We start from the raw sequence: 72,089 nt of genomic DNA, 5'->3' as shown, positions 1-72,089 counted from the left end.
ATTAGAGGAAATTAATTAGACTACCTCTTCATTACACACAAAGACTCCAAATGTTATCTATTATGAATCCACTTTAGAATTTAGCAATTTCTCTAGAGATTTTGTTGTGATCTAATAATTGGAAAATGTTAGTGAGTAAAGTATCAGTCATGACTTGACTTGAGCTGAAAACGCAAACTACTGATAAAAAGCCATATTTTCTATGTATTAATACTTGGAAGAATAAGTAACTTTGTATTAGTAGATGAATACCTAAACATCATTGTAAACCAATATATGTATTTAAGGTGTACAAATGGCATATCATTTTTGTAATGACAGTTATTTGAAAGAATACACCAGGACAAATTGTTCCATTGGTTAACTTACCTGATAAATGATGAGAAGATCAATGGAAAATGAATGAGATGAGACATGGCTCATAAAAAAGGATGATACAAACAACTGGATTAAGTATTTAAACCGTCTCTTCAATATGTTGGAAAACACCCACAAATTAAAGCTGACAGTGTGCACTTTATCCTCATAATGATCATGTCATTTCATATTATAAATAATATGAGCGTGCAGTCAAAATATGCAAACGCAGTGTTGCTGTCCAAATTGAGTCTTAATGTAACATAAGATGTGCTGTCTGTGTATAATATATTGTAATGTAAAATACAGAGTTGCAGATACAGAGCTTATCTGCAGCATAGACTGTATAAAAGAAATGGATGTGGTATCCTAGAAAAAAAACAACCTTTAGCCTTGAAATACTCACGTAGAGAGTTATGTGTAATTTGAGAAGTTCATTATTTCTCATTATGTGAATGTAAAATGTTCTTGGCCAGTTGTCCACACATGTTGCTACTCAATGTTTTTAACAGTGAACAGTCTTTTTTCAAAAGCAAGATCTGAAGCTTAAATTATTAGTTTGATTTTAGGTTCTGACATGAATTAAAGTGTTTTTTAACGTCTCTAATCCCAGGGCAAAAACTCTAAATTCATCATTAGTGTGTTGTCCCTGAAAACATTTATAACCAAGGCCCTGCATTTTCCATCATCTGAGGAAACTTGAGTTTTATGTGTGATTCTAAACAGTAGGGCTCAAATTATCTGTTATACATGGATCAGTGCTTAATGTCATGGAGTTTAGTTAAATACTGAAGCTCAAGGTCCACTATTATTGTGCATCTTTTATGCATTGTAAATGGTATGAAAAACAACATTAATAAAGAGGGAGAGAAAAAAATATCTTCAACTCAGCGCAAGTCAGTTAAACTCTGCCTTTATGGTGATGTAGTTATCCACAGAGTGCATATAAAATGGAGCGACAAGAGAGAAGACAAGGCAGAATGATGTGTCCACCAATATAACCACTAAACCAATCATTTATATTTTTTCATAACCTACTGTCAGAAAAGGAAGAAACATTTATTAAAATGCAAATTACCTCGCATTACAAACAGCTGAAATATATTTTTATAACCAAAACAACATCTATCAGCCCATCATGTAATTTAAACTGCTACCCTCTCAGCAAGATGACCTGGAGGCTTCACTTACTCTATAAAAGTATATAAATGGTCAATCAGCCATAGTAAGAGCACAGGTTGCAAAGAGTGACATGGCATTATGAGAGATATGCTTATATGCTTTGTTGCCAAGCATTAGCTAAGGGGATTGACACCACTTTCATTCTGGTATGCTAAACATGAAGCTACAGCTAGCATCTGGTTAGCCTAGCATAGAAAATTACTGAAAACAGGGTAAACAGCTAGCCTAACTCCATCCAACAGTAAAATTAACAAAATGTAAAAATATAAAGATTGCTTATTAACATGTAATATCTTGTATGTTCTGTACACAAACATAAAAGTTGTGGTTTTCAAGGGAGTTTCTTCATGGACACCTTTTCGTTAGCATGAAGCTGTGAGACAACCAGCGCTGACTGTTCACATCACTGTGCCTTCACAAGTCATATTTCTGCTTGTGTGTGGACTAAACAAATGAGATATTATCATAGAATTCCAGTCATCTCTGAATTCTCTGTTAAATGACCAACTTCCCTTTTTCAATATTAGTAATAGCATCAGTGTTGATGTTAGTACACCAGTGACTGTGACTGTCAGTGACACCTTATCATGGTAATGATTAACATGAGATGACTTGGACATGACTGATACTGTTGGCAGAGGGCCTGAATCTGATTCTCACCAACATCACCGAATTAGGGGTTTTTACCGGGATGAAGCAGCAATCAGACACCTTTGAGACTGATAGGCACTCAGAAAAAAAAGTCCCAATCATAGAAACATGTTTTCAGCCACAGCAGTATAAGCCACTAGCCTATATTGGAATCTACAATTTCAGATGACGTGGATATCCTGATTTCCTGACCCACCCATTAACGTAACAAAATAAACATTATTACACAGCACCATCTATTTTTCTTGATTTCTTCATTTTAGTGGGTAAAATCTTCCAAAAATTTTAAATTGTAAAATGGTAATGATGGGGGTGATTGCCACAACGATGAGAGATGTAATTGTATTCCAAATCATTCTTGGTGCCTTTCGAAAAGATTTAAGAGCCACAAAAAAACAAACAAAACAAACACAACTACAAGATGATGACAAATGACAGTCCTACAGTGCGATGCTGTTGCATTTATCAGTCGGAGCTGCCACTTGTGAATGTTCTTGTTTGATGGGCTGTGTTTTGCAAGACAATCAATCCCTTTGGTTTCTCCCCTTGTGTCTCCGGTATTAAAAAATGCAATGTGTGTGTGTGTGTGTGTGTGTGTGTGTGTGTGTGCACGTTCCTGCTCGCATTTCCTGAATTTGTTCTGTCCGCATGTTTTCCTGTATCTAAATGTATCCTAACTCATGCAGATTGTTACAAATGACTGGCTGTGTCCCTGTTTCCAGAATAGAGAAATCCAATAAAAGTGACAGGTCACACAAAGACGACGTCGGGCCTCGGTATTAATAGCTAGTCTGCCTTTTATGGGGCAAAGAGAGGAGACAAGGAAGGCCCTCTATTCAAATAGTAATTGCTCACAGTTAATCATTGGTGCCTGCGTGTCATGAGACTGGGCAAATTCTGCTTTGGGGGAAAATTAGAATGTGATTGTACAACAGCGGTCGCCACAAAAGTCACGCGTCAAATTAAAGATAAAGGAAAGTAGTAAGGGGACTTCATTGCACTGGATTCATTAGATTTCACAGTTTGACACAGAAACCAATACACTTGGGAAGACCATTTCAAGAGCTTTGGATAAAGGGGAATACTGCTTAATTTCTGAATTCCCAAATCGTTGACGACAGCTATTTGCCCCTACCCTCCTCCACCTCCCATTCTTTAATTGATATCAGCGCATTATCTCCCAACTGACAAAGGTTTCATAGCTGCAGATGTTGAGTTTCCTTCTGGGGAAAATGGGAGAAGAATGATTGTAAAAGTGAGGTCACGCAGAAGTCAGGTGTCAAACAGGAGACAGAGAAAAAGAAGCTGAGAGCGAGAGAGTTGGAGTGCTCAGGGGAATGTAATGTATTCAATTACGCCATTTAACAGGGGGGAAAGATGAGAGAACAGCGGAGGAATGAGAATGTGAGAGTTGGAGATAATTTGCAGTATTTTCTAGTGCTGCTCCATTTTTCCCCATCTGTGTCCATCACGCCTAACAAGCCAATGAACGCTGTAAAAATCAAACCCAAGAGCTCCCACAGGATGTCCTTTGTAATATACCGATATTGCAAAAGCTCTATAAGATCAATATCTTCAAGTTATTGCTTCTGTTTTGACACCACTATTATATTTTTTCCCCTGAACACTTGCCTCAACTTTAGAAAATGATATGGCATTAGTGAAAGCATGTGTTGGTTTGTCATTTACAGGGACAGTGACATTTGGAATGGGTGCACACAGTGACAACGTGGGTGTTGGAGAGAAATCCTGGTAGGCCGGTACTATTCCAGGCCGATGTGGGCTAACTTGGCCGAGCACTCGTGGTCTCATGTCTAACCATACTAACACACTCACACACTGTTAACAACCATACAACAGTCACAGTGGTGGAATGAATGAGCAGCCATTTAGTAGTTTGTGATCATTTTACCACATTTACCAAATAGTACATACTCCATATTATGGAATTATAATAAAGTATAATGAACTGTTTTGGGGGTTTTTTGTATGGTACCCCTGTTTGTAGAACCAGACCGATATATTGGTCCGCCGATATTATCAGCCGATATATTGACCTATCACATCAGTATCAGTATCGGTGTATATGTTGTCCGATATGTGTTGATTTTTAAAATAATACATCTTTAAAGTTATATAGGCAGCATTTTATATATATTTGATTTTTTTCTTATATCATGTTTGATAAACACGTACATGTTTTTTGCTGTTTTTAGTTTATGTTTTTTTAAGTAATTTTCAGTTTACTCTTTTTGTTTACAGATGTCACTTAATACAATAAGGTTTATTCCTAAACTGTAAAAGGTGTCTTCATTACATATCTTAAAAGAAGAAGAAAGGAAAGGACATAAAACATGGACCTAATATGAACTGTGCCTTAGCTTAACCATATTAAATATGTTTTATGTGATTAATATAACAGCATGTTCTTACTGTTCATTGTCATTCTACTATTTCACTAACAACTTACTTGGTCAGCCAGATGGATGATTGGACATCCCGTCCATTAACATCATCAAGATGATTGTCTGCCTGTTCCTGTTACTTGTCTTATTCTATTATTTAGCATGCACTTAAAAGTTTGGTTGATTTAGTTAGTTGATTAGCCAACAAAATGAATAACATTTGGACACCAAGTGCATTATATGTATAAAAAGGTCCTGTCTCCAGTCTAGCTCTGTGCCAAAAAACAGAAAATAACAATGATTATTTGAGATATTCTTTACTCTATCAATATATATCCCCAAGTCCTGGAGTTCTTACTGTAAGCAAGTTGATAAAAAGAGATATTCATGCCAAATTCATATTATATCTGGTCTAATCTGGCCTGTTAGGTTCAGTAATATGACCAGAATACTTTACTACTAAATGATAAATGTAACTGTTTAATCATTTATGAGAGCAGAGGGGCAAGTATACATCAAACCAGTGAGCTGTAAGTGCTGGCAGACTGGTGGTGGTGGTGGTAGCCACAGGAAAAGACTGATAGGAAACAGTGCAGTGAGAATATTGGCACGCCAGGTAAGAACAGCAAGGGAGCTTGACAAACTGACAAGAGATATCAGCCTTAAACAGTCTGGAGCAATGAGAAGCAGCTGGGGAGTAATCAAGAAGGTACAGAGCAGCTGGCTGAAGCTGAGACAGGAGCGGTCACGTGACGCAGCAGATCCATCAGTGAAGAAAAATGTGTTTCACAGTTGATCTACTTTCCCATTTAAAGCTGTTTGCTATTTGCCTCCATGCCTTAATATTATTAGTAACACCTGTGTTACACCTGCCATGACAAGTCAAAAGGTCTGCTGAGAAAACATCTAAATCAAAGTAGGATTTTTGGGAATGTGTGGTTTTGGTGTTCCCTGATTTTCACCTCTGAATCAGTACGCTTTCCATAATGCAACTTAAAATGTTCTCTTTTTTTTACCAAGAAACAGTGGAAGAGAATGATGCTACAGTTAGTGACAATTTGTGAAAAATGGTAATAGAGCAATAACAGCCAACTTTTTCCAGCAGTGACCATAAATGTTTTTTTACATACACGTTTTTAATTACCCATCTTTCGCGGTCATCTCCCTCCGCCTCAGCCATCTTTAGTGTTGTTGTTATGCTAGCTAGTGCTGCCGCTTAGCATGTAGCTACATTGCAACGTTGCTCTGGAAAAGCCCCCGGAAGTAATTGAAAATTCACAACTTTATTGTCCACTCAAGGCCAGAAAATAATAATCATAATCGATTATGGCACGTTGCCGCATCGATGCTGAATCGTGAATGCCCCGCATTGCGAGGCATTGCCGAATCGATGATTATTGACACCACTAATAACTCAATAGCAAAAAATGGGTAACAGTGACCAGCTGCTTGCCAAATAGTGATCCCATATTTATCTGTATTGCTAAATCTCAGATTGTATTCATAGCTTTGCAGGCAGCATGCTTGGTTTCCATTGTTTGCTGACTGGATCCTCCATGTTTCTTAACGTCCAATTATGAGCAATGAGCAGTATAAAAGCATCACCATTTACTAATGAATTATTAACATTTATAAATCCCAAAGGGGAGCCTTATTGTAAAAGCATCACCATTTACTAATGAATTATTAACATTTATAGCTCCCAAAGGGGAGCCTTAATGTAAAGTGGAGAGAATATCACCATTTACTAATGAATTATTAACATTTATAGTCTTATTGTAAAGTGGAGAGAATATCAGTAGTTACTGATCTGCTGACTGACAAAGTGACAAAATAGTAAATAATAAATAGTAAAAGTATATAAGTACAAATATATGTGTGGTGTTCATTAAATTAATGTATTTGAATAAATATACCATAATATTTGAGTAGGTGCTTTTGTAAAAATAAAGTTTCTCATAGCGAAATTCAAACATTTTAAGCTTCATGTACCCAGTCACTGGTCTCTCAGTGTGTGTGTGTGTAAACATATATATTCACAGACACATGTCCATGGTCCATGAATTTCAAATTAGACTTTGATTATCTGTATATTTACTATAGCTCTGTGCTGCTTGAGTAAAGCTCACCCTCGGAGCACCTAGAAAGCACTACTAGTGTCCTTGTTGGAAATAAACGAGTGTTGCTGCTGATGGAATCACTTAGCAGCACTCAGGCTCACTGGAGCTCAGGAGGATGTAAATGGTCGCCTGCTGAATGGAAGCTAGTGGATGACTCTTCTGAGAAGTACAGCTACACGCCCGCCATATGTACAGAACGTATTGTACACACTCTGCCTTCCTGCAATCATGTAACAGTTGTTTTTTTTCTCATTCTCTCAATCCCTTATGCATACAGAGACACACATAAAGCTACTTTCTAAGTTCCATATCATATGTGCATACACACACACACACTCCAAGGCAGGCAGGACACTTGGGTTTTTAGTTAATTGAAGCATTGAGTGAGTGTGTGTTTCACCTCGTTGCATCATTTGTCTTCCTGTCAGTTTTTAGAAGGGGCCTGATCCCGAACCCTGCATATTCATGACCAGCAAGTCGTAAAATACACAATGTGTGTGTGTGTGTGTGTGTGTGTGTGTGTGTGTGTGTGTGTGTGTGTGTGTGTGTGTGTGTGTGAGCAATGAATGTTCAAATCAAACAAATACAGAACATGATCATGATCAAAATACACGATAATGAAAGAGAAACAGGGTTAGATGGTTAAATCATGAGATGGTTGAAGTAAAGAAGGATGGAAGAAAAAAGGGGAAAAGACAAGAAAAAAAGAAGGAATGAAAGAAAGGACGTAAAGAAAGAGGTAATGAAAAAGAGAAAAATGAGCCAAGAGTAAAGAAATACATGTGGAAGCAAATAAAAAGGGATACAAAGAAAAAGAGGGAGGACTTAATTAAAAAAAACGGGGAAAAGCAAAATAAATGGGGGAAAGGAGGAGGAGGGGGAGTCAAGCATAACGAAAGAAACAAGGAAGGAAATAAAGTAGACAAAGAAAAAGGGAAAAAAATGTACAAAGAAAGAAATTAGGAAGGAGATAATGAAGTAGACTAGGAAAAAAGGGTGGGAGGCAGGGAGAAAGAAAGAAAGAAAGAAAGAGACAAAGAATAGGAGGCAGAAATAAATAATGACAGGGGGAAAGTGAGAAAACAAGGGGAAAGAAAGAGTTAAGAGTAAAGAAATGAAGTCGGAAATAAAGAAACAGACAAAGGAAAAGGGTTGGGGGCGAGAAAGAAAGAAAGAAAAAAAGAAAGAAAGGACCTAAATATAGAGATAAAGAAAAAAAGACAATAATTTTTTACTTCTTACTATGCTGAAATATTACTAGTAATACACATTAAATATTCATAAAGCCTTTTACTCAAAAGAGAAAATAATCTTAATTTTGCTTTACAGTTACACTTCTACATAATATATAATGTAAAATATAATAATATGTGTAATTGGAAATAAAAAATCATTTGTCTTTACTGATACATTTAATGAAGTGAATGCAAAGTAAAAGCAGATCAGCACTGAGCATCCACACAAGTACATTAACAATAATTTGTGGTAAATGATCAGTTTATTTACTATAGCAGCCTTTCTGCTTCCTTAGCTTCATTTATTGCACCATACTCCTAATGAGGTTGATAATAAATCTCAGGTTAATGAGCCATAATGATTGTAAATTAGCATAAATTGATACATTAGCGTCCTTCTCCCGCAACCTCTTAAACTCTTAGGTGTGGATAACTCCAGATGAGATGATATAAATCTGTGTGGCTGCATTAATGAACGCAATGTTTAATCGATGATCAAATCGTTAGCTTTTAGCGAAAGGGGCTAATTTCACCGGTGACTGAATGTGCTATTGTCAAGTTAGCTGTGACATACGTTAAATCCTACTGAAAGCCATAAAAAAGCAAGCGTGATGTGATAACTGTTGTGGGCTGGTGGTTGATGGGCTCTTCCACTTTTTGTCTACAGCCATGCTAGTGTGACCTCTGCCCTCTGGTTTGTAGTAACAGCTGCTTTACTTCACATCTGCATTCATGACAAAGGATAATAGAGAAGAATGGTCATCCCTTACAGACTGTTAACTATCTAACTGAGATTACAGTATATATACACTGCATTAGTGTTATATATTGTGATCATATAGTGGGCTTTTCAGTAGTATTGTAGTAGTACAGTAAGTATGTACATATCTTTCCAACAATAATATAAAATACACAGCAAAATGACAAGAAAATGACCTGAACAACAAAAGAAATACATGAAATGTATCATACAGTGCAGCTGCCAGCGTGAGTGGGACTGTGCCAGAGAGACTGGTGGTTGTGTCAGAGGAACGCATGTTGGATAGTGGAGGGCATTCATTACAAAGGGAGGACTTTTTTTTTTTTTAATGGACGACCAATAGAAACATGCCAATCCCCATAATATGAAAAACTGTAGAATATCTAAGCTGATTATGAATTTGGCTGATAATCATTCCACCCCTACACAGAAGGAAACATGTCTGGTACTGATCCTGGTCAAACATGCCTTCCTGTATGACCAATAACAAATAGCCACAATTAAATATGCATATTTACTACCCAAAAGTCATGTTACACAAGGGTCACACATGTCCAGGACACAGGAACGTTGTGCCTTTAGCCATAAAGGATCAACTGGCTCTTAACCAACTCCTGCCTTTTTCCAAAACCTCACATCTGGCTGATGTCCAGTCCAATTAGCACAAATGTAAACATGAGCAGAAAGATCAGAAACACTCAAATCTGTTGGATTCTATGTAGACTATGAACAAGAAATTAAAAAATTAAGAGAGCAGGGTAAGCTGGATGCAGATGCAGAACTCACCCAGAGTTTATGAAGAAAAAATCAGGATACTTGAAATGCAACATCAGTCCAGTTTGGAAAAAATGCAGGTTGAGAATGAAAACCTGCAGAACATGTACTCTAAGAGGGAGGAAGACATGTATACAACATGTATATACTAGTTTTGAAACAGTATATAAAAGGAATCAAATCCAAGTTTTTAAATGTTCCCTAACCCTACCATAACCCTTACTTACAACCTGTGCATTGCAACTGTGTTAGGGTTAAGGTTTGGGGAAATACTGTTATATCAAACAACTTATGGTTAAAGTAAGATATTAGAACAGATGGTTTGGCTACCTCAGGTTATTGAAACCTGATCTGCATTGAGCAAAGACTTTGGAGGGATGTGAACTCCAATTACACCCACTAAAAGCCTTTTCAACCACCTCGACATAAATCGTGTGGTTCGGCATCGTCTAATATAAATGTCACTTCCCAAGGCTGGTGTTTAGCTCTATAGTAACATATTCAACTGCAATTCTGTACAACAGTGTAATAAAAGGCCATGCATATAATAGTTCTTTCTCTCTGTCTCTGCTGTCTCACACACACACACACACACACACACATACATTATTAACTTTTGGAGACATTACATACATTTCTATTTATCTGCTGGAGACTTACCCTAACCTTAACCCTCACCACTGAACCAAAAAAATATACGTTTCACTAATTGGGGGCAAGGCTTTCGTCCCCAATTGGACAAGCCGTCCCCAATTAGTTTGATTCATCTCCAAAAGTAGCCTACGACACACACACACACTCACACACCGTGCACTGAATCTGTTTTACATAAAATTAGCAGTGAACTCAATAAAGTATTTTTCTGTGTAATTGAGACCCAGATGGACCCAGGGTCTGCTGGCCTGTTCACTGAGGGTTTCATTATATATTAGCAACGATCTCGTGCCTTTCCCTCGTGTGATGATCACTTTTTCTGTTGTGGAGATAAAGAGTTTTGGGTGATTAGCCAACTGTAAGCTGTCTGCCCGAGACGTTGACCTCGTGGCGCTCGGCACACACTCGGCTTCATACTTGAGTGCACTAATTGGCCTGTAAAACTTTTAGGATTCAAACAATGACAGTGAGTGTCCAACCCTGCCTGGCGGGGGAGTGTCAGCGCTGACAGACAGCAGCATGGAAATAAAATACCAAAGAGCATGACTTGCAACAGGTGTGTGAGCACAGTGTTTGGGTGCACCCGTTAACCCAAAGAAAACAGATGGGAAACTAAAAATCCTCCTCATTACAACCCAAAGTTATCAACCACATCAAAACATTTCTGTGTTGACCAAAAGACACAGTCCTCAGAATATCAGCTGGTCATAAGCAAGGTTGGGAAGGTGACTTTAGAAATGTAATGGTTACAGATTAATAGTTACTCTATTTAAAATGTAATAAGTATTGTAACTATTTCAATGACTTCATAAAGGTAATGTAACTTATTACATTTGATTACTTTTTGATTACTTTTCTAACCAATGTTTCCAGCTGTTAGAGTAAATGTTCCCATTAAGCACCAAAATCTAAGTCCAGCTGTTTTTCATGGATACTGACATGACTTATAAGGGAGATCATTTCTTATAAAGCAAAATGTATCTCTCATTTGAAAATATATTCATTAGTTCATGTAGATTTTGGAATATAAAATAATATTATATTTATTATATTTATTATTATGTATATTTGATGAAAAAAGTCAAAAGTCTGACATGGTCTTGATTGGTACTGTGACACCATTTAAATCCATGTGTGCTCCAAATAAACCCACATCATTATTTATTAACAATATATAAACAAATATTGATTTCAAATCATTAATAACAGCAATATATGTATTCAGTAACATGTTGAATATTTAAAAATGAGGAAACAACCCTCCTGAGTAAAATCTTAAAAGGTGTGACTTCAGATGTAACCTACTTTGTAATCATCAACATTTTCTATTTAATGACACATTTTCTCCCAGTTGTAATGGATCACAGTTATATTTATTTTCTAATTAAACTCCCCAACACTGGTCATATAAAACAAAGTTGTATTAAATCTCTTAGTGCTCTGCCATGGCCCCTTGTCTTTTCACCTTTAATGTCTTAGCTCATCACTCCTGTGCCCCGACCATCAATCAGTTGCCATGGCAACAGACTTAATGACCAGCGAGAACTCTCCATCTAAGAATTTGCAAAGCATATTACGGCCGTATTTGACCAATCTTTGTACAGACTCTTAACCCTGTACCCATAACATCTCCTACATACGTTCTCCAGACTTTATGATGTTATTACACTGAAGTCAGTGTGCACTGAGGGATCAACCACGGATAATTACAAGTGTATTTACGGTGGCCGTTACATACCATTAATTTCCGGTGGCCGTATAGTCCAGATTTAGAGTGAGGGGATGAATGGAATAGTGAAATGGAAGTTGTAAATTAGAGAGGAAATTTAAGATCCAGCCATAAAAATCTCGACACTTGTAGTGATTAATACGTGGCCTCAATTGTTTAATGATATTTAATGAACACTTTTTATGATTTATCCCTAAATGATATATACTCTTTTGTTTTGTTTATGGGTATTCTAATAAGTTAAAGACACGTGTAGAATTTTTATGAGATAATAGAATCTTTCATTATTCTAATAGCATTTATAGCAGTTGTATCTTGTTGGAAAAAATACACATTCTGGTCTCTGTGTTACTTTGAATGCACTCATCTCAATGACCCAATGACAGTGAGTGTATTTTTACTACTTTGGTGACACTATTTACTATTTTCTTACTATTAACACTATTTATGAGTTATTGTATAGGAATTCCACTGTGGTCCAGACTGATATGTGTTAATATGTGTTATTTGGTACAGATATAGAAGATATATCATGTCTCCATATCTATTAGATGGATTTGCATACATGCTGGCTCTACTTTAAGGTAGGTTCACATTTTGTCAAGTCTGTCTTAACCCTCCTGTTGTCTTCGGGTCTATTTGACCCGATTTCAAAAGTTAATATGTCATAACTTTGGTTTTCTTACATATAATTGCCTCAATGACATGGGTGGTTGGATAGATGCAAGTAAAATTAATTATGACTATTTTTGTTAAATTATGTGTGTTTTATTAAAATGTATAGCACCTTTGGTCTTCCCAGGTCAATTTGACCCGGCCACATTTAGTGGTGTAATGGGTCACACTATTGCGCTTTCCAGCACAATGAACATACACACACACACACACACACACAAAATTACCTCTAACACACACAAACACAACTTCAAAGCTACAGATGTGTAAACCTGATTTCATCACAACTTCTGATCTACCTACATGAGGCAACACACACACACACACACACACACACACACACACAACTTCAAAGCTACAGGTGTGTAATCCTGATTTCATTAAAACTTCTGATCTACCTACATGGGGCTACACACACTTCAAACACTGGGCTTTATTTTACATTGGGTCAAAACACAAGCTGCACCATTGATATGTCTTTCAACTGGGGACAAGATAACAATAAACAAGAGACAGAGTGAGACAGCATGATGAAGATGACCTACACTATATCACAGCCTCTTGACCTCATTTTGACCCCTTTGGAGTGTCAGTGGTTATCCAAAAAAAAGTAAGAATTTCTGCTTATTTGATTCAAAAGCATGGTATAACTTCATGTAAATGAGGTTTACTGCTCATAAATTAAGCATAATAAAAAGAATAAGAGGTGTAAAATAAGTTTAAAATATGTGGTTGGCTAAAAATATGCAACAGAATGGTGTGACCATTTGACACTTTATGTTTTATAAACAGTCAAATTAGACAGGTCAATTAGACATTTCATGTAAATGAGGTCTACCGAACCATACATTACAAAAATAATGTAAGATCTGTGGTTATGTGTTGGAAACAAGTTGACTAAAAGGTGTAACACAGAATTGTGTGATCATTTTATACTTCATGCTTTATAAACAGTCCAACAAGACCAGGTCAAATTGACCCGGGAGAACAACAGGTAAGACTATTTGCTCCCATTAAAAAATTAAATGGTTTCAAAACAATATCCTGACTAAACTTTGACATATACCAATCTGTGGTATTCCATCAACTCCTGTTGATCAAAAACCTCTGATCAAAACCATAGTGAAAATAATTCAGAATTTCTGCTTTTTTTAACTAAAAAATGAGGTATAATTTTATGTAAAGGGGGTCTATCATACAATATATTACAAACATAAGTGTAAAATATATGTTAATGTTTTGGAAACAAGTTCACTGAAAAGGTGAAACAAAAAAATTGATGATCATTTTATACTTCATGCTTTATAAACAGACAAGACCGGGTCAATTTGACCCAGGAGGACAAAAGGTGCGTAGTAAAAACGAAGACAATACAAGGGTTACATCAAAATGCTCTCATGCTCATATGTTACTCATATGCAACTCTTCATACAAAATGGAAAAATAACCTTTCCCGACTTCATGTCAGTATAAGAGATGCAGGATCAAATCTACAGTGCTTGTTTTTGGTAATAATGGATTCTATGGTTCATGTGAAGTTAATATGAGGTGTTAGCAGTCTGAGACTCAAATCAAGTGGAAATCCATCAAATTAGTATCTGTGTTACTTTCTACTGAATCAAAATTATAATCACAATTATGACAACAAAAATTAAACTGGGCCTATATGATAATCCTGTAGTCCCATCACTCCTGTTAAAAATTAACAACTCACTTATTGAAATATATTGACTGTGTTAAAATTTGACCAGAGTTAGGGTGAATGTGGACATTAAATGAGTGTGTGAGATTTATTAGCATTTAGCTGTGAGAATACACCCCTGAATACGCCCTCCTCCACGCCCCCTTCAAAGTGTGCAGGAAAACCTACGGTGGCTGTGAAACTCAATAGTAAACTTAAACTGTAGCAGCTGAGTGATATTTTTATATTATGGATGTTGCTTGGTCTTTGAGTGTATATTCTGCAGCACAGATACTAGATGATCATAAAAATATTGCTGGAATATTACAGGAATACTGCAGGCAACAGCATGTTGATGACCCTCTTGCTCTCCTATGATTAAATGTTGCTACTTGTCACTTTGATCATGGTGACTACTCTATAGAATATATAGGCAACAGTACAGTATATTGAGTATATAATAAAGTATTTATAGTATATAGTTTAGAGAATATCATAGATCTGAGAGAAAAAGGAGCAATTACAAATCTGTCTGCTGCTTCAGCACCATGGACAGCACCTTGGATTTATCAATACACAGCACAGTTAGGCTGCTCATATTTCAGAGCCATGGTTGGAGCCATACATTCTAACCTGCACAAACCTCAGTCACATGGAGGATCAATGAGTCAGGCACGCTGCACTAATATTCAACTAAAGAACCCCTCTGCTCCTGCACTCTCTCTGCTACTAGAAGATGGAAGCTAAAACAGGGGGATGCATTTTGGTCCTTTTTGCTAACAAGAGGGGACGGAATACCCTCCTCCTTCCCCCCTCAAATTACCTACTGGATACCAGCCTCCAAAAGCCTGCATTGATTTAACCTTTGTGTCTCACTTTCTGCAGCGAGTGAACCTCTTGGAGACCGACTGTCGGCCATTTTGACATTTTCTGTGTTGCAACAGCGCTGTCGCCATGGGAACTGGCTGCATGAATACCATCTGTATAATTAGCACCCTCCCCTCTCTTATACTCTGGCTTTTAAGAGAGAAAGACTGAGAGAGATGAATGAGCGAGCAACAGGAAAGGGAGAGGATGGAGGAGAGAGAGAACTGAGAGGGGCCTGGGGGTCCCTCTGCACCTCTCAGTCATTATTGCCCTGGAAAATATGGAGAAGAAAAAAGGAAAGCTGTATGGAGAGAGAAGAGAAGAGAGAGAGCGAGAGAATGTGAGCCAAGGACAGAGCAGAGGAGGAGAGTGAAGAAGTGAAAGAAAGTAAGAAAAGAAGAAAAGCAGCAGAGGGATCAGGAGTAAAAAAGAAGAGAGATGTTTCGGAACGTGACAGCGAGCATGCACGACATTACGAACAAGTGCGTACATGTGGGAGACAGGACGACAGCGAGAGTCGGAGTTTGATAAAAGTGCATATATAGCAAAGAATGACAAATGAGAGGAGGGATGTGACAAAAAGAAGAACAAGAAAATGAAAAAAAGAATAAAAGAGGGAAAGTACAACTGCCTGTTCATGTGGCATTTGGATTCCTCTCTGCAGGTTAATGCCTTTACTACCTTTTCTGTTTTAATCATTCAAGGCTAAGATGCTAAGAGGCTAGCTTTTGGGGAAGGAACATTGTCTCCAAAGTTTAAAAACACAATACATTTTGAATCTCTTAAAAGATTTAAGACGTTCAACAGCCAGGCATCAGCATCTGCGTCAGCGTCCGAGCATCGTACCTCACTCATATAACAAATAATGAGAAATGAGACAATGATACAGTTTGGTGTAAAGACTGACACAGTTAACTTTCAAAGATACGGAGATGAAAACAAAAAACAAGATTGACCTAATTAAAAGAGAGGGGGGAAAAAAACAGAAAAATACAGCTTCCTCTTTTAGTAGGTCAGCAATCTCATCCAGACAGAAAACCAGCAAGACATGTAGAATAATCTGTGTACAGTTCTATTAATCAGTGTTTCAACTGTGTGTAATCATAGATATATTAGATAGTAATGAGTTAGTAACCTTTTTAGAGTATAATGTACTTCTAAGCTTCCTTTTACACTCTAAGAAAGCTACATTTTAAACACTCTAAATTTGAATTCACTCTGCATGCCGTTATATCATCATTATATTATTATGACCTTTGTAATCCATATTGCATTCAGCACATGTTCCCCTCATTTCCTCACTTCCCCTCTTTACCTTCAACTGAGGAAGACAATCTGTTACCGGGTGTGACTCCATACGCTAATGTAAAGATCAGCTTCCCTTGAGCTGTCCGTGGTGCTGAATAGGATGTTGGATACGGTTTAAAGTGATGTAGCAAGTTTAACTGTCTGTTAGCAGGGCTGCATGGTAAAAAAAAAAAAACAAATATGTGTAAAAGCTGTGGTAATAAGTTGGAATGAAGCTGGAACACAGAATTTGGTGATAATTTATACCTAATGCTTTACAAACAGTCAAACCAGATGGAGTCAATTTTGACCCAAGAGGACAAAAGTTGTACATGGAAGACAATACGAGGGTGAGTCATGTTGTTATTCATCTTAAAACTAATGTAAACTGAATGAATGCTATGCTTATTGAGTATTAAGAAGTGGATCAATATTGCGAAGGTGGAATAAAAGAACTCAGAAAAACTGGAACATGTGGGGGGGGGGGTTGAGACTGTCACACACACACAGAATGAGAGAAGACACTGAAGAGGAGGAGGAGGAGATGAAGCTGAAAGGTTTCCCTTCTGTTCCTGGAGCTCACCTAGCTTATGACATGATCACATGGTTCGAGTGTGCAATTACTCTAGCGCTGACATATCTAGCACAAGCATCACTGCAGTGTGAGTTGCTGTGTGTACATATATTGGTTGTCATATGGATCCAAATACAGTATATTATTATAATGCCTCCAAAGTTGTTCACATGGTCACACTTTCTATTGTTCTTTTTTTTTTAAAGTTTGTTTCCAATCCCTTGAAAGTGCCACAACTTTAACCTTATGGAACACACAATACTAATAATGTTGCATTGTGTTAAGCATTTAAACTGTTATGATCAGTACTAGAGGAATAATTATGGTGGTCTTCCCATTGATTCTGCTAATTCTGTCCTACTGGGTCAAAATTGACCCTGTTTGGTTTGACTGTTTATAAAGCATAAGGTATAAATTATCAACCACAATTTTTAGACCTTTTAAGTCAACTTTTCCAACTTATTACCACGGGTTTTTGAGGGAATTAAGGTCAATAGGCCGAATTTACAAAACAGTTTTGACATTTGACAGCTGTGAAAACACCCCAGATGTCTTTTAGTGCTTTAGTCCATTTAGACTAAATTTGACCCCTATCTATTGTCATGGCTTTTAGTTAAATTAATTTTTTGTTAAATTTAATAGTTTTAATAAGATAGTAGTTATGAGGATTTCTCTTTATGATGTAGCAGTGAAGACTGATGGCTCTAATGGTTTTACATTAAACCCCACAGTTCCAAAAAAGTTTCAATAAACTACATTGAAATAATTATTGCTCTGTTATATTTTCATGTCTTAGGTTAAATAAGACATGATATTGTGTGATAGTAGCTGTTGTTTCTCCAAAAATGAGTGGTGTAAAATCTCTCTGAAACATGAATCAAGGTTTAATCACACATTTATTGATCAGTCAGATTGACTATTGATGCTTTCTAAATAGATCTGTGGTTCAAGATCTTCTTTTCTTCTTTCTACTTTTAATGAGGGGACTGTTAGACTTGGTCTAAACTTATCTAGAATATACTGTGTAGAATATGAACAATACCTGTGTAAGGGCTAAATTAAACTATACCTCATTTTTGAGTCAATGCCTGTTGTCCACTCATGTCAAAATTGACCTGATGACAACAGGAGGGCTAGAGGAATATTTATGTTGATAAAATAATGCAAGTAACAGCAGTGATGGACTTTGGATGTTGTCATAACTTAAGGTTTCCACTGTATAAACACTGGCTTTAAACACTGTAGCAGGTTGTCAATTAAAAAAGCATTTCATCTATTCTAACATCATCTTCTCTAAACATTTGGAAAAGTAAGATTGACTTTTTTTCCCAGTGCAAATTGCCTTGTCATCCTGCAGTATTTAATGATGTCAGCAATTATTTGTCACAAATTTGATAAAAAATGAAATTAAGTCTGTCTTTGTTCCAGTCTCTGAGATGCTGATTTTTTCTGATTAGTTCTAATATAAATTTGTATTCCTCATCTTCCTCTCCTCTGTCCTCCCTCTACTGTTTAAAGCTTGTTTCATACAGGTGACTGCAGTCTCAGTCTGTCCTCTGCAGACCCATCTCTGTCACCCAGCCCTCCCTATTATCTACTCTATCTCTCCCACTATCTTCATTCCCATTCCTGCTTCACACACACACACACACACACACACACACACACACACACACACACACACACACACACACACACACACACACACACACACACACAGTCCTCTATCAAGCAACTTTTGGTGCAGTTAATTCAAACTTCCTCACTCTGTTCACACTTTGTTCATTTTGGCTACAAAGAACAACGCTATTCAAATTGAACACTGATTTGTCATTTTCAATGTTGTTGCTGCAACAACGAAGAAAGGTCAAAAGATTTCATGACAGCATGAGTTGTGTGTGCACTACAACTTAACTCTCACCCCGTGGCTGTTGAACAAGACAACTTATTTTAAAGCACAAAGGCCAGTCTAATTCACAAGCGAATGATATTCAACAACCCCAAAATATCCAGTGGTAGACTTTTGTTTTGTCACCACAGGAGAGGTTAAGCCATCGGGTATTTCTAATGGAAACAGAAGCACTGCTAAAAAAATAATTATATTAGTCCCCTGAAAACTGCTCACTTATTGCCCTTACACAGTAAATACCCATAATCTAAAGTGTCCATGTCCAGCTCTGGGCCCATGAATTATTAAGACATCCTGTACAATTATAAGGAGAAATAATACTATTCTTACTTCTAAGTGCAAATTCAGTATGTGTTCCACAGGCTAAACTGGTTGAAATGAAAAAAAAAAAACCAAATAACTCAATTCATTTACTAGATGAAGGGCTGCTAAGGGGGGTGCAGTGACTCAAGCGGTGTCTCTGAAATAACACCTGTGCTCCTTTGTATTCTATAGATGAAAACATGCTATCTGCCATAATATGCTACCTATAGGTGAAGTAGTTACCATAGTGTCTCAAGTCAAAGCTAATATTGACATGATACGGGGGCTGGATTATAAATAGGATGTGTTTCAGCATGAGGACGCTCGCAGTAATAAACACTGAGTGGGTGGAATTTACTTGTAATTGTATTACAGCTAACTTGATAAACCTGCATAATGCAATCATGTTCCTGCAGTGCCAAAAGCTATTCTGATACACTATTCTGGTGCTCTGAGTTTCTCTGTTTAATAGAATATTTTTAGTTTTTTTATTCAATAATTAGCTCAAATTGCTTCAGCTTTACCGTTTCAATCAGCCTGAAGCTATTCAGTGAAACTTAACACTTCCTGCTGATATTTAACATTCAAAGTGCAGTGTTTCCCACACATAGACTAATTCATGGCGGTGCGCCACAGATTCAACACCGGCCGCCACATATTGCGTTTCGGTATTATTATTTTTTTTAACGCTATTTAAAAAATACGCATCGTATTCGTTAAGCTGCATTTCCTTTCTCTGCTCTCCCTGCGTCTCTCTGTCACTCACGTGTCTCTCTAGCCTACACACACACCCACACACACACAGCCCCTCCCCTCCGTGCACACCGTGTGTCTCCATCAGCGAGATCATCCCTAGAGGTGTGGAAGCTGTGCCTTAGTGCAGAGAAGACGGCTGGTGAAATTCAAGAAAGATTGGTATCACGTGCACCTTTATAAAATCACACATTAAAAAGTCCTATAAAATATTTTATATTTTGAATACAATATTGTCCCGTCCCGTCCCGACCCTTACACCTTCTTTATAAAGTTAATTAGTGGCAAGTTTGCGGTAAAATGTAGTTGGGTTGTCAAGGTCAAAACACTAGCAGCTGTGAATCAAATAAAGTTGTTATAAGTACTGTTATGTAGTTTTTTTTACCCTTACACTGAATGTTTGCTGCTTCAGATGAGTATTGAAAAATATTTTCCGCGATTGAAAAAAAGACGTGTTGAGAATGAGGACCAGCCTGAACCGGAGGTATCGGTCTGAAACAGAGCTGAACAGTCCGACCAGTGTAATTAGCTATGTTATTAATTTGTTTGCAATATTTTCAGGCTTCAACCAGTGAAAGACAGGGTCAGGGAGAGAAAGAGATAGATTCGTTAGGCATTGAAGAAAGAGTAGGAGAGGAGGACAGCATCCAACATGCTGCTGTGACAGAGCCAGCTGAAACAACAGGTGAGGTGGACCTCATATATATATTAATATTAATACAATAAAGTTGGGTGTGCTATTAACGAAGGAATTCTTATTCTTATTATTATTTTTAACACCCCCCCCCCCCCCCCCCCCGGTCGGCCAATTTACCCCCACCACCACCACCACCACCGCCACACATTGCCTTCAGATCTGTGGGAAACACTGCATTAGCTTTAGAGACGCAGGGAGAGCAGGGAAAGGAAATGCAGCTTAACGAATACGATGCGTATTTTTTAAATAGCGTTAAAAAAAATAATTAATAACGAAACGCAATATGTGGCGGCCGGTGTTGAATCTGTGGCGCACCGCCACGAATTAGTCTATGTGTGGGAAACACTGTAATGGAATACTATTGTTCTAAATATTACATTTAATCTGGAGAATCATGGAGATCAGGACACATTTACATTTGTTTTTTAAATGAAGTAATTATTTTTATCAATACACTTCAATACACTGTAGGTGGATAAAATATATAATATTAATCATTCCTTTGTGGTTACACCATTTGACAGTCTTACTTTTGGTTAAAAAATGTGTGAATGTCATTTCAAATGATGTAAAACCTACAAAAATACTAAATGTACATTTTAACAAACCTGTCAGCCCCCCTGTCTCCTATGTTTCCTGTCTGTCTACTGCTTAATAAAGGCGCCAACAAAATCTTTAAAAAAACATGTTAACATATTGAATTGCTCATCTTGCCAACCCTTATTTATCACTGACACATATAATAAACATCATTTGTCATTCACTGGTTTCTCCTATTGAAGTGAATTTATTGCGTCTGTATCAACTGCAAATTGAGCATATGCTATCTGAATAAAACATGATAACGTATTCATCTAAAGTCGCCTGTTTCTAATATAAGCCAGTTTCAAGGTCTGGTTCTGCACTTTAGGAAAAAAGCTTTAGGCGAGGTTACTGAATAGCTGAATTTCAAAGAACAGGAAACACTGCGATTCTTCAGCGCTGCCCCTTAAAGTCTATACTCCACCAGTTGGATCGCTTCTGTATCCGCACAATCTTCTGCCTCTGAGAAATGTTTGGATTAGTAAACTCCAATCTGCCTCCTGCTGCTGCATATGCTTCTGTGCGTAACATCTCCTGTGACCCTCTCTCTCTCTCTCTCTCTCTCTCTGCTTCACTTTGTATATTTAATACAGATGAATGGGCAGCTGGAGGACACGCACACACATACGCAAGCACAGACACAATGGTAGATATAGCTTGCGACATTGAGAAGGATGAATGAAGATGAAAGAGGGAAGACAAACAGGAGAAAAAGGGGGAAGTGAAAGAGGAATAAAGGAGAAGGAGAGTTAGAGAAGAGGAAAAGAAGAGCAAAGAAGGAGACGGAGAGCCTCCAAAGTGGCTCTTAAACTGCTTTAAATTGGTCATTAGTGTAATCAGGGGGAAAAGCATTGCAGAAGCTTGCTCCATTAGGGGGAATGGTGACTCTCTCTGTCTCTCTCTCCTTTCCTCCCTCTTTCTGTCACTTCCTTTCTCATCATTTCTTCTATGCTCCTCCTTCTAAGACCTGTCCTTCCTTTTTTTTTTTTTTTTTGTTACACATCTCTGGCTGTAAATCTCCCTTCCTCCTCACAACCATGAGAGTAATAGCTTGATTAACATTAGACTGCAGATACTTTGCCAACATTGTGACAGCGGTATGACAGCCTGAGAAAGTTCCTGTACAGTCGTGACGCTTTCTAAAAGTAGAAGGCGACTAACCGTGTTGTGAAATGCACTGAAGTCAAAGTGAGTCCATACATGCAATATTTACTGAGACTTTACTTTAGTAGAACGCATCCAAAACAGCCTTCAAAACTACTAGTCAAAACACAAAGTTCACACACAGCGTACCTCGGTAACTGTCACTGAGCCGGTGTGATTCCTAATGGGACGATGAGTACGTAGTTTACTCAAAAGATATATCTGGATGCTTTCACTGACTCATAACTGCCTGAAAACCTTCTATTGTGAAGCAAGTAATAATAGTAATAACTTTATACAAGGATGTAGCTCAAAGTGCTTTACAGAGAAAAATACAAATTATATACAATAAAACAACATCAAATAAGCACATAATAAATAAGTTAAAATGACACTAATTAAAAAAGTATTCCACTGCGCTTCCTTTTTTCTTGAGTGTATAATTGTGTCTATATTTTCTTTAACTTCATTTTTATTTAATTTGATCAACAACAGTACCATAATTACTTTCTTTTTTCTTTTACAGCTGTACATAGTCTTTAGACATAATATTCATGTATTAAAGCAAACAACACAAAGAAGATAAAATATTACAAAAACAACCCAAAAAACTAAGCAAATGCCTAAGTGTCCACTCTAAGATATAAATAATTGTGTGTATTTAAAAATGATATATGAATATATACATAAATATAAGACATATATACAAGAGTTTGTGAAGGATTGTGAGGATTGTGAGGATTGTGATGGCAGTCCCAAACCATTTAGAGCTTTAAAAACCAGTTAAAGAACCCTAAACTATTCTAAAAGAGCAAATGAAGTGTAGCTTAAACCAGTATAATATGCTCTCTCTAACATTTTGTATTTTGGCAATATTTCTCAAGTAATACAACACTGTTTTGGTCGCCTTCTTTAAGTGGGAATTCAAATTCAGCTCTGAATCAAGAATAATGCTCAAACATGTTACCTCTGATTTAATCCCAGTAGTAAGGTACTCTTTCTTTTTGCTTTGGGACCAAACAAAAACATTTCCATTTTGTCCTCATTTAGTTTCAGGAAGTTGTCACTCTATCTATCCCAGCAGTCAGGGAGCTCAGGGCATTGTCATTGTTACAAATCTGTCCATCAAAGTTCATAAAAACTGAACCGCACAAAAGATTGACTTGTCTGAATTGATCAAGGTAGTTTTAGTGAAAGGAATTGTTTTTTCTACAACATTTTTGCCATTTTAAAAGCTGGTGTGACAGAACCTTATGACTTATGACTAATCTCAAAGTTTAACCTTTACATAGTGTTCATATTCTATAGTCAATTTTGACCTGATCCAATAATCCCCTCATAAAGTGTCACAAATTTTGAGCCACAAATCTGTTTAGAAAGTATCAATAGTCAATCTGACTGATTAATAAATATGTGATTAAACCTTGATGAATGTTTCAGAGAGCAGAGAGAGTTACATTTTTTTGCTTTTACACCACTGATTTTGGGAGAAAAAACAGTTACTATCATACAATATCATGTCCTATTTTATCCATTGACTGTATAAAAGAAATGGACGTAACATCTGTGAAGCCAATAGTTTCGAATCTGAGCAGCGCAATCTTGAAAATTTCAGGTGCATGCTGGGAAAAATAAAAACACGGATTCAACTTACATGGGCATGAGGCATTGCGATGGGTGGAGCGGGGAGGTTGCGAGGGCTGGATCTCGAGGACATTGGTCAATCAACCTGCCAATCAGACGTAGCTACGCCCTAATGCATACCCTGCTTTATCGTCAAATATAAAATCAGGGAGGCCAAAATGTCACAAATGAACATCATACTGCATTGAAGAAGGCTTTAAACTAGCGATTGAGACCATAAACACACTTGTATTGACACCAAAACGGTCGCCCCCTGGTGGACTTTTGATAGAATGCAGTTCTAAGTTACTTCCGCGTTGGCCTCATTTCAGAGGACCAGAACTCCCCGCCTGATTTTACCTAAGGCATTAAAAAATAACAGAGCAATAATGATTGAAATGTATTGAATGTAAAGTGAAAATGAGCAGAACTTTATGGAGCTGTGGGGTTTATTGTATAACCATTAGAGCCATCAGTCTTCACTTCTACATCATAAAGAGAAATCTTCATAACTCCTATCTTATTAAAACTATTAAATATTAATTTAACTAAAAGACATTTCAATACATACGAGTCAAATTTTAGACCACTTTAGGAAAAGTCATCAAATTTCAGGGTAAAAGACATTTGGGGTGTTTAGAGTTAATACTACTTTGTAAAGCTCACAAACTTCTGCAGCTTTCCACCACATCCCATGACCTTCATCCATAAGGCCAGAGACAGATTAAAGAGGTTATTCATATACAGCCCTAATCACTACCCTTGTCTCCTCACCATATACAGCCCCTAGACAATGACGTCATACTTTTGGGTCAAATGATGACACATTAACAGGCTCCGTTCACTCAATGAAGATCGAAAGATACTCCAGAAGGATTTAGGAGGAAGAAGCAGTTCAGGCTAATGAATGTTCTTTTAAAAAAAAGACACTTCATAAAATTATTAAAAGAGAAGTGAAGTAAAAAGAATATATGACTTTAATAGGGAGTTTAAGGTAGAATAAAAGGAAAGGAAATTTAATCTAAATCACATTTCTGTAGCAGACAATTATCTTTCCTGTCCAGACTGGTGCTGACGATGTCCCAACTTCTTTTTTATGCCTGTCTTTTCAAAATTGCCAAGATCTCTCCTTTCTATTAAAGGCTGAGCCCCCTCCCCTCCAGCCCGTCCTCATCTCTTCCCTTTTTCATCTCCCATCATTTCCACTTTCCCTTTCTTTTAAAGGGTCTTCCATAATTTCAATGCGGCTCAAGATGCTGAAAAGAGGCCTTGCATATATTTCCCCCAACTCTTTCAAAATCTGCCCTTCTTCTTTCTCTCTGTCTTCTAAACACTGACCGTCCCTCTCCTCCTCCTTCTCCTCCTCGTCTCTACCCCTGCTTCTTTTCTGTAGTGACAAGCCAAACGGAGCAAATCCTTCCAATGAGGGTTTTAATGATGAAACAAATAAGGCAGCCAACAGAGAAATGCATTGCGGCTTTAAAGGGGGGCGTGCTGGGTAAGATTAGCAGCCAAAAGGCCTTCTTTTTGCCTACTTCTCACTCTGAGGCTCCAAAGTGCGTATGGCAACGTTCCAAAGAAGAGGGATTTAATCTGGGTCTTGTTGTTCTGAAGACTCAAAGAAAATATAGGATGTGAATTGGATTGAAGCGTGTCTTTAAAAGTCAACAGTTCATGAAGTGAGTCACAAAGAAAGCTGATTTCGCCCCCATGAAGAGATTCTATGTCAGCCAGTAGCAAGTTTTCTTTAGAGTACATTATTAAAAGAGCTGTCAGAGCTTTGGCAATCATTCTGTTGGTTATGATATTGGACTCACAAAAGTAAATTTGCTCATGCAGTGTGGCAAAATTGCCGAAAAGGTCTGAGAAAGAAACTTGGCTTAGCCAAATTTATTTGGTGCAGGAGACAAATGCAGATGGCGAAATTTTTACCCAAACTGTAGGTCTTAAACATCTGTCAGAGCTTCCTTATTCAAATTTAACCTACAATATTTCCACAGCTGCTTGCACACAGTTGCTATATGCAGTGAAGAATTACTAGCAACATTATGGGTGCACTCACTTTCAATTTTACCTCCAACTAACTTAGTAGCTAATTTATCAAACTGTCCTAGGGTCTTACCACTTGCGATTGCAGTCCAGCCAAGTGGGTCACCCCTGCAGGGATCATGTTCATGTTGGACTGGACTGGATAATATACATCATGATTTACATCCGATGCTCAGTGCTGATCAAGTAGAGTGCCCTATGTAATGTAAGGGTGTGGAGGCCAGGACATGTAGCGCATTTGATTTATTGCAAATTAGCTTTTTTAAACCTTTTCCCTAACCATAACCATACTTTAACCTCAATCAAGAGGTTTTGTAGCCTTACCTTAATCATGGTTTGTTTGCCTTACCCACAATCGCTCCCTAATCTTAACTGTTGCATGGCTACCTAGCGTAGATATTGTGGAAAGACAATAATTTTTTTAAATGATGGTATTAGAGGTTAAAAAAAGTTTAAATCCAGGTAATCCATGTATTATTGTCCAATATCAACATTTATGTCTAGCCATTCGGAATTTTGTTGTAAAGACATCACGTTCTGAGATCTTAACATTAGGTGAGCACACTATTATTGTAACTGATAAAACCAAGTGTCAGAAATACAAAAATAAAACCTCTTAAAACACGCTGTTCCGCTTACGGGACGGGACGGGTCGGAAGTTGGGAGGTAGCCACAATTTCTTCTAAATGTTTTAAACACCAACCCTTAAACATATATATTCATGCCGTACATTGTTAGAAAGCTTAGATTCTCCTGATTCATTCAAGACCACTCATGAATTATATGATTGCTCACAGCCCTAATAGTATTAGCGATTAGCTCGGCTAGCCACTCAGCTAAGTAAGAACAGCTATAGGCTAATGCCTACATACCTTCAAAGTCTTCCCTTTATCCACAACGATCATCTTATGACTCAGCACTTTCTGTACAGCTCGCCAAATATCCATTCTTGTGAAATATGAAACCTGTTTCTATTTTACCGAAATACTTTCCTCAATATGTCCATGTATTTAGTCCAACACGTAATGTAACACACGCGGAACAAACCATATACGTCCTTTTTACGTCATTTCCTGACCTGCACGTGCGTCTGTGGGACACGTGACTGTTTTGTTTACCTCCATGAGCTCCTCCTGTTTAATACGACACCACACACCAGCCAATCAGTGCTTAGAATGATGCAGCACATGCCTCCAAAGCCAATGAGGACATGTGACCGACGACAACGTGGGTTTGATTGACAGCTGTTCCAGCCAATGGAAATTTTCAGTCAAATAAAGTTGATAACCTTTTAGCCAATAGTCTGAGGTTTCCAACAGTGTATGACACTATGCTATCAATTTTAGTTGTCCATAAACAAATGGCATTATTCACCGCTTGCGCTGCAGTTTCTGTGCGTGTTCCGTATATACAGTGGGTCAGGCTTTTTTCAGTGAAGCGACCTTTTTTTTCATGGACATATCTGTTGAAAAATAACTCATTTTTTGGTCTTTTGACTCCTACTGTGGACTGCATGAAGCCAAGACCTGTGGCTGTGGCCTCATTGTGTCTATATCCCACTGAGAGGCCCCTGAATGCCTGTACCTATGTCATTGTATAGGCAAACCTATGGGCGAGGAAACAACCCCATTATTGTAACCTCTGCCACTCTTTGTCAGTAAGTCACAGAATCACACAGTGCATTTATAGTATTTAACACAAATACTATACATGCACCACACACAATTACAAAAACGGTACTGCTGCATTTACCAGAGGCAATGATGTCAGTAAAACCCAGGATACCTATACAATAGGTGTTGAATGGGTTTCAGTTGGCCCTGCGGTCAGACATGGTAAACATGATGATTTTTTTTTTCCAGTTACAGTGAGCTGTGGCTGTGTGGGTGAGACCAGCAGCATTCAATAAGGAACAATAATTTGATTCTGGGAACTTGAGTCAGGGACAAGCAGCACACAGAGATGAAAAGGGTATTACCAATGTAGCAACTATGAAATAATAAAGAGTACCAATATGAACACATTAATGCATATAAAGTGTATAAAATCATACAGTGTCGGCTGAAATGTATGTATGGCTGTGGGAAATTGAATTTTCTCAAGTGAATGGTAAACATTTCGTTTCAAGGAAAAGGTGAATAATTCTCTGTAGTATCAGTACAGTTATACATCTTTTTTTCTTTTCTTTTTTTATGGCTACTGGCTTCTCAAAGTGATAAAAAAAGTAGTGGATTCTACTGAAAGCTGAGGCAGGTCATGTTCATGCACATAGACAAAGGCAGGACAGAAGCAGGACATAACATTTTTAACATGCTCTCATTTGAAATGCCCTTCCAATCGTGCATACAATATGTAATCAACTGTTTCTGAAAATAAACATATTATGGCGTAAAAGCTGCTGTCATATTATAAGAAGAACTTTAAACTGAAGCCCTGATGTTTGATCTTCCTGATGTTGTACAGGGCAAATCAACACAACTGAGTAATTGAGGCCACATAAACCTTAAAGGTTAGCTGGTCATCAATCATGACAGACTTTTTGTAGGCATGAGTTTGGTTGATTGGAGTTGGATATACATCTGCTGTTGTATAGAGGAACTGGTTGGGATGACCAGCTCAGTCCTAGAGAGGTTAAGATGAAGATGGCCTTCTGTCATCCATGCCGGTATACCAGCAAGGCATGACGGGATCTGAGCCGAGACTGTGTGGTCTTCCAGCTAGAACGATAGGAAGGGTTGGGTATCGTCAGCATAGCAGTGGTATGAAAAACCATGGGAGCAGATGTGAGATGAAGAGAAGGGGGCTGAGCAAAGACCTTTGGGATCAGTTGTGTGGGTTGGACACTTCTTCCTCTAAGATACTCTAAAACAGGCATGTCCAAAGTATTCCAGAAAGGGCTGTGTGCCTGCAAGTTTTTGTTCCAACCAATCTGTGGTCTTGATTGGTCTCGATTCGATCAATCAACTGTCTGAAGACTGAGATCAGTTGATTAAATGAGTCAAGCCTGGTGTGCTCATGCTTGGTTAGAATGAAAACCTGCAGCCACATGACCCTTTATGGAATACTTTGGACATCCCTCCTCTAAAAGATCTCCCTGAAGGGTAGGGGCATGAAACAGTAGAGGGCAGATCCTGGAATACCAAGCTCAGTGAGTCTTGAGAGGACGATTTGGTGGTTAACTGTATCAAAGGCAGCTGACAGATCTAATAGCAGTAGACCTGAGTTTTATCTTGTTTGGTTCAAAATAGGCGCTTTATTGACATGTATGCACACATGATAATGGAAGTTACATCAAGGATTAGCGAGTGTTACGACCAAAACACATATACAAACAGCTATGTTGGTGTGAATGTGGTTGAAGGTGCAGGTGAAAATAAATACTATCCATGTAGTTTGAGTCATATATACACAAGTTTGAAGGCTAAAAGTACTGTGACACAGGATTTTACAACTCTGGAAAGATAGAGATATAGAAAAAGGTTTATTTTACAGGGATTGATATGGAACATGGACCAAAGCCAGAAACCCAGTATACATTTGGATTGGTTTGGTTTGGTTTGATTTGGTTTACACAATGAAAAACATGTATCCATTATTATTTATTGCATTAATAGAAAGAAAGAAAATAGATATGTGTGTAAAAACAGGATTAAGTCACAAATACACAATCCATGCTTTTCCCATCCAGATAAGAGAAGACTACAATCTGTGAGCTAAAACTAAACACTTTCTTTGCATACAGGCTATTTCTTTCTCTCCTTTCTTTCTTCCGAAGTCTCCTGTATATTGGGGTTGTGGTAAGTCAGTGACATGTCCTTTGAAGTGATGGAGACTGTGTGTGTGTGTGTGTGTGTGTGTGTGTGTGTGTGTATGGCTTTGAATGGACCCTGTATTCACTAGCAGTTTATCGGCTATTAAATCTCATTGTACTTAGTTGAACAGTTTTTCAAAAGCTCCAGATATGGTGTTTAAACATCAGCATTGTACCTTTACAGCTCGCAGTCAGGGGAGCATTGATCAGATTAACCTACATTTTAAAGCAGGGTGCCAACATGTTAGCATTTAGCCTCGAGTCAGGCTCAAAATGTAAAACATGCAATTTAAGAAGCTGTAGTGAAACAAAAAGATTTTGCACGCTCACCCTCTTAATTTTCCATTTAATTGGCTACAATTAGACAAAACAATGAAAACTACCTTTGCAGTTACTATTTTTGATGTATAAATGAAACCGTACTTCAGCAAAAAGAGAGAAAAAGATCTTTTTGACGCTGTATTACAAACTTTAAATGGCATCCTAAAATTTGACTTTAACCGCACTGGAAACAGATTGAACTTTTAGTATGATTACTGCAATCAGAGGGAGTGTGAGCAGTAACTCAAAGCCACCAGTGAACTCTGTTGCTCTCTGGAGCCTGAATTAATGTCTTAAGAGCATGCATAACATCGTGTTAATGTGTCTCCATTAGACAACGCTGCCAGCTCCCAGTATGATCCTCTACTGTTTGGAGACTGGAGGGAGGGAACAGAATGAAAGGACAGAGAAAGTGACAAAGAGGGAGAAAGACAAGAGCAAAAGAGGAGGTGGGGGGTGGGGGGGGGGGACACAAGGGAGAGGGAATAGAGTAGTTGTGAGGTGGGAGGATGTCTAGACAGATAGAAAGACAGATAGAGGAAGACACAGGACACCCAGAGGCAGACAGCGGGGGAGCTCACAGAAAATGGACAAGAAAGGACAAAGACAGAGAGAGGTAGAGATAGAAAGAGTGAAACTGTGTGTATAAAAATGACTGAGGGACAGATGAGGACAAGGACAGGAACCAGCAGTGACAGTGAAAGGGACGGATCAAGCGACAGAGAGAATTAAAGAGCGATGCAGGAATCAGAGTGAGGCAGGAACGAGTCAAGGACTAATTTATTTAACGGGGTTGCCATGGGGAACAGCATCTATGATGAATGTGTGGGTTGATTATGCAACCAATTGACTATAATTCACCCAGCTGACAGAACATCATGACCAGCCATCCACAGGGAAGGCTGACATTACTGAGGTGGAAATATAGGCTGGTGTTTTTGTTGCAAACACTCATGTATTGGCAAAATACTGACAGGCACTGACCAACAGATATGACAAAGAGTCACTGCAGGAAAAATGACAGCGGAAGCTTACACACCAAATTTAGTAGGAGGATTTATAAGTGTGAAAACTACTAATGCAACTGTATAATGTCTCCTGAAGCTATGGAGGAAGTCCAAGAAAGTAGCTCTGATGCCAGGATTGTCTCAGATTGGGCTGGAAGATAAACTTTAAACAGAAAGTGAGGTGTGGGGTAGGAGTAATGTGGAATTCACCATTGTTTGAGTTTGACCCACAGTTCAAGTCAGGACATTTCAGCCTTCGCGTTTTTTTCATAGGCCCTGAAAACAAATTTTGTCTTACTAAGAGTGACGAGCTCCGACATGAACACTTTTTTCTTTCCACATGAAAGAACTCTTTCTGTGCTGGGTTTTTTTTTGTCTGTGATCTTCTCTCCTAACTGGCTTGAAGCAGACAGGGCTAAATAGGGAAAAAGTGATGTCACAGAGCACCAATCAGGACTCAGCAACATTAGAATCAAAATCTGATGACAGTAATGGGGTTGTCTGCTGCCAAGGCACTGTCCATCAAAATCTTATCAAACCACACCCATACACTCCAGATGAAGCACATCGTTGAGTTATTGAGCATTAAACTCTTAATAAATAAGGTGGAAGCATGTTTTTTATTGTTTACTTGTTTTTTTCCCCTCCAAACTTTACCTTTGATTGTTGATTGTTTAATAATGAGCACAGAGTTGCCGTTTCACCCACCTTTATTCCTGTTCCAGAAGTAACAATCCCATTCCTTTTTCCCATACACCCCACATGACTCGCAGTCGGAGCACTTCCACGGATTGAGTCGGCATGAAAACGCTGTTAGAAAATATCTTGTTCTGTGGTAACAAAAAATCGAAAGGCACAATTCTGTGAACACACAAACTCTGAGGTTAACTATGACTCCCAAGGTACATTTTGACAACAAACATCCCGATCACCCGACTTAAAAATATTTTTCATGTGGATCTAATGGCGGGTGGAAGCTAAAAATGACAATGTTTAGAAAACCGAAAACACAATCTGCAGTTAAAACGAATTCACTTTTGAAGTGGATGAATTCAGCAAATGGCGGTGAAGCTTTGATCTCAGCTGCAACAACGGAGCGTTTTGAATTCATTACCACCCTGATTAGTCTTTTTTGTCTCCATAGCAGAAAGATAGTGCGTATTGTAGTATTTTGAATCATCCACCAATTTGAAGTGTGAATATAGAAATTTAAGAGTGACCGAGAAAAATATGTTTTCAGGAGCTTGAATAATGGAAGTGCACCGGTGACTAAATGTGAAACAAATGGTCAGGGAAAGATTGTTGTCATGTTTGGTTTTGGATGTACTACAGAATCATCCAATAATACAATTTTTAGGAAACTACATTATGAGAGGACACTGTAAAACATAAGACAGCCAATGTATATGTATAATAATGCTGATCAAGTACTAGTGATGACCTTTGATGTTTGATTAAATGAACCTGAATGATGAAACAACAAAAAGATAATGTATTCATATGATAATTCCTTACTGGTTTTCTGATACTGCAGCTTTAAAACAGGTAGACATAGAAAATAAATACCTAGATTAAACAATTTGCTGCTCACCAATGGAATATTATATGAGTATCACAAAAGAAGAATTTATACTGCAAATTGACGTATGCCTGTAAAATTGTTATACCTGCAAACCTTCCAGTGTGAAAGATCATAAACACAGAGATAGTAATTTGTGTCAGTTTCAATGTCATGCTCACCAGCTTTCTGTGATACTTCACTGATCCCTAAGGGGGGGGGGGGGTTCTGTCTTTTTTGTCTGCTCTCATCCACAACAGTCACAGTAGTGTCAGAACTCATTGGATCACTGGAGTACTAAACCTGGGATTTAACCACACCCAGTGGCATGGAGGGATACTGTGGGTCTGGGCTTGCCCTCTGAGTCACCTGTGCCCATTCTGGATGAGCCTTCATCCCTGTTGAACCATCCCAACAGCCTTACTGTTACATGTATATCACTGTTTTAGTATTTCTGAACATAGCCTACTAGGCTATCTTTATTACAATGTTGCTATGTCTGTAGAGTTTGAATATATCTTACCTACTGTATTGCATAACTTCCATGTTGCTCTACAAACGTCAAAGCATGGGAGCCTTTGGCCTAATTAGTCTGACAGCGAGTAGATGAAGTCTTTATTATTTGTGTTTGTTTATAATGTTTTGTAAGTAGCCTATAGTAGGGCTATGGCAAAGTAGCTTGTTTTAATACAGCTGTTCTGTTGCATACATCGTGTCATTGAACCAAATAGCGGTAACTGTGCCATAGGCTGAAGCCACAGGGCCCACAGTGTTCCAATTGTTGTTGTTCCAGATGTTACTCATGTCTGCTATACCGCTGCATTACAGAAACCCTCATTAACTAGGGGCGGTTAGCTTATACAAAGAAATGAATCTACTTAACCGAGATATTTGACTGCCACAAAACAATTCTGTGAACTGACAAGGAATGGAATTAATAAGCTTTTTTGGGGTGAAATATCCTTCAAAAAGTGAAAAGTAATGGCTTACTGTTACTGATTTTTCTCATGCTATTGTAACCAGGTGTAAAAGAAGCACAGTTAACTCAATACAATAAAAGAAAAGAGATTGTTTACTTTCTATATCTTTATTTATTTTGCATCGCCAAAGTCTCAGTTTTCCTACTGCATTTGAATGCACTGCTCAACTCGCATGGTCCCGCGTGGGGTACCTAGTTCTCAGCAGCCAATCAGAGGCTACGCAGGCCACGCTCAGCCTGTCGGCTCTGAGAGGAAGTGCGGCCGCGCTGCTCTTCTGGTCCCTTCCGATTCCCGCCAGAGAAGCGAGGGCAGCTGCATGCTACGAGAAAGAGAAAAAAAAACAGGAGAAAAACCCGGAGTTTACCTGTGAAAAAGGAAAAAAAGAGAGAGTCGGAGCACTTACCCAGTGGAGGTCCGGAGCCGAGTGACTGAATGAAGGAGAGTTCCGTCGGTAAGACGAGCCAATTGTCCAATGAAAATTACAGCTTGTTGACGCTTGCCGTCGTCGTCCATGCTAATACTAGCTCTCTGCTTAACAGGCTAACTGCTTGCTTTTCATCCGAAAAGCTGCTGCGAGGTCCAATATCGGCGTGCTCCGCCGCGATACACAGAGCAACGGTGAGAAATGTGCTTTTTAGCTGCTCTGGTGCTATTCTCCCCTTGTTTTATATGTGTGCTGAAATAAAGCAGTGGTAATAAGCTTTTCAGAGCGAATTGAAATGAATACGGGTAAAATACTTCTGAACATATGCACATTGAGTTTATTATTTTTCCTGATGTGTATACAATTAAAGGGGAAGTGTTTTATTTTCCTTATGCCAATTTAAAGGGATAAAAGAGTAATTTCATATGTTGTGATGGATGTAAAACTATATTTTATTGTATTCTATGCAATTTTTTGAAGGTATTTGTTATTTCAATTGAGTTTAAAGCAACTAGAGGATAATTTTTGGTGCAGATTTCTAACATGAATAGGCCTATAGTGTAAGTAAATTAAGCACACTTCTTAATACCTCTGAGTTTAACACAATATATATTGTTGTTATTTGCATATGATTCTGATATGTTTATGATAAATTGTATTTCGAATGTTATTGGTTACTTACCATAAGTATTATTGAAACTGTTTACATGAACAGGTAAATGTATGAGCACTTTAATGTTTAGTTCTCAGAAATGATACACTTTAGACTTAATGTTGTACAACAGAAAGAAACAAAAGATGGAGATTTGAGATTTGAATAGAGATGAATATTTATGTCATAGTTAGATGTAATGGGTTACATCTTTTGACATTTAATATCCTTAGTGATGCATCTAAGAATGGATAGTGTTGAATGTATTGTGTGAACCTGTCTACAGGTTAGGTTTTTAGGAGGACTGAAAAGTCGGAGCTTCACTACAACTTCCTGCTGTAACAGATGGCGAGCCAACTACCCTGAAGAAAGATCAGCACCAGGAGATATCCACGCACACACTCATTCACACATGATACACTTACATTTCACTACAAGGAATCCTTGGAATCAGGTGAACTTGTAAAAACTCTACAACAATAAGACCTGCAACAACTCCTTTTTTATTTAAGGGCCCCAACGGACACTTCTTTTTCTTTATAGTGTGCACACTACTTTATTTTTCAACTGGTTGGGTTACAATTTGGCATTCTGTACAAACCATTTGGTCCACTGTAAACAATATACGAGTGGCTACTCAACTGTTATACTTGTGTCTGCCTCATTATTGTTGCTCAGTACCGTGGCTCCTGTCGAATTTAGTGTTTTCTGATTCTGGTCCAGGTCTTCTAGCTATTCCAAGTTGTTATTACACTGTAATTCACTTTTACAAGTCTAAAATTGGTTACACTATGTTTAAAAATCATTGTACCACTCCACCCCTCCAAGAAAATTGAATGCCTGTCCACGAATTAGTTTCGTTCACCAAGGCTGGATTTAGCCAGTACACCATACTGTATCTCCCTACATTCCAGTTATAATCCTGTCCAATCCCTCTGACCACAATTATGGAAATATAGCACCAGATAAACCTCCATTTAATCTGCACCCAATGTAGCGGCTTGGCTCTATGGATGGTAGTGTCATTCTGATGGTTTATCCACACTTCTCTATCTCTAGTATGTTCTTGATAACTTTGGTAATGCCCCAAACTAATGATATTCCTATCAACGTCATATATTATATGCTCAAATAAGATGGACACATGGAAGACATTTTACTTGCTAGCATGTTTGAGCTTTGTTATTGTAAGCATGTTAGTATGCTAACATTAGCATTAATCTCAAAGCCCTGATGTGCCTAAGTACAGCCTCAAGCAAACCAAATTTTCACACTTCCTTTCATGTTTTTACTCACCTTTACATTTCTTTACCTTTTAATGGGACTGTAAACTATATTGTGTGAAGCTGGTTGTTGCCTTCTTAAATGGCAAGTTCAAAACACAATAGATTTGCTCCAAAATTGGCTGTGTCAGAAGTTACAATTTTCAATACCTAGCCACCAAGACGTAATGGCATGTTAATATTATAAACAATGTATGTGTATTATCCACATTTTATTTAGTCTCAGTGTAGACAAAGGCAGGGGGTAAGTTTTAGCCAAGCCATCTTGCCCTGAATGAAAGAAAATAATAGTCAGCCAGTATTATCTTGATAAAGAATGGTGAACTCACACTGACTTCTGTTCTGACCTGGAGGAAACCTGTAAAAGGGTGAACAAAGTTGGGTTTTTTGTTTATTATTTATAACAAATTGAGCCCTTATGCAACTACAAAAGAATGGTGGAAGGGTTAAAGCAGATAATAGGTTTGACTTCATTAAGCCCTGCAGGTTTTTCTGGCATGTTGATGAAGATAATGTTTTGGTTCATGGACTAATGGGTAGCTCGGTATTGGAGGGAAGTATTGACTGTTGGGTGGGGGTCAAAACAGCTGCACAATGAAGCAAAAGAAATATAAATTTGGTTTATACTCATTTCTATCCACTTTAAATCTGTGAAAATGAAAAGGCTGTTCCATAGTATTTAATTGGATAGTCTAATCTGTGATGTTGAGATAAAGATAAATAAGTAAAGGTTTCTGCATCCTCCAGGATAATTAGATAGTGGATGCTATGCACATTATTATGAATGCTCCAAGCCTGGATTTGTCCCTGATATAACTCCAAAGTGAAATAGGTGCCTTTGTATAAAACATAAAGTATCTCTCCACCAAGGGCACAATTACACTCTTGTACACATTTTACTTATCTAACCCCCAGCAGCAGATATCCATAGGTGGCCCACTCTACTACAGAGGTGTCTCTGGCAGTAACATCGATGAAAGCACTTCTTCTAAAACCCTTGTACTTGTGTAGCAGGTAGTATCTAGAATATAAAGTGATGTGAGGTCGTTGTCAGTAATGAAAGGTCCAATGTACATGTGATTTTGGATCACCACAATTCATATTATAGACCATTACTAGCCAAATATGAGTCATTCAAATGGAATTGTATCAACAATATATTAATCCAAGCAATGTGTCATGTGTTTATTGATGATAATAAAAACCTCACCACTTTAAAAAATGATTCATCATGTGAAAAATGGGTCAGGTGTTTATTCTGCTTGAATTGAAATTACTCATTACCTTAAACTGTTAAAGTATATAATAGGGAACTATTATGAGGCAGGTGCATTAGAATGGCTTTAGTATTGACAAACAGGTCACATGTCTTTTTTCCAATTACAGGTGTATAGTGTTAAAGAATGAAACATTTCATATGATAAACATGTTTTGATCTCGCAGCACATACACAGAGGGAAATAATCCAAAGCATAACAGTGTCCTTTTATCAGCACCACGTGAAGCTTATGTAAAAATGTAATTATATTGTGCTGGATTGAGACGCTAGCCAAACAATGCAGTGAGATGAATACACATCTCCTTTCAAGCAATGAATATTTTTTCATTTTCATTTTTGCTTTTCATCACCTTTCTGAGCCCCTATTGTAAGCAACAGAAGGTTAACCTGACACTTAAATGGAGAAAAAAAGAAATGCCAAATGAGCAACATATAAGCCAAGAACCATGGCGCTGTCATGCCTTCATAAGCTGAATAAGGTTTCCAAGTAAAACCAACAACTAACTAACAGGAAACTTTTTATTCAGGCCACCAAAATTTCAGAATTTTAGTCTGCAGCTGGTTGGACTGCAGTAATCACTCAGTGATCATGCTGTTTTTTGTGTACAACTAGAAGACATACAGAACAACCACAATGGAAAATGGACATGTTAGGAGGTTAAACTCATTTGAATATACTTTGTACATGAGGTTTAACAAAAAATGTTTTTTGTTTTTTTTGCCACACCAGCTCAAGTAGAGGTACTCACTCTGAACTTCACTTTTTAAAGATGATATATTATGCTTTTTGTAGTTTTCTGTTATGTATATAGTGTTATGATGTTGGATATCTATCTAACAATGGTCAAAGTAGAAAACTTGAGGTTTACGTTCCAAGAAATGCTCTTTGAAAGTCAAAAGCCAAGGCTTCAACTTGTTCTGAGCAATCCATTTGCAACATTTCTACCTTGCAGATTCTGGAGTCTTGGCTGCTAAATTTTTCCATTTGTTGTTTTCATCAGATTGACCAGATTTCAGACTAAACATGCGTGGATGAATGTGAGCTGTAATTATATTTGACTACAGTTTGTTTCGAGGTTTGTTTTTGCAGCCCTGACAGCTGGCAGTTGTCTGTGGAAGGTCAGCTTCCAAGAGCTGGCCAATCAGAACAAAATGCGCTCATTAGGAGAGGGGCCTTAAAGAGACAGGGATGGAAATGGCCTGTTTTAGACAGGTTGAACTGAGGTACTGCATAAAGGATTTTTAGACTTTTTTTTCATTTCTTTTTTTTTTAACAGTAAATCATACAGAGATATTCCAGTAGTGCATTGTTACAGACATGGAAATGTGTATTTCATTGCCTGCACTCATTGACAAGTGATATGAAATCAATGTTTAATGTTGAATTTCATTAATTTGGGTGTGAGAAGCAGAAAAGAACATGGTATGGGTTTGTTTTTTTAATGTACAAAGTTCTTGAAATACAGACTCAAAATAAATATAAGATTGTGTGCAAGTAATCAAAAAAAGTAAAGAACAGTTACAAAGTATGTGTTACCATATGGATCATACATGAGCTACAAACATGTATTCAATATGCAACTCCAGATGTTATTGGAGATGGCTGCTGATAGATGGATGGAGTGCTTTTTCTGTGCCTGAGGCCAAAAAATTATACAATATTTAATTTGACTTATTTTAAACTTTTAACTTATAATATGGGTATTAGCCTCAAAAATCAAGCATTGATTAGGCTCTGGAATTTATAGAGCAATTGCATAGTGTGTTTAATTAGTTTGAGACTTGCTCCTGTGATGCAGCCACAGACCATTGTTTAGGCTATACGTATATTTTTAACCAATAACCTTGTCGCATGCAGCCTTGGTTCAGCTACACATCTGATAAAGAATAAACCTCCATTGGCAGCAAGCCACCTTTCCCCAGCTGTGTCACCCTCAAGGAGGCACCGTTCTCATCAAAGTGTCAGTTTTAATGAAGGTGTTTTATCTGAGTTACAAGTGTGTAGCAACTTTCTTAAGTCCCAAATAGCTGGGTGGAAAGCAACAACCAAAATATTCTACTTTTGTCAAATCCCCTCCATCAATCCCTACTTCCCCACATCTCTTTTTACTTCAGACCCTGTGGAAAGAAAGAGTCACACAGAAGAAAATAAAACAGAATAGCGAAATGTAGTTCAAATACACCAACAGACACTACTATACTACTTTATCTATGGTGTCTTGAAACCTTGTGCCATTGGTTTTTTATTTCCTCCGGACTGAAATGAAATAGGAAATGAAAGGAAACGCAGCCCCTCACATGTATAGAAAATGATTCAAGCCAAGCCTGTGGTAATGATTCGGAAAATACCACCATTGCAGACGTGTCAGTGAGGGAAATGGTCATTTTTCTGTAATTCTATAAAGTTTCTGTAGATAAAAGAGGCTTTTGCAGTGCACTAGCATTATACACTTTCTGCTTCTCTGTAGTCAGTTCTTGTGTTGCCAGCTGTCTGTCTTCCTCTATCTACCCACCTATCTATTTCCAACCGCATATCTAATGGTATCAATGCTTTGCTGAAAACTAGCTTTGGCAAACAGAACAATAGACAACAACTAAACCAAAAATCCCTTCTTCTCATATGACCCCCCCACACACACTCACAAAGACAGATAAATGAAAGGCAGAAATAAAAGCACAGGAACGTTGCCTTACACAGCAGCCAAGTTGCACCAATACAACCGAAAAAAACCTTTATCTACCCTTCTGTTCCTCTCGAATGTCAACACCAGCAGATCCTGTCATATTCTTCTGATTTTCTTCTGCGGTCTCTTTCTCTGTTGTTCAGAGGTCAAAGGTCACAGTCAGCTACAGATCAGCAGCCCTGCAGCTTAAAGGGATTCAGTGTCGTTCAAAGACACTTTTTTGGGATGGATACTTTCCTTATGGCTATGGTATACATTTCCCAAGCATCATAAGCGCCATTACCATCAGAAATGCTCATTAATTGTATGTACCATTTTGCCAGCTATGCTCAGGAAAGGTTCCATGCCTATGAACCTTCTGAGTCCTATAACAATAAAGAATACATTTGTGTTTTCAGACATTATGTTCATATTCAAAAAATAATTCAGGTACAGTGTACAGCAGATTGTAGTTAGTAGAGTAACTACAAAAAATTGTTACATGTCTTCTGAGCTTTGTCAAGACTGAAAAAATAACTATGGTGATGTCAGCAGGGTTAAAGTCTGTGTAAAGTAAGAATAAATATGTGTTTTGAGTTTGACATACCACAGAAAAATGTGTTGTTAACCACCCTGCCAAATTTGAATATTTAAAAAAAAAAAGCCAAATATATTAAATTAGGCTTCAAAGTTATGTAAAACTCTCTTAAAGTCTCTTTCTCTGCTCCCAAACGCTGTGGGAGTGCCCGCCCCCTACCAAGTGTCACCTGTCAATCAAAGTCATCACCTCTACCAGAAACATGGACGCTACGTCTGAGAGCTTTCTGCTGCTAACTCAGCTGCTAGCTCGGCAGCTAGCTCAGCTAACTGGCTAACTGTAGACTGTAGTAGTAGTAGTGTGTGCTGAATGTATTTATACCTCTACAGCAGCAGGGGCGGGTTTATGCTAGTCATCGGCTCCACAATTCAAATCTAATAGGTTGAAATGCTTTTTACACCTTTTACTCCTCGTCTCTTGAATCCTTCACCTCTCCATCCACTGATTCGCTTTACTTGTTTCGTCCTCACTTTTAAAACACAAATACAAGTCTTCCGTGCTCCTGCTTTCCGTCTGTTCAACATCTCTTTATCCCTGTACCACCCAATACCTCTATTCTTCCACCTTTCTTTCCCACAATGTTTGTTTTCAAGCAGACATACTTTATCTTTATTTATTTAGCAGGTACATCAAGAGAAAGCTGAAAGCAGATGTCTATTCAAAAATAATGCAGGGCCGTTTGTCCACATGAACACTGCCCGCATTCAGGAACCCAACAGTGAGATATTCTTTTTCTCTCATGTATAAAAATGCAGACATGCAGACATAAGCTCCACATCCAGACAGTGAGTGTGTTGACTCATGAAAATACACATACACACAACTACATATTTGCAACACTTTTTGTGAGGGCCCTCCGAAACTATATTCTTAACCCTGGATATTCATTTTCTGGGGCAACAGGGCCGATGGTCAATTTAGCCAGTTAACCTCTTGATCCCAAAGCTATTTTTGCTCACCTATTTCCCATTTTATTTCTAAGCCTAAAACATGGTAGTCTCAGCCAGGTATGCCGTGTTCTAGGATACAGTTAACAAAAAAACAGTAGTATAATAAAAACAATTTGATGTATTGTAATCAAAACACTGACACATGGAGAGATTTTTAAATATTGTGCTGGCAGTGAAATATATGTTAAAAACAGTGAGTGGTTCTGATATAACTATCATATCCACAGAAGGGAATTAGGGTTATTCATTGAAAAACGTTACTATGGAGCCTTGCTGGTTGAAATGGTTTGCATCGATCAACCTCTAGGTAAAATGCTCAGCACCAATTTCAGCCATATCTTGACTGTTGTGAATCTACTAAAGCCAGTGACTCAATTTAATACACTTGTTGTCCTTGTAGCTGGAATGTTGCATTATCTCCTATCGTTTTATGATATATATATCAACAGTTCCAACCAGCCCACACCAGACCTGTCAACTATTTATTTTCATTCTTTCTTTCTTTCTTTGTTTTAGTTTTGCAGTTACACAGAATCCTAATTGGCCCAATCGAGTTGTTTTGCCAGCAAAGCCAGTAGGTCCCAGCATAAAGCAAACACTATCCTTGTCCCTGTCATTTTTGTCTTATTTTTCACAAGTCACAGCAATTTGTCAGTCAGGAAAAAACTAATAATAAATACTTAAAGGATAATTACCATTTTTTACAACCTGGACCTTATTTCTGCATAAAATACGACCATTTACTCACCCAGACAACTTTGGTGTCATTTGGAGTCATTCGGACAAAATTAGCTCCAGTGGAGCGCCGCGTATATCCGTATAATGCGAGTACACGGGGCACCGAAGTGCAGCCTCTATATAACACATTATCTGCCGCCAAACTAGTTCATTTCACCAATATTTTGTTATACGTTAATGCTATTCCCTTCCGAGCCTGTGGAGAGTAATACAATAAGACACGTATTTTCTGCACATTTCTCACACAGAGAGGTATACAACTGTAAGAAAACCAGTCAACCAAAACACTCTGTCAGGATAGGGGCATGTGAGGACATACTGTATTCCTCAGTTACAAAACAAATGGCAAAACACACATACTGTGAAAAAGTGAAGGGAAAAAAAATGGCATGAAAGATGAAAGCTGGAAGGGATTATTTCGCCTGACAGACCCCATTTTAGCATCCTCTGCAGAGTTTAAATCAAACTATGTGACGACCAGCAAAACACCCTCCCAACACAAACAACAAATAGACAAAAAAAAAAGTATGCAGAATAAAATGAGACAATATGCCTCTTACAAATTTAATTTTATATTTCAAATATTTAAAATAAGCTTGCTGAACTGCATGTGATTTGGGAACAAGAAGCATGTCAGGATATTAATGAAGTAAGCCATGCCAAGGGAATGATACCAGCAGAGGAGTCCGTGTCTGATGCAAGACTGTATTTGCATATGTGTGTGCGTATGTGTGTGTATACATGTGTACACACACAAATAAACACTTAGATGCTTTGTTGTGAATTTATTCCCTTACTCCAGTTATCCAGAATTATAGACACCTTTATTCAGTTTAAATAGGCTACAGAATAAAAGACTGTCCTCACCAGCACAATGAAAGCAAGTATTTATTCAACTGCCTAAAACATCCAATGTTTTCATTTTGTCTGTAAGTAAATTATGACTGTCCTCTGTAAGAATCAAAGGTGGAAGCATTGAAAGATGTAGAAAAGTGTTTTGTGTTGATGGTAAAGAATGTGTTCCTTTAACTCTGGAGGCTTTGGTTTGTATTCTGTCTCCTGCTAACAATAATGCTGAAGGCAATCCATCCCAAGCACTTAGTAATATCTACTTGACTTGCACTAATGTACAGTATATTATATTATACTGTATTACATGTTCAACAGCATATACTCACAATATAGTATTATAGTTATGGTCATATCTGTAGTTTCTATTCTATTTAGTTTGATGTAATTTCCCTTAAATTGTATAAATGTGTATTTGTCACTGTTTTTGCATGTTGATTTATGCTGCAACACTTTTTCCATTTGGGATTATCAACTTCATATCTGTCGTGCTATCTAACCTTAAAGGACTAGTTCAACATGTTTGCTTATTCACTTTCTTGCCAAGAATTAGATCAGAAGATAAATACTCTTTTCTATCCCGTAAGTAAAAACCTTTAGCCAGAAGGTGCTTAGCTTAGCTTAGTTAGCAAAATGAGCTAGAGATAAGGGGGTATAGCTAACCTTGCTCTGTCAAAAGTTAAAGCTATTTACTTACCAGTACTTCTAAGGAGTAATGGGAATAAAATATTATATCTTGTGTGTTTAATCCTTAATCATTGAGGATTTTTCAACTTTGGATAGTTAGGCTTGCAAATCCATCTGCTTCCAGACATCATGCTAAGCTAAGATAATCACCTCTGGCTATAAGCATATTTCCATATCTTTCAAAATGGAGAGCTAATCCTTTATGCAAGTAGTTTTACTTGCCTAAATATAACCAAGCCTTAATGGTGGCAGATTAGAAGACTAATATGAGTTGCCTTTGGAAGGGTTTCAGGGTAATTTTAGAAGGTTCTGACAAATAACACACACACACACACACACACACGCATACATATATATAGGCATTTAGATATAAGGATTCCAAATACCTCTACATTACATAATTCACATCAATGTACAGCAGTAACACAATACATTTAGCTTTAGTTGAACTTTTTGCAGTAAGTTCCTCATAGAACCTTCTTCCAAAAGTTCCAAAACCGCTCCATGTACAACCACGAAATTACCTCTGTCCAAAAACCTAGATGGGAGTGCCCATCCTGGATTTTAGAGTACTGAGTTATAACTGGAACAATCCATCTTTAATGGTGTACCTGTAATGCATGTTGTCAGACCTGGACAAAATGAGGACTCAGATGCAGAGGTTGCAGAGACTGTTTAGGCAGACTTTTATTGATTCCTACCTTCTTGACAGAGAAAGACAAAATATCAGGCTATAAAAACTTTATTCTATCAAGGCTGGAATCTAGGGAGAAAAAAAATAAACAGGGAGAAAATATACTAATAAACAAAACCACTCCTAACGAGGAGGGAAAAAGCCTAAAAAACTAAGGACTAAAACAACAGAAAATCACTCCACTAGGAGGTAAACGAAAAAGCTACAACTAGGAAAACAAAACACTGGAGGAACCAAACTCCGTTCACAAAAGAGAAAATAAAACAGAAAATCGGAGGCTCTACAAAACGCTAAGAAACTAAACTGACTACTACGTTTAATCTATGAAAAAAATAAGAAAAGATCACTCGTAAGGAGGCTCTACAAAACTAAGGAACTAAACTGACTACTACACTTAATCTATGAAAAAATACAAACAAAAGATCACTCGCGAAGGAGGCAAAGAATACAGGCTTACTTGACGTGAAAATAACAAGGCTGAGAAATAACATGGGCTGTGGAGACTGGCTGGGGTGCACGACAGGATGAGACACTCTGGCACAAGACAAAGGAAGACGCAGACTATAAAACACATGAGGGTAATGGGGAACAGGTGGACACAATCAGGAATCAGGGAAGACAATCAGACCGGTGACACATGAGGAAGGGCAAGTGACCTCAAACGAGAGGAGAGTTAATTTTCAAAATAAAACAGGAAGTCACAAGACAAAACCCCAGGACGAGACAAACCTCACCGCGGTGTGACACATGTATTCACCTAAAGAACAGTAGTTGAAGTTATCTCCGTTCCTTTTTTGACTCATATTGGGGGATTCTCTGAAGAGTGTATGAACACATTTTTTGAGGCCATCTGAATCCTAGGAATAGAGGTAAAAGCACCTGCACTGAACCAGACTATTTTAATAGTACCTGCTGTTTATTTCCTAGTCCTGGTTCAATAAGGAATGAATTATTTTGACAGACAACATTACCAAGCATCATTTAATCATAGAGTGACAGCTGATGTGGGACACTAACAGACCCACGCACAAATATCTCTGTATATGTACAAACATTGTATTGATTTACATAATTAAGTGGCCTACATGCTTAATCCCAAATTGCTCAGTATGTGACTTTGCATTATAGTATCTCAACAACTCCACAGCACAGATTCACTTGTTCATCCTCTCATGTTAGACTGAGGGCAGACTCGACACTACAGTGTCATTATCGCGTCTTGAGGTACAAATTGGTATTACAAGACAGACCGGGCAGAGACTACTTTAACATATAGCACCTTTAAAGCTGTCTTTGGTTTAAGAGGTTCATTACAATATGGGCAGTCCTGTCAGTGTTGTGAAATGACAGGGAATTTAGACTACAAGCTTCAATGGGCAACCATGGCAAGATGTAGTGTCTAGTAGTGTAATCTAGATGATGAACCATATCATGTTGTGTCCCTCTCTCTTAAAAAGAAAAAAAGTGCACATATTTTTTTAACATTGGTTGATATTATGACCTTTCCTTGAGTCCAGCCAGCTTATCAATTAATGGCCATATTACCATGAAATTGGACACTGTCCCCAGATGATGAACCCCACTGGCTTAGGTGTCTTACCACCATCCTTCATACCATGATCACACATAAGATGTTGTATAATGTTATGGGGTGTAATACCTTGACGTTATAAGAATAGCAAAATCATCAATATATTGCTTGGCTTTACACTCATACACACAGTGGATGTCTTCCACATTGACTTGGTACAATCTGCAGGCCTTAGGCCAAGGTAGTCTTCAGCCACTGAAAACACCCTAACACCTTAACTGACCACTCACCAGTGTTCGGAGTATTCTGAGTGTGTGTAAGGGTGTGTGCCATGCTGAGTTTGTGTGGGTGGATGGCTGGGTTGACGTAACATGACTCTGCATTGCAGATTTAATGAGGGAAAAGGCAAAAAAGCTGCTGGTGTTTTGTGATGCGTCACCAAAATGAATGCCTTCCCAATGGAGCTTCATGAAGTGCAGTTATTGTTTACCCTCTAACCGGAGTGAATAAAATTGACATTATCTATTTTTATTTATTCCTAAATATATTTTCCCCTTCTTGGCGTTTTCCATCATGCTTTGAACGGCAGATTTACATATATTAATATTACCTGTCACCCCGAAATAAACACTCCTTCCAGAAAGTGTCAAAAGCACTGTGTATTTATATGATATGTAGACTGCATAGAACACAGAAATGTCTCCACTCATGTTCTCTGTTGTTGGTCATTAGGGTTTACCATATTTGGGATTCTCAGTCCCCACCTGTATTTCTTTTCTCTCTTTAAGTATTTTCACAGTGGAACAGATTTAAACCGGTGTGCATTGTTTCCTCCTTTTTTCTCTCTCTCATTATTGCTGCTGAATAAAACAATAGCACAGGATATCATAGGTGATATAAGTGTATTTATTCTTACTATTATTTGATTTGGGGCAGATTTCTAATCATCGATGATTAGAAAGTCTATTTAAACGCATGATGAATAAATCCTAATGGAAAATGGCACTGTTAATTATTCTATAAATATCCTTATAATATCTTACTTCATATGTAGACAGTGATAGCTTTCCTCATGGTGTCTGTGTTATCTACATACTAAAATAAGTAGTGGTGCCACTGTCAACAAGGAAAAACAGTTGATTCATAAACCCATATTTTTGCTTTTGCTTGTGTCATTTTCACTCATTTTCATCACTCGTTTTCATGTCACATGGCAGACCTGGTTTACCGAGGCAGGTCCCATTGTTATCCCTCAGGGGTCTTTGGGAAGTAAACTTATGCAGCACGAACCATCAAACATATCTGTGTTAGGGGGGATTGTTTGCACTTCTTGGCAAACAGACTGTCAGAGAAAAATTAAATAAATGGAATATGGTGAAGGTTGTTTGCCTTTAAATGTAAACTGTAATACCAGTAATTCTGAATTTCATTACACAACTGATACTATGGAGTCAAGTGAAATGATTATGCTGTGGCTAATCACTTCTCAGAGACAGATTCCTCAGGCAAATGGCCCTTTGAACAAATAGTCCACATACAGGTGAGCATATATTACAGTAGCTTTAAAAGACTTACTTAGGCTAATGAGTATCTGGAAAGGACAAACTACAAGGACAGTTTTAAGGACAGCAACACATTAAAATAATGTAACATATGTCATGCATACTTCTATTTATTGATCTCTGTAGAACTGCTAAGATCATCAGATGTGAAGCAGTTTTGTTTCTTCACAGGTAAAATGTATTTGATTGCATCATATATTAGCATTCAACATATACAGTGCATGTTTCATCATGACGCTATCTAGATAATGAGCTGTATTTAATTGCAAATACTGAGGTTTAGCCTTTTTTTGCATAATGAGGGCATAGCATTGTGCCAAAATGCATTGCATTCACCAAAGGCAAAACCTTTAGGAAAGACCTTATCTTGTATTTATGAGATAATAAGTAAGTATCATGAAATACAGAAGTCATAATTACAAGGTCAACATTTTATTTTACTCTTGTTGATATGGAACATACAGATTTGCTTATATAAACTTTAAAAACGAAGATTAAGTCAAAATTGAATGTATGGCCGGACTGTTTATGGTCAATATGCAAACTAATGCCCAGTTTGTTACAGGGATAGTCACTTGTAGTGTCCATGATGTTAATTCCTGAATATTAAATGTCCATCTGCAATTTTCTGTCATAGTCCCAGTAATATTTGTTGTTATAGTGTACTGTAGTTTTATATCACATTATCATTAAGCAACTGAGTCAAAAAAGGGTATAAATGTAGTTGCAAGAACAATACATTACAGTCGTATCTTGGGATGTTTGATTTGAAAGAAAAGTCACTTATCTCCCACTGCTTTTATCTGTTTTTGTCTACAAATGTCAGACATCCATGTTTACATAGGATTAGCATGCTAGACTAACAGTCTGTCAGCTGTGTGACTTTATGTCCATGTTGTGGACAGCATTTAAACACTGTGAACACACCTGTCACTTGCCCAGAAACACTGCAGCTACACCTTTTTTATACAGTCTACAGGCAACACACAGCATAAGACTGCTATGCTATGTTACATGTGCTAGCTAACTAGCTGCTACCTAGCATGCAGGCTGGGAATATTGATCTGTTGTGTCTGAATATGTCCACAGACTGGTGCCCCTGTCAGTGTCAAAGCCTCCATGTGGTCAGTAAATGTGAGCCCCCTGAGGATGTAATAGAAGTCAATGGGGAAACTCCAACATCGGGTGAGCCGGCCAATGGTGTTACTTCACTTAGTGAATAAGTGAATTAGTGAGTCAGTGACGGACAAACATTCAGGGTTATAGGGCTGGTCTATTGCTAATCCAGCCAAAAACTAAAGAAAGAAAGAAACAGCTGTGTTCCACTGATTCATAAAATAAATCAAAGCAGAAGTTCCACAATTCAACAGTGCTGCACTTGGGTCATATATTGTCTGACTTTTCTATTAAAGTATACACATTTTCTTAATTTTTATGTCTTGGTTAGCTTTACCCTAATCATACTGTAGTTACCATGCACTGACATTGTCATAATAAATAATGAATCAGTGTTCTGAAATAATCTTGGGTTTTGCAGAAGTGTTAATATCGACATTATGTCTGCCTATAGGATTGATATTTAGTGTGTGTGGGCACATATACACAATGTGTACCTGGTAATGACCTTTTCAGTGGATCATGTGATGTTTTAACACAGTCAATTGATGACTAATCAATGGCACTGCTTTTTTCTGAGTCAGATGAATACAAGAACATTTACCCAGTAAACATCATCTCTAACATCCGCTTGGGACACAGAGAAGTAATTGCATAATTGATTAACTTAATGTGATCCATATCCACCCTTTCTCCATGAACACAGTAACATCTTCTAACTACTATGCATTAACAAAGCATGCTCACAACAATAACGCTAACATGCTGATTTTTGGTTAACCATGTTTGCCATTTTAGTTTATGCATGCTAACATTTGCTAGCCAAAGTTATTAAAAATGTATCCTAAGAGAGACATGAATTTGTTTACTAAGATTCATATTTTTATGCTAATAGATAACACTACATAATAAACACTTTTTTATTATTTTGAATTTAATTGAACACTCAAATCACTCAATGAAATAGTAATTTATTCCATCAGTTCTTATGGAGAAAACTGATTCAACACATTACCACAGTGTCAGAAATATAGATCACTTATAGAGGTGTGAATTATTATGTGCCAAAACAAATCCCAACACAGAGATGTTTACTAAGGTCTGCCGATATTTTGAAAATGGGCAAATATACAGTGATAATGCCTTGAGACATAACAAATGCTGAAGTGAATATACAAGTGTGATGACTCACAGCCAGCAAAGTGTGCTATACATTTGCTCCTATGTTTTTTGGTCTCATTGTAAAACATTTGTTCTGCTTGTTTATATGACATTTGAAATGTCCAGAATTACACTCAATCTCTGTAAAATGGGTTGTATTGTACAGCCAGATGGAAGAGTTTATCTACGATAAAGGTATATTGTAACATTTTCTCTGGGGTTTAGTGAATTCACTGGAGGGGGGAACAGATTATATGTGTAGTGTACAGAAAAGACTTGACTCTGCCACTGTAAATGACAGCTGACATTTATAGGACGTGTGTAGAAAATTGCATTAAAAGGTACAATGTTCCAGACTGTTTCATGGTCTTAAGAGAAATTGAAAGCTGATTTAGCCAAGGTCAGACCATATGCACTCCATTAGACCACATGTTGCAATATGTTCAGTACTGTGGTCTACAGAGGTCTTTCAAAAAAGACATTGTGGCCAGTAATATGTTTTTCAATGCCAGCGTTGTTAACAAAAGCTATAGAAAATCCTACAGTCAAATTTCAGGTGAAAATGGAATTGTAACAATTACATTAACAGTTGAACAATGTGCCAATTCTTTACACATTGAATTACATAGACCTGTGTTCTATAGGGGTCAGGAGTGTGGTTTTCCACTCCAATCAAACACAAGGCTACAACCTTGTTTGTGTTTTCATTGCCTCAGGTGGAAGTTCTGCAAATTAGTAGCATCGTCTAGCTCCATATTGCGAAGATACAACACAATGCAGAGAAGATTGTGGTATAAAAAAAGCATAATCAAGTTATACAGTGTGAGCAGCAACAATTTCTGTCTCCGTCCAAAGCATTCTGTAAATCATCCATGTTACACTATGTCTCAGCTGGAACTAAAAGAAAATTTGCTCCGTTATTGCAGAAACCTGACTGCCAAAACAGAAAAAATGATATTGGATGATTCTGCAAAACTCTTTTCAGTGACAACACTGTTGTACATTTACTGCATGTTTTTAATTGGTTATTCCTGTCATATTTGCCTCTGGCAACAATAGTATGGTTAAAGTATGGTTAAGGTTCAAGGGAAGGTTGTCATGGTGATTGTCACCGCGATGAACTACAAAAACCAAAATTGGGTAAAATTACGTGTTATTATGTCAAATTCAAAAACAATACAGTGACTGATCCCAGTAACATTCTATTATTCCAAACTAAATTTGTGGGCGGTTTCACAAAATTCAATAGACATCCAGTAGCCTGCATGTTTAGCCTGGCACCAGTTTAGCACAAACACTGGAAAGAGCTAGCCTCTATCTAGAAAAGAAGAAATTATGGCATCAAATATAACTCCATCCTTACTGATATAATTTTTCTTAGCAACATCCAACAGTCAGTTAAGAGTCATAAAAGTTGCTGAAGGACTGACCAAAACAGTAACCTAATGCTTGTCCTGATTTAGAGGTACAATATAATACAAAGCATGGAGAGTATCTATAATTGTTACTAATTACTGTGTCTTTTGTGTAATAAGTTGTTGCATGACAAAACATGACACCCGTGCCAAGATACAGTAGATACAAACATGACTCATACTGAAAAAAACAAAATAGGTCTATTTCCAAGGACTCCCAAAACCAACATATATAAGTATTTTCAGCACCCTCTATCGGATGGACAAGGACCAGACCACATATATGCCAATTTGCAAAACCCTTACACCATCACAGTTAAAAATGAATTATGTTTTGTTGTTTTGTTGTTGTTTTATGGTGAGGTAAAGCTGTGGTTACAGTCTGGTTAGGAAAGGTTAGGAAAAGATCATGGTTTGGGTTAAAATGGTCATTTGGTTTATACTTTATGCAACCTCTGTCATCATGACAACATTACACACCACAATGTTACGATTTTAAGTGTTGTGGTTGGAAGGGAACAAGGGAACAGGGTGGTCTCCTGCAGCAACATCAGCTTTTTGCCATCTATCTATCCAGCCATCCACGCTACCCACCTTCTCCTAAAAAGGCAAAAGTTATTTTATCATATCCTTATCTCACCTTACTATGGTCGCTAGATGGTGTAAATGTAACTATAGTTTGTTTTTGCCAGCTTGAATGTTAGACCCATACTGTTGTTTTTCTTATGAGCACAGGCTGGTAGTTACAGCTCTATCTCCCATGCTCAGATGTGTATGGGCTGTCAGGGTAGCTCTCAGTTCACATTTGCTTACACTGAGCAAAGAAACCACAGAATGGGAAGCACAGAGGCATGTTCAGTCAATTTCACTCATATATTTGAATCCAATTATGGTGGAGCTGTTGAACAACCATTGCTCAAAATAGGATTCAGACTTTTTCCTGCAAAACTGTGGCTGTAGTGGCTCAATGATGACAGCAAAGGAATTATTCTCCTTTACAAAGGCCATGTGCTTCACCGCCTCAAAAGGAGGTTTAGCAACCTTTCAGAAATGCTTCTACTATGACAACTGTACATCTGTTTATACCCCAAATGACTGCAGAAGAGATTGGAAAGGAGAATGGGCACTCCATTCTTTGAGGAATACAATCCCCCAGGTTTCATTGGAAGCAACTTCAGAGGAGATTGTGTAGCCTTACATTCGCTCAAGCTAAATTAATGTGCCAGACCTAATACTTCAGTGCAAGCTTGCCTGACCTGAACATTGCATATACCTTTCATTCTACACACAAGGCAATTTTACTCATAGTTGCTATTTTCCAACATTGTTGTTAAAGTGTACGCTAGACTATGCAGTAATGGTTGTGACATTCACTCTTCAAGGCAGTGTATATAGTAAATTATAGAGTAGTTTCATAATATATCCCAGATGCCAGTAGAAATTGTTTTAAGTGCACTGTTAAACACAGTTCCGAGGTCTCAAGAGTTAGCTATGCAGAAGATTGTACACTATATATATTGAGAAAGGTCAAGTAGTATCAGGCCTAATATCTGGTATATTCCATCAAGGCAACGTAAGCCACATTGAGTTATAATGACCTAAGAGGCACTTCTGCCCTTTTTAAGCATGAAGTAATGGAATCATTCTACTTTGACCACCACATCGAAATAATCTGATGTAGTGTAGAGGACCAAATGTTCCTCCTAGGCAACAATGGCATTGTAGATCCAAATAATTCAGCTCACATTGGAGGACCCTAAAAGGATTATTCTTCATTTCATGTATGATACTCAGGTGGGTCTTTGACCTGAGAGCTGACAAACTATGTGAGAAAATTGCACTGTTTGCTGCTACATAATATACTTTTGAGAGGTATATTTGCCATAGCTGCTTTTAGTTCGTATGTGCATGTTACACTGCTCACTTTACTGATATGTTGAAAGGATATGAAAACTCCTAATTTATATTCATCTTTTTATTAATTTTCTCATTTAGATACCTCATGAGTGGGCAACCGTAGTACATCTCCAACTTATGAAAGTGTAGCCTCCAGTGCACATACCACTAAGAATGGACTTTTCATTGAACTGTGAAACATCTTGCCAACGGTTGGATTTTTCAGTTAGAGAGTGGAAGCAGATTTTAAGGTTTTTAACAAGGTAATTTAACTTTTTTGTGGAAAACTCATATCAGATACAAGTGATTATCTCCAGTAGAGTATTTTTACATGTCTTAAAACATATCTTAAGGGGGTCTTCAAACACAGTATGTTATTGGTCTGTGCACTGTGTTTTCTGATCTGAGTAAAATGACAATATATTAGTAATAAGGAAAAAATGAGTTTCATTTCTTAAAGCACTGCCATCAGCAGATTAGTATACTGTATTTTTATTGAAACATGTTAATTAAGATGTTATGGTTTTATCATGTGGTGTACTACATATACACCTCATTAATTTAAACAAATAAAGCTGGAAGCATAAAATTTCATGGAGATAATAGTCTCTGCTTTCCTTCTTTAATTTCATTTAGATAGTAACTGAGGTTTGATCTAATAAAAGAAGCAGCAGGCATTGAAATGTTGTATCTAAAAGCTGTGCATCAGAGTTGGTGTACTGGTGAAAAAAGGTAAAAATGTTGCAATTTTCAGCACTCAAAGGACCTAAAAATAGATTTAACACATAGAAAAGCAGCATAAAATGTTATTGTATAAAGTGTATATTTTACTGCTTTGGTAAGAAACAGTGCATTACCTTGACCAAACGAAGGCAAAATGCATCCGCTTCCTCTAAAAATGTGCCTTTTCTGTTTATAATTCACACATTTACTTTCCATCGAACCTCAAACAACAAAGTGTTGTTTTTTCCTGGCACATACATCTACACCTTTTCAGCCCAGGGGGAAATCAAAGAGAAGGGAACTGCATTCCAACAGTGCAATTATGTTTCTCTGCTTGCAACGGATGAGGGGAATAAAAAGGATGAGGCGGTAAGAGATTAACAAATAACAGGAGGAATGGTGAGAAATGGAGGGTATGGGAATGAGGTGTGAGGGTACAGATGATGTGAGCGAAGAGGAATGGGTGAGATGACCTATTAGGAAACACATAAAGTGGATGGGAGGGACATGGAAGAAGGTAGGGATTATAGTGGGAACAAGAAAAAGGAGGATGCGTGGAGCAAGTCATATAACAATAACCTAGCAACTGCAATATGCTCAGGAGATGCTGGTTCACTTTCCATTATCTGCTGTTGCTGTTGTCAATGAAAACAGCTCCCATGGATTCTCAACTGGGCATGTCAGCAGCTCTTATACACAGTAAATATACAAAATGTGTTTTTCTTTAGACTTTCCTGCAAAGCTATCCCATCTCAAAGAAAGACTACTGGAAAATTGGCCTTTTTTGTACCTGTCAGGCAGATCAACAACTCCTCAAATACTGAGAGTGGTGAGATACAATATGTTTAGAGTGTCGATCCTAGGGAACAGAGTGTGTCATCTCATCTTTAACTTATTGATTTCAGATGTCAGTGCTATATTACTACATAGCATTGCTCTTTTAGTCTCTCTCTCCCTCTCTCTCTCTGTATCACAGATCAATAACGTTATTCAGAGCTGAAATATAATGGCATTCACCTTTACACAATAGTGCACTGGTGTCACTTGCTTGGTGCAGCCTTTGATACTGTTCACCATGAAATACTTGTGTCTGAAAAAGACATGGAGTTTTCTGGTACTGTCCTCAGTTGGTCCAGATCATGTCTGATAGGGAGAGACCAGTGTGATGGTTTGAGTTTATTTTTTCTCTTTTTTAGTTTGACTGGGGTGCCAGCCAGGTCTCTCTCCTGGCATGTAAGACCAGTGTTTCTGTACTACAAACTCCACACGAGGACGAACCCTTTTTCATAGATTATACCCTTTTTGATTATACGTCTGGTAAGAACACCATAATGTGGTGGAGTCCCACAGGGTTCGATTCTTGGGCCACTATTATTCAACCTGTACATGCTTTCTCTCAGCTAAAATCATACATGACAATAACATTGCTTACCACAGCTGATGACACTCATATTTAGTCAACTCTCTCACTTTCTATATCCCAAGTGACTATGGTCCCATAGACTATTTTAATGCTTATAGTAAGCAAGTAGCTATTTTAGTCAAATTAAGACAAGACAGAAATCATTGTCAAGTGTAATAAGTAGAAAGTAGGAAATAATTCAAGTTATTGTCAATCTTGATTCTAGAACTAGAATGACAAAGTCCCAGGATAGAAATTATTAATTGAATTACTCTTTTTCACCTAAAAATCACATCTCTTAAAATCCAGGGCTGGACTTTTAGTAATGCAATGTGCTAAAAGTCCAGCCCTGGATTTTCTAACTTAACAGTCATGGTTGCGATTCACTTCATTCATCTAGACAGGAAGGGCAGATTTTAAAGACACATTTGTATCATAGAGTTTATCTTAGTTAAGAAAGAGGTCATATATGCTTCTGTGCTCCTAAAACCTCATGGGAGCTTTTTGGCATCCTATCAAATTAATTGCAAAAATCTTAACCTTAATAGGGCAAAAAATATTTAGACCCCAATTGGTTCAAGGTAGGCGTGTCTGTGGGCTGTTGTTTTAGCGATGCCATGTTTGGGGAGCAACTTTAGAACAGCTTATTTGAGTTAATTTCCAAAGGTGCAGGAGGTGAGAACAGAAAGAAAGGCAGTGTTTTATCGCTCTTAAATACTTGGCCGTATTTTGTGTTTGAGTTTTACAATAACACCTACAATTACTGTCAAGAAAATAACAACACATTCAAGAAAATTGGTACCCTGAATTCCACGCCAGTGTTACTGTTAAGAGTTCATTAAAATTCAGAAAACATTTTCAGTACACCTTGTTTCCCCATCTACTATCCTTGTGCCAGGCATATTTTTGCTTAAATAGGATAAAAATTTGGGGAGTGATTCTTCTATCATCCTTTCACTCAAACCCTCCGTCTCTGCCAGAAAGCTTTAACTCCATTTGAGCTGAAAGAATCCCATTCATTTCCATTTTTTCACATCAAAACAAGCTTAGCTCTCGCTCTCTCACACACGCACACAAACACATCTACACACACACACACACACACACACGCACACACGTCTACACACACAGCTTAGCTCAGCTAGGATATAAGGAAGCTTGTTGCTAAGGTAATAACATAACCAGGCCATGCTGCACTGCTTTCTAGAGCAAGGAGAAATATTACTGACATATACAGTGTGTGTGTGTGTGTGTGTGTGTGTGTGTGTGTGTGTGTGTGTGTGTGTGTGTGTGTGTGTGTGTGTGTGTGTTGCATGTTTGTGTGTATGGAGCAGGAGGGGATGCTGATCCCCCTGAGTGACTGTTAACGTGTTACGTTGTCTGTATGTCCATTCGCCACCGATGAAGTGCTTTTGTGTGTGTGTGTGTGTGTGAGTACGTCTGCGTATGATATTTTACACTCTCCATGCAAATCCCAGAGAAAAAGGCCAAGCATTGCCTGCGTGGCCTGCTGGCAGTTAAATGCAGGATTTCATTTACAGAGCTGTCAACACGTCACTCAGCAACAGGATTTCTTGGACTTAACTCAGCGACAGGTCACTTAATCAGTCAGTCACTTAGACGGGCAGGAAGCATAGATTTTGTTTTCAATAACGCTGCTTTTTCAGATAGCACCACTGGATTTCCAAAATGTAAGCTTTTCAGCAGCTGATAACTAAGCTCTTGTTTCGCCAATTGATTTTTTTCCCCTTTCCCTTTAAAATTTTAAGTGGGTTTGTAATGAGTCTGAGGATTACAGATCTTACTCAGCACATTGAGGGCTACGTAAACTTTTCATTCATGTGAGAAATTGGGGGAAATGCGAGTTACAAGCTTTCCATGCGTCAGCATTAATATATTCATACGCTGTGGCTTTGAGCCAACTGTTACTGCTACTCCACACTCAACAGAAAAAAAGTAGCACAGCTTTGTTAATAATCTCAGAGTACTAGGCAATGCAATTTAAAACAGCATGGCTTTGCAATAATCTTTAAGAGGCACTTACGTCCAACTTGTCAACAAAACAAAACAGTGAAGTACTGTCTGACTGACACTAATATTACAAATATGGTATACTGTCATGTTGAAAGCTGCCATCTGTGAGGTGCGGTATTTTTGTCTAGAATAGAACTCAGCAACCACTCATGGGGAATGAGTTCATTGGATTTCAAGCACTTACAATGCCTGTGTGACTGTAACTTTAGAGCATCCTTATGTCTAATGGACAAAATAGGTCTCATATCAATGACTTTCAAAGCTGACCTCTATGATTGTATTCTGAATTGGTACCTCTGTCGCTAATTTAATGTAAAAATACCTGATTATGAGTAAAGATCAGGTTCATAGTTAAAAGAAAGCATCTTTGACTAGTGGTAGGAGACTGGATATGAAAAATGGTCTCACACTCTCTCTGGCCAGATGTTTTGTAGCTGTGTGAACACATCACTCTACATCCACCTTTGTTGGCATTTTAAAATAATAATTAAGTTTTTAGCTCAATGAATGGTGATGTTTGTCAGTTGGTCTAGGGATAGTAATGTTGGTCTCGGGACGGTAATATTTGTCACATATTGGGCCACACTGAAACTACTGGTGGATTGAAACTGAATTTGGTTCATTCATTATGAACAGACAATGAATCCTACTGACTTAAGTGATCCCTTGACTTTTCCCCTAGTACCACAATGAGGTTGGCCTGTGGTATTGAGTGAAATATCTTGTTGGGTGGATCGTCATGGTATTTGGTGCACATATTCATGCCAGCCTCAGGGTAATTTGTGATCCTTTTGGATATTCCCCTGACTCTTCCTCTAGTGCCATCATCAGGTCAAAATGTCTGTTTGTCCAGTATTTTGGTTTATGACCATATACCAGTCATTGCTTGTGGACGCTGGGAAAAAAGGCTCTTGTCTCACATTGTACATGATTGATCCTCCAAAATATTATTTTTCATTTATTGGTTTGTCTTGATAGTTGCCACTAATTGTGTGGTAAATTTGACAGATTTGTTTTCTGTTGATAGAATGATCATTTGCTTTCTCAAGGACATGAAATTCTTTATGTTTTAGGTTTGAAAGTCTGGCATCAAGGGTGAAAAGTTGGGTGTCTATTGAGAAGAGAATGTCACTGACCTGTGGGGGATATGATCCAGTCTGGCAGTGTCCTTGGAGGAGTCGCTTAGATGTTTCAGGAGTTGGAAAAGTGTCCATCAGTCATTGAAATGTGTTTCTGTTGTCATCACTGGACAAAGCATGATCTATCAGAGTTAAAAAGGGTAGAAAACTATAGTGTTTGTATTGTTTGTTTCCAGGAAATCCATGAATCCATGTTGAATCTTGCACAAACTTACTGAATCTCGTGGTCACAGCATCAATGGTGTCACCAGCCATCACTTAAAGACATCTACATCCCTCCAATACTGTAAACTGGTAATTGGAAACCCTAATCTATAAAGCTGCAGTATTCTTTTTTATTGTCTTCTTTGGTCTATTGCTGCATTTCTTAGTATTACCTGTAAGTCAATGGAATGGTATAAAATCACTGGCAGGAATGCATTTTACATCATCTGCCTGCATATGTGAGTGCATGTGCGTATATGTGTGTATAAGACACAAACAAATTGGTGACCCACTCATAAAAAATATGCTCCACAGTACTCCTGGGGGCACAAACTCCACAGGGTACCTTTAATTAGCCCAGTGTTTTCCCCACCAGTGTGGCGATGTCCCATGGATAACAGTTCAGGCAAAGAAGTGCAAAATGAGCAGTTGAGAAATGAATCTGGACAACAACAAATCAAAGCTGCATAGCTACAGTGACTTTTTTCTTTCTTCTTTTTCTTTTGGAAAGACTGTGGGTCAATGTTAAGCTCTAATGTCACTTTGAAGGCATTATGTAAATGCAAAAGAATCTGATTTGCAGCTACAGAGTACCAAACAGATGCAATCAAAGCTAGTTGCCCCACATTAACCCAAAATGAACAAAACAATCCATCCACTAAGTAATTTGCAGTGTAAATGACATGTAAAGATGTGATCACATCTATTGTTAATTGGCTGCAGTCTAAAAATAGTGGAAAGGTTTCATTAGCATTTTAGCATTGTGCTTAGTAGTCAGTTTAGGCCTAACATTTTATTATATTATACAACAATAAAACTTAATATAATGGGTTTTAAAATGAATTTCAGTCTTCAGTCATTATTTGGATGATTTCTAAGCATTTTTTTCAGTTCTTGGGCTAAGAAATGTCACTTGGTATTTGTTACATCCTGCAGACACATTACCGCCTGCAAACACAACACATTTGTGGCAATATATGAGTTAAGACAGCTAATCACACAAGATAGTGCAGGTGTTGTTGGTGACCTATCATCTCCTTAAGAGTGGAGACAACCGACACTCTCTACTCTTGCCTCTTCAGTGTCACAACTTGACTCATGATAAGAACAATTCCTCAAGCAGGTGACCTTCTGACAGTTGCTTCTCACTGCCATCACAGCTCTGTGTGCACAGACAACTGTGTTAGCGCCAACTAAATCTGAATGGTTTTGTTCTCTGCTGCTAGTGGAGCATCTAGCAGCATCGGAGCATCTAGTGGAGTAGACTTAACAAAAATGTTAGAAGTATGTTATAATTAGTGTATAATCACCTGATAATAAGAATCATCATGTTTTCTTTACCTTGGAATGAGCCCTTTATATATATATAGGGAGTTGGTCCTCTTCCACTGAGGCCACCATGTTGCACCAACATGTTTCTACAGTAGCCCCTAATGAACAAACCAAACACTGTCTCCAGAGAGGGCCTTTCATATTTTTCACTAGTTTCATGACCACCGTTGGTTCTTGGAAGGGAAGCGGGGGCAGAGGGAGATTCAGTTGGTGCAATCTGCACCCTCACTGCTAGATGCCACTAAATCCTACACACTGGTCCTTTAATCTCCATCCCAAGTGGCCTGCTCTCAAACCAGATAAAACAGGGAGGGAGGAAACAACTTGAGCTTTCATTGTAAGAGACAGATGTGGGTGCAACAAATTGCTTTTTTCATACATAAGCCAAAAGCGGGTCATTTTGGTTTGGAAAAAGTGGGTCATCAAACCAAAATTACAGCAACTAGCATCAAGTATTGTACTATCAGAGTAAAACAGTTTGCACCTGTGTCTTGCATGTCAACACTCTTTCAGGCTACACATGAATGCTGCTGGTTTAATGATAAATGCTCTCAGTATAAACAACACTGCCACAAAGGCAAATATAAACACAGATTAATAGTATTGATTTCACTCAATTGCTTAATTAAGCCAGCCACTCCTGACCTTTTACCACTGGGAGAAGAACAACAGCCACACATTGTACAGGCATTCTGAATAAGAAATAAATTATGGTTAGTGTGTATTTAAAATGAAGCATGTCTCTTCATTTCATAAGTCATTAAAAGAAAAACAATTATGCCATTACTTAACTGTTTTTTATTTGGAGAGAACCCATTATTTATTGTTTTTTATTTTTCAAAACATTATCAAATAAATCAGTGAAATTCATAAATATTAAAGTGCAGATTAAAATCTATAACATTTTAATGGTTGATCATCAATGACTCAAGACAGCAAAATGATATTGCCTGTGATTATACTCTGTAGTGTGTTGTTTGCGATTTCTACTTGCATATCTCGTAATGAACAAAAAAAAGTAGTGAAATCCTTCTACTCTCCAACTCTAAAAGTCGGCAGGGACACAGCTTCCGGAAGCTGACCAATCAGAACAGAGCGGGCCTGTTTCAGACAGAGGCTAAACCGCATAAAAGGCGAGTATAAGATAAATAAGGAGTCTTTTGAACTGTAAATCATGCAAATATATTCCAGTAGAGTCCCAGAATATAAATATAGACCTGGAAATGTGCAGAATATGTACCCTTTAATGTCTCATCCCAAAAAAGGGAGACATTAATATGCTTCTATAACCTCCACTCTTCTAGGAAGGCTTTCCACAAGATCTTGTAAAAACTGAGAGCTGAGAACATCGTCCCACCAGGTTTGTTAAACAGCCACATTTTTGAGAGGAATCATTATAATTGGATCAACGCTCACGTGAAGGTAGATAATCTACATAAATCTGAGTGACATTTGGCACATATTTGTTTTGTTGAAGAATAGAAAATCCATCTGTGCTGCCCTTTGAGGAAACACAAATCTGGAGTCAAACTCTACCCTACTGGCATATAAACTGGTTCCAAACAGAGGCATATGGTTTGCAGATAGTTATGAGACACAAGTCAATAGAACAAATACACCTATAGCCCTGAGAGTAGTCAATACTACCCCAACTATTGATTATTCACATCCTATAAGGTTATCATATAAGGTCGGCAAGTCAAGCGCTCATCCACAAAGTGGGCAAATCATTTCTTTATGTGTGTACGGGACATTGTCATGTTGAAAAAGGTGATTATTATTTAAATTATGTAATGTACAACGTTTATGGTAGCATATGGCCAATATAAAGACTGCCTAACCACTAGAGAGTACAAGAACATGTATTAGAGAAGAAGGATAGAACATTCTTCAAAGCAGCACAGCAGAAGGCCGAAGACTTTGGTTGGCTTGCTGTGCACAAAGAGGAAGATGTTTGGAAGATTGTTGTAGAAAAAACAATATCTCTGTTTATTCTATGTGATATGAGAGGAAGCGGCTGTCATAAAGTCTATCTAGTTATCTATCTATTAAAAGACAGTGAAGAAAAGGAGATGACAAGAAGTATAACAAAGAGGAAAGAGCTGCACCAGTGAAGATGTTTAGACTACACTGATTTGTCAAAAGCACTTGCTTACTTGCACTTCAAACTAATTTTCTTATTCTCTCCCCTCTTGCTCTCTTTCCCTCCTCTGTCTCTTATGTCAGGACATATCTCTTATTTATCATTTTCTTCTCTCCGCAGCTCTGACACTTCATATTCAAGCTCTCACCATGAAATCACAACAGAGCCAAAATAAGCAGACAGTAACTGTACAGGCAGTGTTCATTTAATCATGGCCAGAGAAAGGCTTTCAACAATGATAACTTTTCCTTTTTTTCCCTTTTGATGCACTTTTCAAAACTGAATCTCAAACCCACCGCAAGAAATGAATCCTACAGTTTTGAAACTTATTGTTATCCATGTTGATAAAGGACAGCGTTATGAGTTCGCTTCTGATTTCCCATCATACTTCATCTTAATCTTATTACTTACTATTGTTGTCTGTGGTGAAAATCTCTCTTTTTTTAGTTTGGCTCAGTTTGTATCCCCTACCTAAGAAACCAAATGAGCTTGACCCAACAGAGGTCTAAACCTGGTCTGATTTGCCAGAATTGGCCAGAAGTAGTCCATTATCAGATACCGACACTAGTCCAAAGTTCAGTTCAGTTCTCCTAACAGGATCTGATTTTCAGCCTAATCTTGCCCATCTACATAGCAAAAATACCTGCAGACACGCTACAAATGGTTCCCTATTGGGCCTATCCAGTCAGAACATAATGTTGTTGTGTATGCTGACACTCAACTGCAATTTGCCCAAGTCAGCTGGCTGTCTGGGATAACCTCCAGTGGACATGAGAAATGGAAGAATGGAGCAGAGTACTGGGGGCTATGCCAGACATCTGCTGGAACAGATTTTTTTTCTATTAACATTGTTGCAATTCTTGCCGTTCCCTGATAGAGGTCAGTAAAGGTTGTAGATTAATTAATACTCCTTTAAGTCCTGCCTATCGCTGCGGCATCCGTGGTGCTACAGTCAGTATGCAGCAGCTCTAATCAGACAGACAGCAGCTCAGTGATGCTGTTGCTAGAGGTCATAACACAGTTAATCTCTGTCTTACTCTGTTTCCTTCCTTCTCAGCCTTTCTTTTGCTGTCTCTCACCATCCTTCAATTCTCATCCCTTTCTTCTCTCCTCATATTTCCCCTGAAATTTTCTCCCTCTATCACACCAGTTATATTGCAGTCTTTCCCAAACCGTCCTCTGTCTTTTAGACTGCATGTTTAAGTCCTCACCAGAAAAACAATATTCTTATATCAATACCTCTATATTAAAAATATGTCAAACCCACAGATCATTATCACCTTTTGAGCTTAGCTCACTGTTTAGGTTTTCTGACCTACTGATTTACTAGTTTGATGCAGTCTCACCACTCCAATTGACCTTGTGTACAGCAGCAGCAGGCAGCTGTTTTTTGGACAAAAACATCTGATAAACCCACAGTACGCTACGAACCCTGCACCAAAAGACACACTAAGAGAGTTAGCTACTAGCTGGTGAATATGGTGGAACATTTAGTGCTTTCTCTCAGACGCAAAGACAGATGTAGAATAACTATGTCAAACAAAGGTGGGGGGTGGACAGTTGGGGATACAAAGCATGGACGCAAGAAGACAAATTTTTGCATCTTGTCTTCTAACAACAACGGGTATTGGTTTCTTTTAACCACAAAATGTATTGGTCTCACAATAAAGTGTTGCTTGAATTTCTTCTTTTTCAGACTTCTTTCCTTTTTAATGCACCTTGTAAATTAGTAGAAATGTGCCAGAAACCCCTACTCTGCTTTCCCTAACTTTAACTAAGTCGTTTGTTCTACCAAAACTAAGCCTAGCCTTAACCAAGGAGGTAGTGTCCTTTGAATATGGGTATCAGATCAGAAAACACACATATGGGTTGATCGGAAGGCATTGAGTGATGGATCTTTGAGAGTAGATGTTAGGGGTGTGGTGGTTAGCACTGTCACCTCACAGCACCAAAGTCCTAGATTTCAATCCAGAACTGGCCTGCTTGGACCTTTCTATGTGGAGTATGCATATTCATGCTGTACTGGCATTGGTTTCTCCCAATTCCTCCTACATTTCAAAGAGAGGTTGTTGGGTTTGTTGGTGACTCCAGTGGTTATCTGTATATAAATTTTCCAACTGTATGATAGACTTCTACCTTGTTCTGAGTGAACGCCAACTGGTGCCCTATGTGAACCGAGATAGGCTTCAGCCCTGTGCAAGCCTGCAAATGACACACTCCTGGATTGAATTGTTGATATTTATCTATCTAGTATGTCCTGCTGTGTCTAAATGTATGTGTATAACTCCCTTTTGTTAAAGTAGTATTTATAGGACTGTGAATGATGAGTTCATTGGAAAATGTCAATGCCCTGTAGACAGGCCAGCCCACAGGAACAGCAGGGACCGTCAGTCAGTTAGTTGTCAAGTTGAGTCACATACTGAGTTGGCTGCTTCTATGTTAATCAGGTCTGGGCAGAATCATATTCTATCAACTGTGGTATTATATATTCTTTTTTTCCCCTTTGTATAATTACCTAGGCGTACTCAGACCCAAATAAATGTATTTTAAAGAATGTGATGTGCAGCAAATAACCTTTCATGACATTTTTTTCGCTGTCACTCTCATCCACCACGTCCTCCTCCATCACCTTCCTCATCCATCTATCACACTGAACATCACGCATCCCCCATTGCCTTCTCACTAACCCCCAACACAGAGGTTCTATATGTCTTCTTCAACTGTGGATGTCATATTGCTCTGCATGTGTCACTCTGTGGCATCCCTCTCTCCTCCCCTCTGTCCTCCTTTTTCCATCACCCTGTGTCCTCCTTCACCCATATTTCCGTCACTCTCCCTCTACACTCTCTCCGCCCCTGCCGTGAACGTCAATGGAACATCACTGTCACGCTGTGCTGTGATGCATCCACTCATTTGGAAGAAAACACACTCTACTTTTTGTGGTGTTGCATGCACACAAACATCATATGTTTATTCCTGCCATTTCTTTTTTCCTCTCCCTGCACACTGAGCTTTCACCCTCCTCATCCCTCTTGTCTTGTTAGTCAGATATTGAGAGTTTGGAGTCTCCTCTCAGGGGAACTGGGGGGACAATTAAATATTTATGGATCAACATCCATTCAAATGTTTGGCAATGGAGAAAGCCTGTGACCGGAAAACTGACATGACTGCACAACGTGCAGCAGTGGAGGTGCAGAGCTTGTCATCAGAGAGAGTATGTGTGTGTGTGTGTGTGTGTGTGTGTGTGTGTGTGTGTGTGTGTGTGTGTGTGTGTGTGTGTGTGTGTGTGGGTGTGTGTGTGTGTGTGTGTGTGTGTGTGGGTGTGTGGGTGTGTATTTTGTAGTGCCTGTGTTGGCAGATGATGTCGTGATGGGTGTATTTTTAGGCAGTGGGGTTTCTACTAGAATCATATTCACATCATCTGATGGACTAACCAAGGTAAGTTCTAGCTGCAGCCATACAAATAGAAATAGACATGACAGATGACAGCAAAGGACATCTGAGGTAAAATCAGACAATGCAAAGCAAAAGGAGTATATGTGCAAATGTACAATATCGAAGTCAGTGGAAGTTGATATTTAAAAAAAATGTCCTGGATCTTTTAAACCTTCAGGTAATGTCCCTGAAACAACCTCAACTGTCCATTAGCTGGGTCTGACCTGTGCAGATAACCCAGCTTGAACACATCAAGAAGTTGGTGCAATTTATTTGCATTCATTAGTCTGTATGACCCTTTCACATTCCTGACCACTTTCTACACAGACAGAAGTGCAGGTTAATTGCTACAGTACTTGCAAGACGGATAAAAGTGAAAAATATCCCTAAAATGAAGCAAAATCTTAAAGTCATCAGATTAACTTAATAACCTTAAGAGCTCTGACAAGGCTTGTAAGCCGGTTCTTGTCTTGCAAGTTAGGATTTTCTGATCAGATTATAAGGAAACATGATTTAGTCTTCTTTTAAAATATGTTACTTTCAAAAATCCCTATTTTGAGAAGTGGTTTGAAGGAGGATACAGAGTATTAGCAAAACTCAATCCTATTTTTCTCCAGGGTGGCACAGTGGTACAGTGATTAGCACTGTCACCTCACAGCAAGAGGGTTTTGGGTTTGAACCCACTGACTGACTCTTTTCTATATGGAGTTTTCATGTTCTCACCATGCCTCTGGCTACCCCAGCTTCCTCCAAAGCCTTCAAAGACCAAAATTGTGCAGGTTAGGTTAATTGGAGACTCTAAATTGCCTGTAGGTGAGTCTGAATGGTTGTCTGTTTCCTTAGTATATGTTAGCCCTGTGATTGACTGGTGACCTGTCCAGGTTGTACCCAGCCGTCCGCACAATGTCAGTTGAGATTGGTTCCAGCTCCCCCGGACCCTCTAAATGATAAGTAGTAAAGAAAATGGATGGATGGAATTTAAATGCAAAAAAGATCATTATTTTCAAGGTCAAAACTGTCACTTCAGCAAATGCCCAATAATAAAATATTACTGAATATTACTGAAGTGACAAAGACCCCTGTTGGCTGTAGTAACTATGACTATTGTCCATTGGTAGCAAAGGAGGAAATAGCATGATGTTGTCAAACTAAATTCCACATAGGCAGGAGGTCGGGATGGTAATGGACAAGACATCGGACTCTGACATGGTTAACAGCTATGTGTCTCCCACAGTTAACATTGGTTTCTTCTAATCATGACCACGAGCAGTCCCTTACCCTGCCAAGGTATTATTTTAAGCATGGTGACAAAGGTCTACTTACCTTAACGGAGTAGTCTCTTAACCCAAATCATGATCTATCCATAACCCTGAAACCCAGACAAAGGCACTGATAAAAGATGCTATCCTGTCTATTGTGGCATCAGATTACAAATTAACATGTTTTGTCTTTTTGTGTAAATTATATATATATATATTATATACTATATATATTACAATGCTGTTACCATTTTAAAAAACTAAAGAAAAAACATTTTAACCAATTCTTGCCAATCATCACAGTAAAAACCATGAAGGCATATCCTGTTTCCCAAAATGTTAGAACCCCTTTCATAATACTCATTGCTTACTTATTTATTCCAATACCATTTAGTGCCTTTAGCGCCTCTTCCTTTCTCAGCATGGTCTCATAAGCAAGTTGGAGGCATAGTGTGCTATGATTAGAGGACCTCTGTGGGGACACCGCAACAGATGAAGGCCCCCACGATGCGTTGCTGCAGAGCTGAAGCAGTCACTGTGGTTTAAATAAGATGGTAGAAAAAGGTTCTCCTTGGGGTTTCTGTCAAATGTGTAGATGTGATGTCTGAATGTCAGAAAAAGCCGGAAGGCAACATTATCACGGTAAGCAGAATCAGTATTTAATTCACTATTGTATTATTAAAGGCTTACACATGGTGATATTGCTACACTTGTTAAGGCATTCATCACCCCAAACTGTGACTCATTAGCTCACTCACTGTCCTGATCCAGCCGAACTGAAGCCACTGATATCAGACTAAATCCACATGCATGTAGAGGTATGTTTGACTGAATGGCACTAAACATGTCAAACAGTGGCATTTACCTGCAACTGTCCAATGTTCCTTGGTGACTACATTAGCTAGAGCCATCAATGGTAGAGAACCAGTAGAGGAATGCAATTACTCAGCTGTTGTCGTCTTCAAACATCAACTAAAGTCCCCCCTCGTTTTTACTCAAAAGCCCAGCATCCTGGTGTCGGCTTCCTGAATACTGCACATCAATGCTTTTCAAACGTGCCCCATCAAGTCCCATGAGTCCGTTGGTTTTGTATTTCAAGCCAAGCACTACAGCAGCTGGTTTCACTGATTAACATAAGCACAACAAAAGAAGAGGAGCTGAATGGTGGAATGAGAAGCTACACTGTTTAAGTGGAATCCAAATGTGCAGAATCTTCAGCCTGGATGGCTCCTGACTGAGAGCCACTACTGTAAATGAGTTTAGCCAGAGATGCCTCCTTCCTCTCTGGCAGTAACCCTGCAACAGATTGACTCATTTTCTGTGTGTTAGGGAAAGAGTTCAAGCTACGTAGGCATTAAATATTGCACCAATAATTGATGACAAAAGTTGGCAGTGAATTTTCTGCTCGAAAACAGGTTTGTACAACTTGTTTTTTGGACTTCTTTAAAACTCAAATGTGTTTATAGTGGTTGTGGACAGCCACACTCAAAGATAGAGTGCAAAGCTAACACTCATAGAGATGGGGAAGATGTGGCATTCTTTAATATGGGGATAACACAGTTTCTAATCTGGAAGGTATTCAGACTGTTGTATTCAGTTGTTCACATGAAAAGTGACAGAAATAGTGTGTAAAGAATGAAAAAAGAGGGTTTCAGGGAGAGTTCAACCCACACTTTCTTTCTCTCCTCCACAGGTCTGGCCAATCACAGCATGACGTGGGAGTGCATTGTCAGTACCAGAAAGGTCATCTCCCAAGGTATTAAAGTGTCTGACAAGCAGGACGGGTGGACTATACAGGACCTTAACACTGATGAAGTGTTCCATAGTCTGTTAGATCCTCCTCTTGGTAATATCTTAAACTCCTGTGGTGGTCACCTTTTGGATAACTGTTAGAGGATAGAAGAATAATTTTATTACTTCAAGACTGAGTTGTGTTGATTATATGATTCAAGCATGCCTCTAAACATCTTGTCAGAAAACCAGACACCTTTTCCCATTATGACGTTCTTTAACGCTCTAATTTTATCACTATCTCTTCTCAGGTTGGCACATCTTCACACACTTCAACTACTACTCCTCCACTGTGTGCTATTGATATCAATTCATGCCATTCAACTTCAACTTGAATGTGAATTTGCATCAAACATAATTGTAGTACAGGTTGTCAGATTGTTAGTGTTTTTCATCAATTATTCTATTTGAATAAAAAATAAAATGACTAGGCTATTCCTACTATTTAATCCCAGGCACTTTAATTTGTAATAGCAGGAACATTGAACACTTGAATATAGTATCAGGAATGTATGTATATTGCACATTTATACAATTGCAGATTATTTTAAACAGAGCATTGTTTATTGTACATTTGATTTCATAGATTTGATCACTTTCACCATAACGTGGCTACTGTTGTGTCAGTTTTTTTTAATACTCCATAGGGGAATCAATAAAGATACCTTATCTTATGTACATATATAGTGTACAATTTAAAAAACAGTCTTTCAGAAATCAGTGTTAATGATACTGAAACTCAGGGCTTTGTATCGAAAAATGTCAAATGATGCCGAGCGCTACATAAATGAATGTAATATACACTGATTTTATTAAAGGAATGGGCTCTCTTTCTACTTTTTAAGATTATTTTGGGGACTTTTTACCTTTTATTGACAGACAGTGTGGATATAGGGAGGTCTCACAGGTCCCACAGCCAGGAGAAATCACATGTGAGTGGACCAGGCCTTTAAAAAGAGATATACTGTATAATTACAGTTGCTTAAATGAAGTATTTACCAACCTGGTTACAGTAATGTGCAACAACATCACTTGGTAGTAATTACTGCAGTGGCAGCAGAGGTGCAGAGAAGAGGGTCTTTGACTTACACGGAGACAGGCAAAGAATTGGAAATGCTAATTTTGGGTATTAAAATTCAGTCTGCACACAGTGTTATGCTAACAGCGGCCATTTACATTACTAGAACCAGATCCTGTGGTGTGTTCTTTAGAGGAGCCGTTCAGACACGAAACTGCTTCACATTTTCCAACTTCTCAACATTTAGAAGTGTAATTAGATTCAAATGATACCCCAAAACAGGCTTCTAAACAAACAGTAAATAGTATCACAGGGTTAATTGATTGGAATCTGCTTCTCAACACGTGTTGTCTTCCTGAGCTGCTCCTGCAGAATAATCGAAGCAGTGGCAGAAACAAAACAACATGATTTATTGATGATAAGTAATATTGAAAAGCTGCTCGAGCAAACAGACCTTTTGATGTTACTCAGCAAAATGGATTGTTGGTGTGTGTGCCTGGGTTCCAGAATGTGTGTATGTGTGTGTGTGTGTGTGTGTGTGTGTAGTGTGTGTATGTGTATTTATATGTTAGTGCTGTGCCTTTGAGATGTCGGCAAAAAACGCTAAATAGGGCAACCCACATGACCCAAAAATACTCACTTCCTCTCTCCAGTTCTGTCTGTTTTCCCTTCATCTTTTTTTTCTCCCCTCCCTGTCTCTCTCTCTATCTCAAATGGGAACATTGTATGTGGCCTATCTACAGCCCAACAACCTCCTCTGGGCATTATGGCACAAACACACACACACACACACACACACACACACACACACACACACACACAGATACACAAACGTCACCCGATGCTCCAGGCATACAGCAGACCAGCACCAACTTTCAAACTGGCTTAGCAACGGCTTACTACGGCTTAAAAAGGCAGATTGGTTACAGAGGGTGTCCCTGAACCAGAAAGTCACTCAGTCAGCCCCCCCCCCCCCCCCCCCCCCACCCCAATATGGTGAACATTTCTATCAACAGCTGATAAGCAAGCTATTCAAATACTATTTAACACACACACACACACACACACACACACACACACACACGCAAACACTTGCATACACAGTCCTTCCCACTCTGGGCTTACATACTTAAGCTTTCAAGGGGTCTACATTTTCATCCCTGGACCAAATCAGAGCAAATTTAGGAAGCATTCCACCATGGGATCCACACTCATTCCTCCTCTGGTCTCCTCTCGTGGGGATCCACCAAGCGCATGGCCCATGACCTATTTAGCCTGGCCATGCTGTGGCCTGGCTGGCTTACACACGCTAACTCCAATGTTTGTCCAGAGCTAGCTGAGCTGATGAAGGCACCCCCCCCCACACACACACACACACACAAAGCCATATTCACAGTCATTCCCCACAAAGCCAGATTTGGCTAAAGCCATCAGCAGGCTCCCATATGACCCTTGGATTGTGTAACCTTTTATAAACCCCACAATCCACAGCAATTATGTCAATAGTGTGGGCAGGTGTGGACATAAAAGACACCTGTTTGCTATTCTAGACATAGAATTATTGTTAAAATTGCAATATACAATGTTTTTACCATTCAATCACAAAACAAACAGATTATTTCCTTCGTTTTTATGTGTGACTGTTTGGCCTTAATCTCCCTATTTTCGCCAAAAATCGGATTTCTGGCTTCAAGGCATTAACCATTTGCAGTTGTCATGTTATCTACTGGTGTGGTTAGAACAACAGGGAGGCAGCAACAGTCAGAATAACACAAAGCAGACACATCAAAAGTGTTTTCGCAAATCAATGTTGATTTCTATCATTGTAGACTGACCGTCTGCTCCTTCACGTAGTACAGAAGCTTGGGACATGTGGGTTCACTTCGCTTCAGGCTAGACACTGTTTCAAGATTAGACAGATCATCAAAATGAGTGACAAGCAGGACTGAGACCATCTGGGCCTTCACAACACTGCATTGTCACAAGGTAGAAAATAGCGTTTTATAACCTTAAAGAAAACAGGAAACATATATCACCTCTAAAGAAGGCGCACTACTCTGAGAACATCAAGAGGAAGCCATCATGCATCAACAGTATTTGTAGCAGCATTTTATACAAGACTGGGCATGGATACAATAACATGTCAAAAGTACAATCTAATGTGATTCATTTCATAGAGCTGCAATAAATGTTTTATGTTTGATTTCAGCAGTTACTGTGATGTACATCAAAATGTTTGATTCAAAGGTAGTGACTGATTTTATGGCTTTCCTTTAAATCTATAGAAGTGTCCTAAATCATCAAGATTCAAGTTTAACAGAAGCTAAACTTATACACCAGACTCTTAATTTTATACTTTGGAGCAGCTACTAGATTAATGTGGGTTTTAGGTGGAAGTAGCGAAATCATCATGACTGCAGTTAC

This window comes from Scomber japonicus, chromosome 8 (genome assembly GCF_027409825.1).
Source record: "Scomber japonicus isolate fScoJap1 chromosome 8, fScoJap1.pri, whole genome shotgun sequence".
NCBI classification, from domain to species: domain Eukaryota; kingdom Metazoa; phylum Chordata; class Actinopteri; order Scombriformes; family Scombridae; genus Scomber; species Scomber japonicus.
Note: the sequence above shows the minus strand (reverse complement) of the source record.